This window comes from Ricinus communis, chromosome 8 (assembly GCF_019578655.1).
Source record: "Ricinus communis isolate WT05 ecotype wild-type chromosome 8, ASM1957865v1, whole genome shotgun sequence".
NCBI classification, from domain to species: Eukaryota; Viridiplantae; Streptophyta; class Magnoliopsida; order Malpighiales; family Euphorbiaceae; genus Ricinus; species Ricinus communis.
In genome coordinates this window covers 25,867,157-25,939,245 of record NC_063263.1, presented here as the reverse complement: position 1 = coordinate 25,939,245, position 72,089 = coordinate 25,867,157, and the positions used below count along the sequence as shown (strand labels likewise).

The 72,089-nt window shown below is 34.4% G+C and overlaps 2 protein-coding genes across 3 annotated transcripts; both read right to left on the bottom strand.

Moving 5' to 3' along the window:
• Positions 1-30,657: 30,657 nt before the first annotated feature.
• LOC8281022 lies at positions 30,658-34,568 on the bottom strand. 2 transcript variants are annotated; one of them, XM_015715913.3, is made up of 2 exons: positions 34,419-34,568; positions 30,658-33,223 (listed from the first exon to the last, which is right to left on the bottom strand). In XM_015715913.3, exon 2 carries the CDS (start codon positions 32,884-32,886, stop codon positions 30,946-30,948), a length of 1,941 nt encoding a protein of 646 aa, XP_015571399.1. In that variant the 5' UTR covers positions 32,887-33,223; positions 34,419-34,568; the 3' UTR covers positions 30,658-30,945. The 2 variants fall into 2 exon arrangements, with proteins under 2 accessions (XP_015571399.1, XP_002513710.1); XM_002513664.4 differs by having other exon boundaries at positions 34,356-34,548.
• Positions 34,569-56,778: 22,210 nt separating this feature from the next.
• On the bottom strand, positions 56,779-61,144 carry LOC8281024 (aluminum-activated malate transporter 2). Its single transcript, XM_015715904.2, has 6 exons — positions 60,824-61,144; positions 59,842-59,982; positions 59,317-59,589; positions 58,101-58,213; positions 57,865-58,008; positions 56,779-57,507 (listed from the first exon to the last, which is right to left on the bottom strand). Exons 1-6 carry the CDS (start codon positions 61,119-61,121, stop codon positions 57,124-57,126), a joined length of 1,353 nt encoding a protein of 450 aa, XP_015571390.2. The 5' UTR covers positions 61,122-61,144; the 3' UTR covers positions 56,779-57,123.
• Between the last annotated feature and the right edge of the window lie 10,945 nt (positions 61,145-72,089).

The following is a 72,089-nucleotide window of genomic DNA, read 5'->3' as shown; positions in this document are numbered from 1 at the left end:
TAGATAACTCATCCTAAGTAGTGAATGTATTCGGTGCCATAGAATTCAACCAAGTTTTTTCTCTATCCCTTAGAGAGAATGGAAATAATCTCAATTGAACAGCATTGTCAATGATCCCATTCATCTTGAACGTTGCTAAAAGATCAAGAAAATGACCCACATGAGCACTAGGGTCTTTGGTGAGTAATCCTCCATATTATGACTCTTGAACCATTTGAATAATTCTAGTTTTAATCTCAAAGATATTCTCTTCCACAGTTGGTTTGACAATGCTGGCGTTAGTTCCAGTAAGGCTAGGCATAAAATAATCATAAAGAACTCGATTATTTTGTTCCACAGCTGGAACCACCGCTTAGTTATCTTCAGTCATCCTTGCTTCCTTTTCTCTTTTCGCTTTTTGTTATTTTTGTTAGCTTTGCACATATGTTCAATTTCGGGATCAAATAGTATCACCTCCGAGCTTTTAGTGCATCGCATACACTAGCACTATCTGTGAAAAACATAATAAAAATAATTAAACAAAGCAAAATTAAATATACAAAGAAAGAAAAAATTCTAGATTAATAGTAATATCAATTGTAATTTTTCAGATTTCTAATGCTATGAAACATCCACTTATCCTTGATGACATAGATTTTGGTGATGATAAGATTGAGCATGAAAGTGAGAATATTATTTTAACTATTGTTGCTAAAGATCCTCTTAAGTTGTGAATAGTACAAGAGCAGGAAAAATGTGAGATGGAAGAAGCTTTAGAGCATTTAGCCTATCTTGAGGCAACAAAACCGATGAAAAGAATAGGCATTTGAGTTTATTGAGATACCAAAGGAAGAGAGGATAAAACATCCATTGAGGACCTGCCTACTTTATAGCTTAAACAGCTCCCGGCTCATTTGGAATATGTGTTCTTAATGGAAGGATACAAGCTACCAGTAATAGTTAGTTCTAAATTATTGGAGGAACAAAAAGTTAAGCTATTGGAAGTGTTGAGGAGGCGATAAAGGGCAATAGTATAGAAAAGTATAGATATAAAGGGAATTAGCCCTTCCTTTTGCACACACAAGATCCTTATGTAAGAAGAGTTCAAGACTGTGATACAACCCCAAAGGCGTCAGGATCCCAACATGAAAGAGGTAATAAAGAAGAAAGTGATTAAGCTTCTTAATGTAGGGAGAATTTATCCTATTTCAGGCAATTGTTGGCTTGCTCTCATCTTCATCCTCATGGTAACCTAGCCCATGTCTACTTTTTTTACTTTTGACTCGCAGCTCTCCAATACCCTGCTGATTCTTTCCTAGCCCCATTCTAGGCATGAAATCCATCTTTTTAAACATGCTGGCTATTTTAGGATCCATGTAGTCCTCGTAGAGAACAATGACTTAGAATTGAGTAGGGGCTTCCAGCTCTTGTGCAGCTTCCTAAATTGCTGAGACAACCTTACCACCTTCAGTGTTAACAGTCACTATTTCACCTTCACAAAGGAATTTCACCTTCTAGTGTATAGTGGAAGGCACTCCTCCTAGGGCATGGAACTATGGCCTACTCAATAATAGTGCAAAAGTTACTGGGATGTCCAAGTTGGTGAATTCCATCTAGGATTATATAGGACCCATCTTCACTAGTGCTGAGAATGTTCCTTCCACATCCCTTTTGTCTCGTTATAGCCTCTTATCACCATATATGATGGCTTAAGATCTTTCACAATTATGTCCAGCTTAGGTAGTATACGAGAAGGACACACATTGATGGCTGGCCTATCATCTACCATCACCATGGGGTCCTTTTTCCTTTGACTTCTGCTGCTATATAAAGAACCTTGTTATGGTCTCTCATCTCGAGTGGTAAATCTTCATCTGAGAAAGTGATCATCTTAGCGGTTTTGTCAGTTACCTTTTGATAATTTCCTAAGGGGTAGTTATTATGCTAATGCTTATACTAGACAAGGCTCAGATTAGAGCCGTCTTATGATTTGATGAGTGCATCAACAGCTCCTAGATGTCGGCTATATTCTTTTCTTTCTTTAGCTGCTCTAGTAATCCATTATCCCCTTCGGGAACTTTCTCGACTTGCTTCAGTTCTTGAACCCCTATGTCCTTACCCACTAGCTCGACTTCTTTGTCAGAGTCACTATCTACCTAAATATCCTTTGCCCCCACATCTTTACACTCATTATCGAAACTGTACCAAATATTTATAGCCATGATTGACTTCTTTTCTCCTTCCTTCCAAACCTCTAAAAGATAAGGCTTACAGCTTGCTTCATCCTATATCCTCTAACCACTTGGCACAATAAACTCAATTCAAATGTTAACTGAAGGAGGCTTCGAATAGCAAACCTTGAATTCAAAATTTCCTGAGAGCTGTCCCAATAGGTCTTCACATTCGTATCAAGGAAGTTGGTCAACCTGCCATTCTCCACAATCAATCAAGTCCTAAATCTCATGCTTGAGACGGTTGCAATGGTCTATCACAAGCCTAAAAGCTTAGTGATACTCACAATATTAATCATTGTAAGGCTTAGGACTATTCTTAGGCGATTGGGGCTTAAGCTTTCCGCTCCATTTGACAAAATGCTAGAAATGGTGGTCCTCTAGCTCATGAAGGTTCTTTATGGGTTATCTGTCTTAGTTTCTAGTTTTGGCTCAGGTTGGCTTATGTCTTCGAAAGAGTTCATGACCTCCTCTTTATTGAAGTCAGGGGTGATCATGGATAGTTGGTTTGGTGGTGGTGTGTTGTTGCAGTTTGGCAGAAGGTTTCTTCTAGTACTGGTCTAGTCTGGGTCGATCAATTTTCCAACATCGATAACGTCTTGAATTTCATGTTTCAATCAAATGCAGTTGTCTCTATGGTGGCTAGGTGTTTGGTGGAATTTACAATAGGTGTTGGGTTTATAGCCAAGTGCATTTAGGTTTGGTGGGTTTTTAAGGGTGATTGGTTGGAGCATGCCATTCTACACTAACCTCTCAAAAATCTTTGAGAGAGGTTGTCTAATATTGAAGAACTTCCTTGATTGTTGGACAACATTCATATCTAGAGTTCTACTCCCTCCTAATAGTTCAGCCTTTCGCTGGTTCGCACATTCTTCCTTTTGTCATTTTTTATTTCCTCATCCTGAAGCCCATCATCATTTAGGTCCATGAAAGTCTTCAGGTTCATCATTTGAAGACTTTCAACCTAATCGGGAAGAACATTTTGGACTACATATAGACTTGGTCCTTTGCAAAAGGCTTGTTCTTCATCAAACCGGCCTTATTTCTCCACTTAGTCAAGGAATTGGAGAAGGAGTCATTTAGCTTTTGTTTGGTATACTTAAGATCTCTAATTGAGACTTCTAACTAGGTATTATAGTTATACTGCTTAACATATGAATAACACAAATGACACCATTTAGTTTTGGTAGATTTCTCTAGACCATGATACCAGTTCATAGTAGGTCCTTCGAATCACCAATCCCATTAAACTTGTTCATCTCACGCATCCTGAACTTTACAGGCAGCTTGTCCTCACCAGTCAACACTACCTCCTCGAAATCAAAGGCAGGGTCCGACCCTTTTATTTCTAGCATGTCTTGCATCTTGTTAAGCCTATCACTTTAAGCCACTTATAGCTTCATTAGTGGCAAGAGATGTTTCTCTTTTGGCTTGGTCTAACACATATTCGTCAAAATCCTAAAAATTTCAAGGCACCCTGATATGCATTGTGTTACACATGTTTATATAGCCAATTACTTGTATTTTTATGCATAGTTATGTTGTTTATGCCAGAATCACCTGTGTTTTGGTTCTTTCATGTTTTAGGTGATCATTGATGGACATTATTAGTGTTTGAGGGTGATACTTGTGAATACGGACCGAAATCCAACAAAATTGGACAAAGGCTAGCATTTCAAGGTTGAGCACTGCCTAGACTCTGGCCGTGCTGAACCATTGACCTTTGATCCTTAAATATGGCCTTTTAGCATGGGTTGCAAGGCCACCACCGTCTCCAGCACGCCCTGTGGTGGCTCAGCACCGGCGAGGGCACGATCAAGGAGTAAAGGATTAATTTTGGCACTCGGAGGTTGAGCATGGCTTGGACTCTGCCCATGCTAACCAGCACAGGCTTGACCACGACCGTGCTGAGACATTTATATAAGCTATTTCGATTTCTTTGATGGGGTTCCATTTTTCTGACCTTAGATCTTATATACGCATACGAGCCACCTCTTTCCGGACTTCGACGTTCGACTTTGGGAGACCATTTCACACATTAAAGGACGAATTTCAGTGGTTCAAGCATCACATTTTAGATCAAGAGTGGATTTTGAGGCATTCAAGAGGCAATTCAAGGTTCACTATTCAGATTTGGAGATTTAGTACTATTTATCTTATTTGAAGAAGAAGGCTGTACATGTTTCCAATTTTCTCTTATGCATTTGTTCTTTATTGTATTTTATTCATTAGCATGAGTAGCTAGAGCCATTGAACCCATTGGGGTTCCTTTGTTCGTTGGATTGCACTTTATGTTTATGAGATTTATATTATCAATTCTTGTATTCTTCTTGCTTTCAGTATTAATAAGATATCGCATTATTCATGAGACGTTGTGAATTGTGTTCTTTAGATTGCTTTCTGTAATTGAGAAATTCATTTAGTAATTGGAATTTTGAATAGCAAGAACTGTTAATAATCACTGGTTAATAATCACTTAGAGATAAGGGTAATTAATTAGCAGGATTAAGAATTAACAACTCTTAATAGCAGTGGATTAATCTTAAGGCTAACCTAAAATCAATCATTAGGAAGAGATTCCGTCGTTTATGTTCTTTGGCTTAGGAATTCAGTGTTCTCGAGAGGGAACTCGAATTCAATTTAGAATCCGCTCATGAGTAATCGTAATTGGTAATCAATCTAATTTCTACCTTTCTTAAAATCCAACTAGCTTAGGTCCCCCTCGGGTTTGCTTTCTTTTCTTGATTGTTTCACTAAACCTTTGTAGATTGCTTGGCATTTAGTTAATCATTTAGCTTGCACCTAGTCATAGATTAGTAACCTCTTCACTATTAGTTAAGGTTAGATAACATAAGACGCTAGAGTAGTTCTAGGCTCACCCTTTCCCGAGAATACGACCTTGATACTCGCCATTAGTGCTAGTCTGCATTGATAGGTTCACTGCCTTAGATTGTAGCTGCATAAAAAGGCCATCACACCCCTTTTCTAGTAGGGTCTTCGACATTAGCATTGGTAGCCATAGTAATAATAGCAACGGTCTTAGTTACAATTGTACTAGGGTTAATGGCGGTAGATGGATTAGCTGGTGCAATCGAAGCAGCTGGTGGGGCTTGGTTTGCAACTATCCCAGCTAAAAGCTTTTGGAGTCCCTCCCGAATCACACCTCTTAAATTGTTGATAACGACATTCTTGAGGATCTCAACGTCTTGCTCATTAGCTCTTTCAATGGCCATTTCAAATGTAGCTTCAGTCTTGCTTTTGAGAGCTTGATGTCCTGGCTTTTTAAGGAGCTCTAACACGGTCCGGATTCTAGTTGAGATGTGTATCCTCTCTAGCCTTCCATTATCTTGTCTCCTCCAGCCCAAAGGAGTGTCTATATGGCTAAAAATAAAAGGGTTAGTATGATACGTATAATGCATGAGATGCATGATGCACGTGCTATGCATAAGGACAAAACAAAAGGAGTTAGCATAGACATTAGTATACAAAGCATCCTTCCGACCTTATTTCCCCCGCACATGGTTCATGATGAATCTTTCTCCCCTATGATTTTAGGCCTGGTCTTTCTAACAACAGGGGATGGTAGGCCCGACGTGTATATGCCATAAACTCTCAAAAGCAGATTTAAAATAAATAAGGCAAAGTCTCTCAGTATAAGTATAAAGCCTACATATTTTAAGCTTGGGGCTTGATTCCATATGTCTTTGGGCCAAGGCTTTCCAATACTTGGGCTTAAGTACTTATAAAGAAGAACATCTTAAATAGCAGGCCTCAAGGTTCCTAGGGGAGGTTACTATTGTCATTACCACAAGCTGAGTCTTGGGTAAGGATAAAAGGCTGCCACAAGTAAAAAGTGTCATTCCTTGGCTCGTCCCCACTCAAGGGTCCATGCGATGAAGAAAATTCACTTATTACTTATGAGTGATTGTTAGCCAGTGTCGTAGTTCTAAGATATGAGTGGAACCAAAGAACCACAAATCGACGCCATCGGGGCTATAGGGACCAATGTGCACAATGTATGAAAGTATAGTGATGCAAGAACCACCTGTTAAATAATAGAATTAAAGATAAACATACATTGGAATCAAATTCTATTATCCCTAGTGAAGTCACCACTATAGGGGGCGGTCTCGGGTGCGCACCCAAGTGTCTTTAGCGAATACGGCACTGCAAGGCTTTTCAACCTAATGGAAAACACGCTAACTAGTTACGAAGACTAGCATGGAGATGGGAGTCGCCACCGCGGAGACTTTTACTAATGAGTCACGTTTCTCGATTCTATAAGGAAGCTTACATCACAAATCTAGAGATAGATCTGAAAGCCAACTTTCTTATTTGTTTATCTTTATCTTTAATTTTATTGTTTAATAGGTTATTCCCTATACAACTATATCATAGTGGTAGTAGTAGACAAGTTGAAGACATCATTCAACACCGAGTAGGGGACATACTACTACAAGGTTATGTCCTTTGGATTAAAGAATGCAGGGGCAACTTATCACAGAGCAATCACTACCTTATTTTATGACATGATGCATATGGAGGTGCAAGTATATGTAGATGACATGATGGTAAAGTCTAAAACAAGGGAAGGGCACTTCTAGGCTTTTGAGAAGTTCTTAGTACGAGTGGAAAGGTATAACCTCAGGCTTAATCCGAAGAAGGACGTATTCGAGGTAATGTTAGGATAACTGTTGGGGCATAGTGAGTCAACAGGGAATAGAGATTGATCTACACAAGGTAAAGGCTATTCAAGAGATGCCAGCGCTGAAGATAAAGAACAAAGTCAAAGGATTTCTGGGATGTGTACAGTACATCAGCAGGTTCATTTCCAAGCTCACAATGGTTTATGACCCTATATTCAAACTTTTAAGGAAACACCAATCCGTTATATGGGATGAATATTGTCAGAAAGCCTTTGATAAAATTAAAGAGTATCTAATGAAGCCACTGGTACTAAAGCTGCTGAAGGATGGAAAATTGTTAGTTCTATACTTGGGCCTTGGAAGAGGAAGCCATAGGGACAATGGTGGCACAATGTGGGCTAAATATATGGAGCATGCGGTCTATTATCTCAGTAAGAAGTTGCTGCCTTATGAGTTGAAGTATAACCTTGTGGAAAAGATATGTATAGCCATAATATGGGCTATAAGAAAGTTGAGGCATTACTTGTAATCTTATAGGGTGCAAGCAATTTTAAAAATAGACCCGCTGAAATACTTGTTCGAAACTCCATCTCTTACGGGAAAGCTGACTAGATGGTTAATACTCCGAATAGAGTTTGACATCGAGTACATCACCAAGAAGGTAGTCAGGGGTAGGACTGTAGTGGAAATTTTTAGCTTAGAGCGCGAATGAATAAGATGTCCTTGGGATCTAAAGTTCCCTAATAAGAATCTAAGAGCAGTTAAGATTCAAGAATGGAAGATATACTTCGATGGACCTATAAATGCAAGAGGTGCAGGTTTAGAAGTAGTTCTGATTCCGCTAGAAGAAGAAATGCTACTGAGGGCTAAGATATTGGATTTTAAATCGACTAATAACATGGCGGAGTATGAAGCATGTTTATTTGGATTAGAAGCGGTCATGGTAGTAAGAGTAAGATAGTTTGATGTGAAACCAAGTTTAAAGCTTAAAGAGATCCAAGATCCATTAATAGTACAAGAAGGCCCAATCACAAGGTCCAAATGCAAGAAGCTTCAAGAAGCCATATTGGGTTTAATTAGGGACATTTGGAAAGCCCAAGAATTTCAACCTAATAAGGCATCCATTGAGGCCCAAGGAATAATATTTAACTTGTTTTTGTGTTAATAACAATTAGGGTTACATGTAGCCACCATATACAAGTTAATGGGGTAATTAATACCAAGTAATGGTTACTAATGTGGGTAGTGGTTACTAAGACCATTTAAGAGTAAAAGTAATCCTATGTGTGTGAGTCTATTTTAGTAGTGTGTGCATGGACTTGTACTCTATATAGGTAGTGGTTATTAAGAGCCACCATATACAAGTTAATGGGGTAATTAATACCATGTAATGGCTACTAATGTGGGTAGTGGTTACTAAAGCCATTTAAGAGTAAAAGTAATCCTATGTGTGAGAGTCTATTTTAGTAGTGTGTGCATAGACTTGTACTCTATATAAACAAGTCCTTTTTTCTTTCTTTGGGGGATTGAATTTGATATATGAATTATAACCTTGTTTGAGTTTTATTGTGAGGAATTTTGTCTTTAATTTCTTGCTTGAACTTTGTGACTTATCAAGCTTTATTCTAGCTTGTGGTGTCAAAATCCAAATCTTTATTTTCTTGTTATTTATCAAACTTTCTTGCTTGTGGCATAAGAGGAAATTCAAGGTCTATCTTAGTATCTTTATCCTTGTTGGTAAAAGGGTTAAGCAGCATCCATCTTCTTACTTCAATCTTTAAACAATTCGAATTTGTAGATTAAATTGGTAATTTCTAGTTTTCTTCTAATTCAACTTATCATAGTATTTTTGCTATTGGGGAGTTAATTGATGAAACCTACAGTTCCTATCATAAGTGGTATCAGAGCATTGGCTCAAGACTGAGGTTTGCGTATCCAAAACTATCTTTTAATTCTCAATATCTTGTGTTCATCTTATATTTTGTACCTTTTGCCATCTATTGTTCTTGTTATTATTTTTTTTAATCTTTGTTCTTCTTATCTCAAGATTTTGTTTGCATATATAAAAAAAAAAGAAATTTGTCCATAAAAATAATTGTTATCTTTGATATTCTTGTGTTAGATCTCAAATTACATAAAAAAAGAAAAGAAATTGACTCTTCATATTCCATTGAGATCTATCTTTATAATTATGTCTCTTTGTGTTCTTTGATGATCTATCTTTGTTTTTTCATTTCTATTAGCCTATTTGCTATAAATTGTTCATTTCTTTAAGCCTACCTTATTATTTTCTTGTTAGCCTACCTTTTTTTTATTTATCATTGATTACTACATTCTTGAAATTTTGTTTGATTAAGAAACTTAGTTCATCTAAGAAATCAAAAGGCAAATTTGAGAGGTAAAAGGCAAGAGTGTGACATCCTTAGAAAAAAAAGCCTAAAATTGAGTGTAAACACGAGTGGTATACATCAATTTTGAGTGAAACATGTGAGGGAGTGTTGTGAGATTGTTTCTTTCTATTTTCTTTTGTCAAAATCTTAAGTTTTAAAATCATGTCAAAAGACACAAGTTCTTCTTCTACAAATAATCATGTGATTCAAGCTATACAACAACAATTCGAAAGAATGTTTAATATGATGACGAGAGTCAATGAAAAATTGGAGAGGCATGATGGCATCCTTAACTAATTACAAAGAGAGCCTAGACGAAGGAGACGTCCACCAATTGACCAAGAGGACTATGAAGGAGAGGATGTGTTGGATGATGATCAAGTTACCTTGGTGGGACAATAAATCAATCCTAGGAGACAAGCTAGGAGAGGACATCTAAATGATGATGTTGATCATAACCTTGGAAGCATCAAAATGAAGATTCCTTCATTCCAAGGAAGAAATGATCCAGATGTGTACCTTGAATGGGAGCGGAAAGTGGAACTCATCTTCGAATGTCATAATTATTCAGAGGAGAAAAAGGTAAAACTTGCCACTGTTGAGTTTAGTGATTATGCAATTGTTTGGTGGGATCAATTTTGTAAGGAAAGACGTAGATATGGAGAAAGACCCATGGAGTCTTGGAGGGAAATAAAGCAAATCATGAGAAAGAGGTTTGTTCCAAGCCACTACTATAGAGAGCTTCATCAAAGTTTACAAACTCTAAATCAAGGATCCATGAGTATGGAGGAGTATCACAAAGAAACGGAGAAGACTATGATTAGAGCAAATGTGGTAGAAGATTGTGAAGCTACCATGGCAAGGTTCTTGAGAGGGCTAAACAAAAATATTGATGATGTTGTTGATTTGCAACATTATGTGGAGATTGAAGATATGGTGAATTTGGCCATGAAAATGGAAAGGCAATTGAAAAGAAAGAGGTATGATTCTAAATCAAATATGGGTTCTTCTTCTTCTTGGAAAAATTCTTGGGGCAAAAAGGATGATAAACCTTTTACTAAGTCAAAAGTGGAAGAAACTAAACCTAAAATTGACTTGGGTAATAAGGGAAAGGGTGAGAATCAACCAACCCAAACTAGGAAAATCAAATGTTTTAAGTGTTTGGGTCATGGGCACATTGCTAGGGAATGTCCAAATAAGAAAGCAATGATTCTAAGGGATGGTGATATTGAGTCGGATAGTGAGGGGGATAATGATGATGATATGCCTTCTTTAGAAGATTGTAGTGATGTTGAATGTGCTAAGGGAGATAATCTTGTTGTTCAAAGAATATTGAGTTTGCAAAATAAACATGATGTCCATAGGGAGCAAAGGAAAAATTTGTTTCATACTCATTGTTTGATTTCTAACAAGTTGTGCAACATGATTGTGGATAGTGGAAGTTGTACCAATGTAGCAAGCACTTTGCTAGTAGAGAAATTGAAGTTGCCTACTACCAAGCACCCAAGACCAAACAAGTTGCAATGGCTTAATGAAAGTGGGGTTGTAAAGGTAAATAAGCAAGTTTTAGTTTCTTTTCAAATTGGTAGATATAAGAATGAGGTGTTGTGTGATGTGTTGCCAATGTTGGCCGGACATATGTTGTTGGGGAGACCTTAGCAATATGATAGAAGGGCTAGTCATGATGGATTCAAAAATATGTATACTTTGACTATGTATGGAAAAAGGTTTAACCTTGGACCATTAAATCCAAAATAGATTTTTGAAGACCAAATGCACATCAAGCAACAATATAAAGAAATGGGTTCTTCATTGGGAAATTCTTTGGGAAAGGAAACCTTTGAGAGTAAAGAAAAAGGTGAGATGAATGAACCTAAAAATTCCAATTCTCTTGACCAAAATGGGAAACACATGGTGAGAGAAAACAAGAAAGGTTCAAATGAAAGAAAAATGAGTGTTTATGCAAAAATGAGTGATGTGAAGGAAGCTATGCTTTTGAGGCAACACATGCTTGTACTTATGTACAAGGAGATTTTGCATATTTCTAACGAAATAACCAATTGTTTGCCTAGTGTTGTTGTTGATCTATTACAGGTTTATGAAGATTTATTTCCGGAAGAAATTCCAAATAGATTGCCACCTAAAAGAGGCATTGAGCACCAAATTGATTTCATACCCGGAGCAAGCATTCCAAATAGACCAGCATATAGATGTAATCCAGAGGAGACCAAGGAAATCGAAAAGCAAGTGAGTGAGCTTATGGAGAAGGTTTATGTTCGTGAAAGCATGAGTGCATGTGCCGTACCCGTCTTGTTAGTGCCTAAAAAAGATGGAACTTGGAGGATATGTGTTGATTGTTGTGCCATCAACAAAATCACGGTAAAGTATAGACATCCCATTCCTAGGCTAGATGACATGTTGGATGAATTGCATGGTTCATATTTGTTTTCAAAAATTGATTTGAAATATGGTTATCATCAAATTAGAATAAGAGAAGGTGATGAATGGAAAACAACTTTTAAAACTAAACATGGTTTATATGAGTGGTTAGTAATGCCTTTTGGTTTAACTAATGCACTAAGCACTTTCATGAGATTGATGAATCATGTTTTAAGAGCATTCATAGGCAAATTTGTTGTTGTCTATTTTGATGATATCTTGGTTTATAGCAAAAATTTAGACGAGCATGTACAACATTTGACTTGTGTTTTTTATGTGCTTAGAGAAGAGAAGTTGTATGCTAATCTAAAAAAATATTGTTTCTGCACTAATGAAATTACTTTTCTTGGATATATTGTCAATGACAAAGGCATTCATGTTGATCAAGAAAAGGTGAAAGTAATTAGAGAATGGCCAACACCCACAAGTGTAAGTGATGTAAGAAGCTTTCATGGTTTAGCTAGCTTTTATAGAAGGTTCATTAAGAATTTTTCTACCATAGCTGCACCTTTAACTGAATGCATAAAAAAGAATGTTGGTTTTAAGTGGGGAATTAAACAAGATGAGGCTTTTAACTTGCTAAAAGACAAATTAAGTTCTGCACCCTTGTTATCTTTGCCAAATTTTACTAAACCTTTTGAGATTGAGTGTGATGCAAGTGGCATAGGTATTGGAGGAGTTTTGATGCAAGAAGGCAAGCCCATAGCATTCTTTAGCGAAAAGCTAAATGGAGCAAGTCTAAACTACCCTACATATGACAAGGAGTTCTATGCATTAGTGAGGGTTCTAAAGACATGGCAGCATTACCTTGGCTACAAAGAATTCATAGTTCACACTGACCATGAGTCCTTGAAGTATCTCAAAGGACAAGGAGAGCTCAACAAGAGACATGCAAAATGGGTGAAATTCATTGAATCCTTTCCGTACATCATTAAGTACAAGCAAGGGAAAGAAAATATGGTGGCCGATGCATTGTCAAGAAGGTATGCCTTGATATCTAAACTTGATGCAAAATTATTAGGATTTGAATATATCAAAGATCTTTATTCTAATGATCCTGATTTTGCTAATGTTTATGGGGTATATGAGAAAGGGGGTTTTGATAAGTTCTATAAGTTTGATGGTTTTCTTTTTCGGAAAAACAAATTGTGTGTGCCACAAAGTTCTTTGAGAGAGTTACTTGTGAGAGAGGCACATATTGGAGGTTTAATGGGACATTTTGGGATTAAGAAAACTTTGGATGTGTTGGGTGACCATTTCTTTTGGCCACACATGAAAAGGAATGTTGAGGGAATTTGTGAGAAATGCATTACTTGCAAACAAGCCAAATCCAAAGCAATGCCTCATGGTTTGTATACACCTCTTCCCATACCAAATGAACCTAGGGTAGACATTTCTATGGACTTTGTTTTAGGATTACCTAGGTCCAAGGGAGGGAGAGATTCTACTTTTGTTGTTGTGCACAGATTTAGCAAAATGGCACATTTCATTCCATGTCACAAGGCGGATGATGCAACGCATATTGCCAATCTATTCTTCAAGGAGATTGTAAGGCTACATGGAGTGCCAAGGACCATTGTGAGTGATAGGGATGTCAAATTCCTAAGTCACTTTTGGAAGACTCTTTACGGAAAGATGGGGACAAAGCTTTTGTATTCTATAACTTGTCATCCGTAAATGGATGGACAAATGGAGGTTGTCAATAGGACACTTTCAACACTTTTGAGGGCTGTCATCCAAAGAAACCTGAAGAATTGGGAAGAATGTTTGCCACATGTGGAATTTGCTTACAATAGGAGTGTGCATGGTTCAATAAATTGCTCTCCCTTTGAAGTTGTGTATGGATTCAATCCATTAACTCCATTAGATTTGCTACCATTGCCATTGGACAAAGCTAATTTAGAGGGGAAACAAAAAGCTGAGTTCGTCAAGAATTTGCATGAGAAGGTGAGTGCAAACATTGAGAAGAAGACACTCCAATATGAAAAGCAACATAACAAAAGGAGGAAGCAAGTCATTTTTGAGCCCGGAGATTGGGTGTGGGTGCACTTGAGGAAGGAAAGATTTTCTTACCAAAGGGAATCAAAGCTTATGCCAAGAGGAGATGGTCCTTTTAGAGTGCTTCAACGCATCAACAACAATGCCTACAAGCTAGAACTTCTAAGTGAGTATGGCAATGTTAGTGCTACTTTCAATGTTAGTGACTTGTCTTTGTTCGATGTAGGTGATGAAGATGATGGAGCTGATTTGCGGACAAATCCTTTTGAAGAAAGGGGGAATGATGTGAATCCAAGTTTAAAGCTTAAAGAGATCCAAGATCCATTAATAGTACAAGAAGGCCCAATCACAAGGTCCAAATCCAAGAAGCTTCAAGAAGCCATATTGGGTTTAATTAGGGACATTTGGAAAGCCCAAGAATTTTAACCCAATAAGGCATCTATGGAGGCCCAAGGAATAATATTTAACTTGTTTTTGTGTTAATAACAATTAGGGTTACATGTAGCCACCATATACAAGTTAATGGGGTAATTAATACCAAGTAATGGTTACTAATGTGGGTAGTGGTTACTAAGGCCATTTAAGAGTAAAAGTAATTAATAGTGTGTGAGTCTATTTTAATAGTGTGTGCATGGACTTGTACTCTATATGGGTAGTGGTTATTAAGAGCCACCATATACAAGTTAATGGGGTAATTAATACCAAGTAATGGCTACTAATGTGGGTAATGGTTACTAAGGCCATTTAAGAGTAAAAGTAATCCTATGTGTGAGAGTCTATTTTAGTAGTGTGTGCATGGACTTGTACTCTATATAAACAAGTCCTTTTTTCTTTCTTTGGGGGATTGAATTTGATATATGAATTATAACTTTGTCTTTAATTTCGTACTTGAACTTTGTGACTTATCAAGCTTTATTCTAGCTTGTGGTGTCAAAATCTAAATCTTTATTTCTTGTTATTTATCAAACTTTCTTGTTTGTGGCATAAGAGGAAATTCAAAGTCTATCTTAGTATCTTTATCCTTGTTGGTAAAGGGGTTAAGTAGCATCCATCTTCTTACTTCAATCTTTGAACGATCCGAATTTGTGGATTAAATTGGTAATTTCTAGTTTTCTTCTAATTCAATTTATCATAGTATTTTTGCTATTAGGGAGTTAATTGATGAAACCTACAATTCCTATCACAGTTGATGATCTACAGGGACTTCATGCTAGGGATTCAACAAGCCATTGAAGAATAGGATGTGAAAGAGGAAAGATTGAAACCATATGTCAATTACCTCAGGACTATAGTTTGCAATTTTTCCAAATGTTCATTCATTCATTTGCCACGAGATGAGAATCAGATGGTGGATCCGCTAGCTACCCTATCATCAATGTGAGATAACCCCTCGCAACTTCTAATGAAGCCATTGGTAATCATGATGTCAGGAGGACTTTATCATCAAGGAAACTAGGTCATGCAAGTTTAAATGGGACTAGAGGAGAAGCCATGGTTCTATGACCTAAAGGGGTTTATAGAAGATTGGGTGTATCCCGAGAAAGCAACTGCGAAGGAAAGATACGCACTGCAAATATAGGCTAGAAGTTACCTCAGCCATGAAGGAGTGATATATATAAGAATGGCTTCAGGTGTCCAACTTTGTTTGTTACTAAGGTGAAAGCGCAAGTAGTGATGGAAGAAATGCAAAAGGGTGTATGTGGTCCTCCTATGAGCAGCATAGTGTTGACTAGGAAGATCATGCGTCAGGGCTACTACTGGTTAATAATGGAAAAGGATTGTATAGCTTTGATAAGGAAATTCCGTGAGTGCTAGCTTTATAGTGACCTAAGTCATATACCTATGATTAAGCTGCATAACTTAACATCTCCATGGCCTTTTGCAGCTTGGGGAATTGATAACGTCGAAGAAATAAAAGCTCCTTCAAATGGGCACATATACATAGTAATAGTGATAAATTATTTCTCCAAGTGGGTTGAGGCTGAGTCATTCACTACAGTAGGGGCAAGACAAATGGCCAGGTTTGTAGAAAGGAATCTAATTTGCAGATATGGGGTCTTACATCATGTTGTGACCGATAATGGAGTGCAGTTCATGGGTGAAACGACAGACTTGTTAGAAGAATACAAGATCGAGCATCACATGTCTTCTCCATACAAACCTCAATCAAATGGAGCGGTGGAAGTGGCTCACAATAATTTAAAGAAAATTCTCTAGAAGATAGTACAAAATCACAAGGATTGGTCATTTCTGTTACCCATTGCACTTTAGTTATATTGAACTACTGACCGATTGTTAACTAAGTAGACTTCGTACTCTTTAGTTTATAGGACTGAAGCTGTCTTGCCAATTGAGTTGGAGTTGAAGTTTGAGAGAGTTTTGTTGGAGGCAAAAATACCAGAGCACCAATGGGCTAAACAGAGATACCCACAATTGGCTCTAGTTGATGAAAGAAGAATGAAAGCCCTATATAAAATGCAGTTGCACAAAAATGAATAGCCAGGGCATTCAATACGAAAGTGAAGCCAAGAAAGATCAGAGCCGGAGACTTGGTATTGAAATACAAAAGACCTAATATATTCGACCCAAGAGAGAAGTTCAAGCCTAATTGGGAAAGCCCATACCCAGTGAAGAAAATCATGCCTAAAGGTGCTGCTAAGTTCTCATATATAGAAGGAAACGAGTTCTCTGAGCCAATCAATCTAAATCATCTCAAGAAATACTATATATAAAAAATATATAATAGAAAAAATAGCTTGTTGATTGGAAAACCCAAAAGGGCTGGTTAGGTAAAAATCAGGGTAATGAGAGAAAATAATCAATTAGAAAATCTGAAAAGACAGGCTGGATGACATGAGTTGTATCATGAGAAATTGAAATGTACCCGTTTGGGCCTCCATTAAATGAATAAAATTATTTGCGATTTTTATCAAGCATATATATGTCTGTTTATTACCTTGTGCACTAATTAGAAGAAAAAACTAAGCTAAAGTACTAAGCAAAATAATGAGATCCAACCATCATGGTCCCATAGGGTAGCAATTGATCGAACTTGCATGTGCTTCAGCTCGTATGCGTCAATATTCCTTAGGATAGTAAGTATTTGGAGCTTTTCATGCAACTAAATCTATAAAAAGAAAAGAAAAAAAGAAAGCTAAGTTAAAAACCTGAAACGACGGCTTAGGCAAAAACATATTCTGCTAAGCTGAAAATTCGAAAGGGCGGCTTAGGCAAAAGTTAAGGTGGAAACAATAATGAAGAAAAAGAGATTTGGTTGTATACTTGTAAGAGAATGAGGCTGCCCCCAAACTGTTGATGGGTTTTGTACATGTCCAACCCAATGGTGGCTTCAGCCAGAATGGTGGGTATAGGATTTTCTCCATGCTCCACTTGATCAATGATGCCAACAATCCTAATATGTCACCCTCCTTGAGGTGAAATCATCAGAAATTAAGCATGAAGATAAAAGCCCAGCATCCAAGCAGGTGTTCCTCTTTTTTTCTTCTCACAATAAGAGATTAGAGAGGTAAATGTGATGTGCTCACCAACAAAATAGGAAAGTACTTTAGCCGGGGGCATATGAAATAGCTCCACTAATTTTTTAGGGAAGGGATCATCAAGCTTTAGTAAAGCTATCTGATAAGAGGAATCTTTGGGGCCTCCAAGAATGGCAGAGAACTCTTCAATTATGGGGCACGTCTCTTGCTTATTAAATCTAAAGACATGGTCTCATGGACACTAAAAGTTGACAGCAAAATGAAGAAACCCATAATCAAGCTTGGTGTTTTGCAGAGCTTTAAAAAATGAAAGATGAAATTTTTAAGTTTGATCCTATCATCACCAATAAGGGTTTTGAGAAGGGTTTGCAGGCTTTTGGCACTTTTTTGAGACATGTTTTTGACTTTTGGAAGAGGGAATCGCATATGGGGAAATGTAAAGGGTGCATGTGAATTTATAGGCAAAAAATAAGAGTTAAATTTGGATTCTGCAATCATAGAGTCGAATCGACTGAGCACACAGCCAATCGGCTATGTGCAGAGCAGAATCGACTGAGCACATTGCCGATTGGCTGTGTGACGTGAACATGTACATTTTGGCTTCTTAAGGGCTTTTCCGGCATTTTCCCATTCTTAGTTATGTGTAAATCCAAAATGTGTAATATAGAGAAGGAATTAAGTGCAAAATAAGATTTAAATAAGATTAATATATCTATAAAAATCTAAAGTTTACAAAAGAGTAGAACTACAAACAATGGTAGAAAGAGAAAAGTAGAAGTAGTAACGGAAGAATCAAAAGTTGGGGTTCTCCTAAATCCCCATCCCATTGTCTAAATCAATGTCCATCCCCTAAGTCCGCAAGGTAGATAGCCGAAGCCTTAGAATGTCGATCCTGTGTTGTTGACCGTCAATCTAACACTACCAGTCGTCCATCTACCCTTGCAAACTCTCATGGGATCTCTGATGAGAACCTGAAAAGGGGTTTAGTTAGTACAGTTTGTACATGCATACATGCATACATAAATGCTCCATGGCGAGCCGATGCTCCATCGCATCATAGGGGCTCTAGTATGAGACCATCATATTTGGAGGAAATGTGACGCTCCCTAGAATCACATTAGACGTGGATGTAAGAGGGGCCTCGTAGGTAACACCAGTGAAAGAGCCCGAAATGTGGGAGGGCCTGGAATGTCGGGCAGATGCCCCCTCGGTCGGCTCAAAAGCAGCGGGGGCATGATGGGTGAACTGCAAATAAAATGGTAAGGTAAAGAATGCAGAATATAGAAGATAAAAAATTTGAAGTAGATCAGCAAAGGTACCGAGCCATGATATCATCATCGAACGACATAGTCCCCATTAATTGAGGAATAAAGGAAGTTATGAGTGGCCAACTTTTTCTATGGGTTTTCCACTATTGGTCTAGAGTTTGCTCTTTATACTAGGCTCATTTCGAAATGAGCCATTCGGTCGAGGGCCCTAAAGGATTACGAAATAGCCTTGAGACCATTTGGAGAAGGGGTCGCCACCCAATGAGAATGGGATAGTTTGGGAGTGAGGATGATGGCTTTGTACCCCTCATAGAGAGCATAAGATTCCCCTTCCCTAAAATCAGGGATCCTAGGTTCAAAAAGTTAGATACGAATAAGAGAGGTTTTTTCGAAAGCACCCCTATCCGTCTAGGCGGTGAAACCTAGCCTCCACTATAGAAAAAGAGCCTTTGACGATCCTAGTAAAATTATCTTAGCCCAGGTTTACCCTATATTCATTTTATTCGTCAACCTATTTTATCTTTCATAGCATGTGAGGTGAGCAACCAAGAATCTAGCCTAAGGCGAGGGGGTACTTTGGTACCTCAATTAGTCCTAGATAGGAGGCAATTAGTGCCTTTACTAATCCTAATGGGGAGGCACTTTAGTGCCTTAGGTTTTATTGTGGCATGCAGTGGTGTCCATATTATTTATAATTTTTATAATCCTAATCTAGGTGACAGATTCATTTTAGCTTAGCATTTGAGGTGAAAGCGTGCAAGACATAGGGGCTTACTTTTGTAAGCTTCCAATTTTATCATTTATTTGCATATGAGGTGATCTTAAGCATAAAATTAAATATATAAAGAAAGGGATTAGAGAGATCAGGGCGCTTAGGGAAAATAATTATAAACCACGGCCTTTTAGGGCCTCGAAATAGTTGAATAAGAACTACAAATAATAAATAAATTATGCAATTATAAGATAGAAAAATAACGATACATAAGGCTATAAAGTTTGAACCCGCGCATGCATGGGCTAAACTCGCCCAGGTTCAAGCTTCTAGTAGCCTAAGAGTGCCAAAACGATCGCGTTTTATAATGATGATTTATATCTGAAGGGTCTAGGTTGAACCCATGCGAGTATAGGGTTAAGCCCACGTGTGTTCAATTCACAAAGAGGAGGGAAAATGAGTCTTACACCTCTAAAAGTAAAAATGAAGAGCAAAATTTTAAAAAAAAATTAAAATACACCAATATCAAATATAATTAAATTTGACCCTTAAGTGGTGGATAAGAATGTAAAGCCAAAATGATGTTTTTAAATAAAAAAATGTGTAAAACCTTTAAAAATACTTTCTAGGACCTTTTTGGGAGTGAATAGAGTTGGGTTGATTTTTTGTATATGGAGGAAGAGCAGTGTAGAGATAGAGATTTTTTATATACATAGAGAGAGAGAGCTTTTGGTATGTAGAGTGTGTGTAAAGAGAGGTTAAGGAGAGGTGACGGGATTAGAGAAAGTGTGTGGAGTTTGGATATGTAGAATGTGTGTTAATTGAAGGTGGAGGTGGGTTTATATAGGTTTGGTCTGATCCCGCACGAGCTTAGCCTGACAGTTTTGTGGAAGTGTGGTTTTTTGGATCGTAGGGCTTTAAGGGAGATCCTCGAGGCGGTTTCCATAGGTTTGACACGCGTTATTTATTCAAGAGCATTTCATCAACTAAAATGTCTCATCATCAGGCTTATTAGAATTTTTACATGAGAAATTCGGTGATAATAAACGTGTAGTCCGTCTTTCGAGACGAGATGGTGAGGTCCTCAAACTCGTCATATGCCGCCAAACATGTCACTAGCTCCTCTCTAACGAGATCCGTCATCCAAGACATAAAGAGAGGTGGAGCCAAGGGAACTCGGCGTCTGTTAGGACCTCGCTCCCACTCATAAATCCTCTCGCCTAAATACCATGCTCGATAGGCAGGTCCGGCTAGCAAAATCCTCCTTTGCTCAAGTCAGTAGTAGAAAGCATTAGGGGTCCTAGTGACGATGCTCCCCCAGCTAATCACTCTAAATCTGTAAACTGGAAAGGTAAGTAACCTTATACATAAATCAGAAGTATGACTAATAAATTTTGTTTAGCGTATCCCAAGTCAAGGAATTGATTCACATGCGATGCACGTTGTGGGTGGGGTTTCCGGCATGCACCCAAGTGTCTTTAGCGACTATAGCACTGTAAGACTTTTCGTCCTAATCAGGAACATACTAACTAGTCACTAAGACTAGCGTAGAGATGGGGGTTGCCACTCGGGTAATTCACTGGGACACATATATAGGATTATATGATTAGATTTCTCTTTTCTTTATGATTTTGTAATCAAATTAGTTTGGTAGGATTATATGGTTAATCTGCCATTCTTGTTCACTGTGTTTTCAGATTTTGTTTTTAGGGTTTGTATAACTTTTATTGTTTCTGGCTCAATCTGGTATTATTTGTTATTTTATTTTATTCCTTTCATATTCTAATCGTTTTATTACCTTCTATGCATGTTAAAATCAGCTCTAGGACGAGGATTATGCAGAAAATTACATGAAATCAGCCTAGATACCCCCTAGAGCCAATCGACTATATGTTTATAGCCGATTGACTCTACACTTCTTTGCCTTATTTTTTGGCGTTTCATGAGTAAAGAAAAGCCATAAAACCTAGCTACAGTACACATAATCGATAAAAATACATCAAAACTCATGAAACACCAAAAACATAAGGCAAAGAAGTGCAGAGCCAATCGGCTATAGACATATAGCCGATCAGCTTAACACAGAGCCAATTCACTCTACACAGAGCTGATCGGCTCTAGGGGGTATCTATGCTGATTTCATGCAATTTTTTACGTAATCCTCGTCCTAAAGCTGATTTTAACATGCATAGGAGGTAATAAAATTATTAGAATATGAAAGGAATATAATAAAATAACAAATAATACCAGATTGAGCCAAAAACCCTAAAAGTTATACAAACCCTAAAACCAAAATCTGAAAACACAATGAACAAGAATGGCAGATTAACCATAAAATCCTGACAAACTAATTTGATTACAAAATCTAAAGAAAAGCAAAATTTAATCATATAATCCTATCATGTATTAATCAGATTCAAAATCCTAATGCTGGCATATTATCAGATTCAAAATCCTAATGTTACAAGATTCCAAAAGCGAATGAATTAGTAACATGCAAATTCATATAAAACCCTAATCTAATCACAATAATTACAAAAATAAGACAAAAAAGTAAGCCTAATAATGTTTCTAAGGAAAAACATAAAGGACAAGAAAACTAGTTTAGAATGATGTTGATGATGATTGATACATGTTGGGGAATCCTCAAGTTATCACCGTAGTTGATTATTTTGTGAGTCTCACAAGATGAAGAAGTGGTTGAGTTAAAGTTATCACCCTAGTGGAATAGATAATCTTCAGCTTCTAAAAAAGGAATTGATTAATATCCGTTATTAATTCTTTAAAATTTGAATAAATATCATTAAAACCTATGATTATCATCAAATACTGATGAGCATAGTTTTACACATATTTGCTTGCATATTATTGCATATGTTCTTAGCAATTATTGTGCTTTTATTCCCAGATCACCCGTGTTTTATGTTCTTTTGCATTTCAGGAACCTTTATAGGACCATCATCGGTGTTTAAGCAATTATAGATCAATAGGTGCAGAAACGGACGAGAATTCATCAAAATCGGACAAGAGCCCGTGTTGCACACATTGAGCACGGCCTGAGTCAAGGCCGTGCTGACCATCACGGCCTAGACTCTGGCCGTGACCAACCATCAAAACTTGGTCTTCAAAACAATAGTTTGGACACGGTTTCCGTAGCCACCACGGCCTCCAGCATGGGGAGCAACACGGTCATGGTGAAACCCTAGTTGGTGAGATCCACGGGCCGACGGCATGGACTCATTTGTCTTTGCCAATACGGCCTTGACCACGGCCGTGCTGAGTTAAATGTATAAGAAAAAATGAATTTTTCTGAGAAAAAAGAGAGAGAGGGAAAAAAGAGTGACATTGAGCCCTAGTGGCTGGTTCGGTTTCTGCACAATACTGAGTGCGAGAGAGAGTTGCAGTGAGTAAGAATCCCGGAATCGTAAGATTCCGAGTGCAAAACAGTAGTGGAGCAATTCAAGAGGCGTTTGGGAGATTAATCAAAGTGTAGATCCGGATTTGGAGTCGCTCATCCAATTCGAGAGAAAAGGGTGTACATGTTTTATTTTCATTATTCTTTCATTATAATTGATTTCCTAGATTGTTTTAAACATGAACATGTTTAGCTAAATTGATTAAATCCATTGGGATTTCTTTGCTATGTTGGTTTGATATTATATTGTTGGATTGTTTGAGTTGGTTTTGTATTCTTCTTGTTTTCGGTGTTAATAAGATTATGCATTATTCATGAGACGTTGTGAATTATGATGTTTAGATTGCTTTATGAGATTGAGAAATCCGTTTGGCAATTGGAACTTTGAATAACAAGAACCGGTTAATAATCGCTTAGAGATAAGGATAATTAACTAGCCGGATTAAGAATTAACAAAGCTTAATAGAGGCGGATTAAAGCTTAATGCTAATTTAAGAATCAATCGTTAGGAAGAGATTCCAACTTTAGGTTATTAGGTTTAGGAATTCGGTTATCTCGAGAGAGAAACCGAATTCGTTAAGAATTAAATCCATGGGTAGCATAATTAGACTCACCGATCCTTTATCTTTTGTTTGATTGCCAACTAGTTTAGATTCCCTTTGGGTTTGTCTTCTTGTCTTGATTATTTCACTTATCAATTACTCCTGCATCTCCCTTAGGACTTAGCTTGTAGTTAATAGTTAGTTTAGAATTAATTCCTCATCCATTTTAGGTTAATATAACAAAGAACAAAGGAGTAACTCTGGGCTTTCGCTTTCCCGAGGAATACGACCTTAATACTCGTCATTAGTGCTAGACTGCATCGATAGGTACACTGCCTTAGATTGTAGCTAACACGAGTAGCACCCATCAAGTTTTTTACGCCGTTGCCGGGGAATTATATGAAAACTAGAGTGAAATTTTCTATTTGTTAATTTACCCATTTTTTTTTCTTTCTTATTATTTTATGATTTTTATTTTTATTTGTTTATTTATTTTATTTTATTTGTACATATTTATTTAGCTTAAGTTTATGATTCAGATAGTGAATGATAAGGAGGTTCAATGCTAAACTCAAAATCTTTGTATGACGCATTGGAAAATGAGAATAGGAACCAAGAGAGTGCTAAAAATTGGGATACCTGTGCATCTTTAGAAGCTCGGGTGGAATCGTTTTGCAGGGCTACCGATCAACTCTCTTCTCCTATCCTTTCATCTCAAGTCTTTTGTGAATTTTGTTGTGGTTTACATATGTGTAATGATTGTCCATTGTATAGTGATGTTGCTCATTGTTCTTATAACTGTGAACAGGTGAATTATACGGGAAGTTGGCCAAATGACTCATATGGAAGAACCTACAATCAAGAGTGGAGCACTCATTCACCCTTTGAATGGAGCTTAGATGGCCAAGAACCACTAGGAATTCAGCAACTACATCAGTAAATTTAATGTTGCACCTTCAACTCAAGATGAAGAGTTAGTGTCGGAGGAGGCCGATGATGAGGTTCATAACAAGTCTTGAGGAAAGATTCCAACAAACAGAGAGGATACTTGAAGATCAACAAGCCTCGATTAACAACATAGAGCATCAAGTAGGCTTAATCTTTAAGTTACTAGTGGAAGAGCAATTGAGAACTCCATCAAACGCTGCTGAATCCGAGGAACATTTGAGCGCCATCACTTTGCGTTCAGGTGAGAATTTTTCTGGTTTATCTATTATGTTTGACGATGATGCTTATGTGCGGACGACTCTTTGAACATGGAGATAGAACCGGAAAGGAAGAGGCAAACATGATCCCTCCGAAAGACTATCAACAGGAATGTCACGATTGATGATCTTTGAGTTGCGATTAGAGGAATTGTTGGTAGATTTTCCACAAGTCCCCTCGATGATGGAAGATGAGCACGAGTTGTCCAATGAAGAAGTCTTGGAGGAGCTCGAGTTTCTCCTAGCAAGTGAACCAAGCTAGGGACTGAAGAAAACCATCGACACTCCTGAAGAGATTGCCTAACCATCGATCCTTCCAATTGTTGAAACTCCGACTTTCAAATTGGAAGAGCCCTAGAGCATCATGACTACGTCCAATTATACGAGGAGCGAGTCTTGCCTATCATATTGGCAGCTTGCTTGATAGTCGGGAAGAGGAAATTGACGATTATCCCTCTAAGCGGATATTTGAAGCCATTTGCTTGGAAGAAGGATGGATGGTCGTCGATCACGCCCATTTGCCTTTCACCATGAGTCCGGTAAGAAGACTCATCACATAAAAAGAAGCGCTTTTGGGAGGCACCCCAATTTTTATCTTTAATTTCTAATTTTTTTTTACCTTTTGTTTTGGAAACATTTTATTAGTTTTAGTTTTCATATTTTCAGTTTTGATTTTATTTCTTTATTTTATTATTTTCGGATTCTACCGAGGAGGCCTTTGAATTTCCACAACATCGGCCTCGATGGATGATCAGGTACCCCTAGATCTTTTTATTTTTCCGTATTTATTTACTTTATTTTTCATACATGTCATGCACTTGGATTGTATTGCTTTTGTTCTCTTAGTTGAGCATTCCATGCGGGGTATCAATAACATTTTACACTGAGGATGTGTTCTTTAAGTGTGGGGTGCTTATGGGTAAACCCTAATCTCTTATATGGATTTTTAATTGCTATGGCTAGGTGTTGTGTATTTTTAGGAGATGTTAGGACATTGTGTTTTTATGCACTTGAGTATGCTAATTTTGAGCCGATTGATGACTTGATTTATAGAATTGTAGTTACTTTTCTTTCTTTGTTCATTGTCCTTAGAAAACAATTTATGGTGTTTTACACATCAACCCTACGGGTTAAACCGGTGTTATTTAATTATTTTCGAATTGTCGAATTTTAACTTAGAATGTTGATAATATCATATGCATGTGTTTCTTAAATAATGATTCAATTAATGATATTGCGAACCAAGCGCACCTAATACCACACTGAAAGTGAGATTTTGAGCCGGTTGAGCATTCATTATGCTTATGCTCTTTATATTTCTTGTTTGAGTGTGCATTGTACTTAACTTTGCTTCTAGAACTTGCTTTGTAATGCGTGTTGAAGTTACATGAATATTGTGAATACCATGAGATGATTTGGGCGATTTAGGATTCCCACATTTGACCAAAAGCCTACCACCTTATGTTTCCATTAGTTAGCCAATTTTGAGCCTTAACCTTTTCTTCATAATCTACCTATACACTTCAATTATACCATTCTTTACATTTATCTTTCCTTTACCCTTATGCTCGGAATTTCTTTCCGTGATATGTTCGACTTTATGTGGGATTAAAATGCTAGTTGCTATGTTGGTAAATTCACTAAATCTTTTGATATTTTAAATGCTCCCTTGATCCAATTTGTATTTGTTATTCTTTATGTTTATTCGAGTTGTATGCGGTCGCTAATAAGTCGCTAGTTCATTTCTTTATTCAAAAAAAAAAAAGAGGAAAAAAAAGAATAAGAAGAAGAAGAAAAAAATATAATAAACAAATCTCTTTAATTATTTATCTTTTTATTGGATTTAGAGCATTTGCGAGCGTTATTCTATGAAGTAGGGATTTTAGTGAATGATTCTTTTTGTGATCTTAGGCATTTAATCCTTTGAGCATATAATATTGTTTATCGCATTTGAATTCCGGCATTTTCATACTGTCCAAATCTCTGTACCTTTACCCTAGCCCCATTACAACCTTGGTAAAGACCCTTTGATTTTGGTATTTACTTATTCACAGTAGCGAAGATATGATTTATAAGCAAGCTTATGGTGAGCGGGTCTTGTGCATTTGCTTTGAGGGATTTGTTATTTACCTAATATACACTTTGAGCGACTTGAGTGATCCCTGTGAGGCATTGGTTCATGATGTTGGTGTTGAGTTGTCATTTAAGTTACTCATGCATTAATATTATTTCCATTCTTTGTTAATGATTTGTAATTTGATTTATGATTGAGTATCCTTTGAGATGTGTTGAATACTCTCTGTTGTGGACTAGGGGCATAAACTGAAATGAATTGCTAACTGTAGTTTTATGAGGTGAGTTGTTAATTGCTTGAGGACAAGCAATAGCTTAAGTGTAGGGTAATTTGATGAGCATAGTTTTACACATATTTGCTTGCATATTATTGCGTATGTTCTTAGCAATTATTATGCTTTTATTCCCAGATCACTCGTGTTTTATGTTCTTTTGCATTTCAGGAACATTTATAGGACCATCATCGGTGTTTAAGTAATTATAGATCAATACGTGCGGAAACGGACGAGAATTCATCAAGATCGGACAAGAGCCCGCAATGCATACATTGAGCACGGCCTGGACTCTGGCCGTGCTCAACATTGGCTTTGATTCTTGAAATTTCCACTTTAGGCACGGTTTCCGTAGCCACCACGGTCTTCAGCACGGCACGTCGTAACCAACTCGGGGAGCAACACGGCCGTGGTGAAACCTTACTTGGTGAGATCCACGGTTTGGCCGCGGCTGGACTTGGCCTTGAACACGGCCGTGCTGAGTTAAATATATAAGAAAAATGAATTTTTCTTAGAGAAAAAGAAGAGAAGGGGGAAGAAGTGACATAGAGCCCTGGCGGCTGATTCGGTTTCTGCACAGTATTGAGTGCGAGAGAGAGTTGCGGGGAGTAAGAATCCCAGAATCGCAAGGTTCCGAGTGAAAAACCGTAGTGGAAGCAATTCAAGAAGCAGTTTGGGAGATTAATCAAAGTGTAGATCCAGATTTGGAGCTGTTCATCCAATTCGAGAGAAAAGGGTGTACATGTTTTATTTTCATTATTTCTTCATTGTAATTGATTTCCTAGATTGTTTTAAACATGAACATGTTTAGCTAGACTGATTTAATCCATTGGGATTTCTTTACTATGTTGGCTTGATATTATATTGTTGGATTGTTTGAGTTGGTTTTGTATTCTTCTTGTTTTCAGTATTAATAAGATTATGCATTATTCATGAGACGTTGTGAATTGTGATGTTTAGATTGCTTTATGAGATTGAGAAATCCGTTTGGCAATTGGAATTTTGAATAACAAGAACTAGTTAATAATCGCTTAGAGATAAGGATAATTAACTAGCCGGATTAAGAATTAACAAAGCTTAATAGAGGCGGATTAAAGCTTAATGCTAATTTAAGAATCAATCGTTAGGAAGAGATTCCAACTTTAGGTTATTAGGTTTAGGAATTCGGTTATCTCGAGAGAGAAACCGAATTCGGTTAAGAATTCGTCCACGAGTAGCATAATTAGACTCACCGATCCTTTATCTTTTATTCGGTTGCCAACTAGTTTAGATTCCCTTTGGATTTGTCTTCTTGTCTTGATTATTTCATTTATCAATTACTCCTGCATCTCCCTCAGAACTTAGCTTGTAGTTAATAGTTAGTTTAGAAATTATTATCATCCATTTTAGGTTAATATAACAAAGAACAAAGAAGTAACTCTGGGCTTTCGCTTTCCCGAGGAATACGACCTTGATACTCGCCATTAGTGCTAGACTGCATCGATAGGTACACTGCCTTAGATTGTAGCTATCATGATTAGCAGCCATCACACACCCCATAAGTCATTATCCTGCTTACTCTAGACAGTTTTCCTATCTTTTTTTACTTTTCCTTATCTTTTTATTTTCTAAGGTCTCCCTAGCAATTTTTTAAATTTTGGAGAATCTATCCTTTCTTTTCCAGTATTCTCCCAATGATGCTTTTTTAGAACTACTTGAATGTTATAAGTGTAAGCCTTTAGATCAGTTTCTTTCAAGTACCAATGATCCACATACTGCTCAGGTTGCTCCTCTTTAACATATATTGCACAAACTGCATGTTGACATGGGATCCCAGATAGATCCCACTCTCTACAGGTGTAGGTCATTTTCATAAGATCAACTATATGCTTATTGTCCTTGTCTGTCAAATAGGTGATCTCATAAGCTGTGTCACTATTGAACTCCATAATACCCATGGACACCCCTTCTTACATACTGCTCTAAGTCTTGTTGCCTTATTTTTCAAATAGTGTACATACAATCCTTAATTCACTATATACAGCATCCCTCACTCAGCAATATTCTTAAAAGTCATGCCTAAGCAAAATACTGGCACCTTTGAAGAAGTTTCAAAACTAACCTTAGGCTTATTCCTCCCTATTGCATCCTCACCTTCCTCATCATACTTCTCATTTACATAACTTCCAATGTTATAACTAGTATAGTACACACTCTTCTTACCATCACTTTCCTTTAAATGAAATTGTATCTCCTCACTATCATCTACTACTTCCTCTTCTATATCACTTATAATATCAACATGCACTCTTTCCCTTTCATTATCTTGTTTTTCATTATCTTTTCTTAGTTTACTCTTATACCAAGACTCTCTAACCTTCTGCCTACCAGCATGTAACTCCTCGTTCTCATCATCAGTTAAGCCATCTACATTAACACGTATATCTTCGGATGTTTGATGTCTCACAAACCTTGGTAAATCCTTATCTTCCTCATTAAACCCTTCTACTAATACTTCAATATATGAACCTCCTTCTGACCCTCCCTCTGCACCTTCATCTATAATGTCTTTTATTGTTTCCTTTGAACCAGATGTGTTAGTTGTATGCCCTTTGTTTTGAACAACAGCAACAAAAGGTTGAGCATGGTCTCTTGTCTCACCAATCTTTTAAGAGGCATTTATATTTTGCTTAATAAAAAGCTCTAATTTCTGACCATTCTTTAAATTTTTGCATACTTCTAGTAAACTCCTATCACCATTAACTATAATGAAGTTCCCAACTTTTTTTTTCTTTCTATAATAAAGACTAGAAATCATATTGTATTCCACTTCTTTCCCATATAACATTACATTAGGGTAAGATCGTAGGTCAAAATCTAGACCATATTGCACTACCTCACTCATACCTCCTACATATTTTATCCCTTTATCCCTACTAATATACCCCCTATATTTAATCGCCAAATCCACAGTAATATCAGCTATCACCTAGCAGGACTATAAAACATGCAGAAAAATCAACATCACTCTCAACATTTTATTCATTTATGTAGCTACAAAAAAAATATGAATGCATGCACTGAGGTAGCACAAAACCATAAAGATAATATTCTTTGTATTAAAATAGTAATAGCACAACAATGTATACAAAATCAAGGACCACTCATGCAAAAAAAAATAATAAAGCAAAGAAATGGGTACAAAAAACATCTACAAATATAATAAACACAAAAACCACAGAAACAACCACAGCGAAAACAAAGCAAGTACAATTGCATTTTTCTGATAATAATTTAGAAAAAAAAAACACTTACCCCACACCTTTGTTGTTGTTGCCACCTCTTTGAACAAATTCTGATAAAAGAACTTCGCGACAAAGCTTCTAACGATTTAGGAAATAGCGACTGTAAATAAGTTGCACTTTAACTTTTGATAATTCCAGAAGTCAATATTTTAGAGATTTAAAATTAGAAAATAGAAATTTATTTAATATATAAGAAATTAGGGATTTGACTTTTGTTTTTGAAAATTAGAGATTCATTTTTCACCGAGGGCTAAAGACAACAAGTCCAAATAATCGATTTTAACCTCAGACATTTCTATATTTTACAACTTCAATATATTGTCCAAACTTGACGACATAGCAACATTCTAGTTCTACTGTATAGTTTATGCATAGATAGTCTCATTAAATCATACAAAATTTATACATAAAATAATCTTATTAAATAGTGACTTCAAGCCACGCTCTTAACGTCAGTAACGGGGAATAAAGATTTTACAATAATAAAAATAAAAAATTTTAATAAAACCGAATAAAAAAGCAAATACTAAAGCCAAAAAAAATAAAAATACAAAAGCAAAATAATGCGTTTTTCCTTAATAATTTCCCATTTACAATTAAATAAAAGATGAACTAATTTTTTCCAAAATGCATTTGCCGGTAAAGGAAGCCTAAATGCTTGGTTGATAATTGGGACGATTATGTTCCTATTAAAGCCCATAAAATATTTTGAAAAAATAAAAGGGGAATTACACTAACATTCAAATTCAAATTTGCCAAGTACAGCCATATTTACCAGCTTTTGACACGTTCCAAGAATGATCTCAAGAACTTTAAACAGCCAAAAGATGAAAAGGAAGCGGGAAAAAAAAAAATCAGGTCCCAGGACAATGATTATAGTACAACAATCCCTATCAATCAACACAGACTATACAGGAGCTATTTAAACAGATTACAATCTATGCACAATTTGATCATCGAATAGTCTCGTACTTCTTAACAGAAGCCACCACCTTCAAATTCCATCTATTGCATTTTTCAGATTCCCACCAAACAATGACATCAGGCCACCTCCATGCACCCTTCCCTCAGGAGCCATGTAATCAAAGCTTGTTACCCTACTAGTGCTGCCAGCGCCAGCACTATACTCATTTCTACCTTCCTCTTGCTTCTCAGCATTCAAGAAACTTGAATAAGATGATGATGACTTCATGGATGGAGGAACCAATACCTGTGCTGGTATGAGATGCTGTCTTTTGGTTGGCTTTCCCAAAGAGTCGGTGCAGTCCGAGACAGCACTAATTCCAGATGAGGAATAATTATTGTCGATGCTGCTTCCTGCATTTGATGCGGCAGATACAAGTCCTTGGAAGAGTCCTGGACCGATTAAACTGCCCTTGTTTGATCCCTGCTCTAGGACCATGCTGCTGTGTGCAGCACATAGACCACTCCTACCCCTAGCAAATTTCTCGCATTTGCCCTCTCCCCATGTGCATCTCTTACCTCCACCATGGGCCTTGCAGAAATCTGTGCTACCTTGAGCACTCTTCCCACAATTTTCAAATTTGCACCTTTTACCTCCACCATGCTTAACACAACAGTCAGTACGGCCCCGTGCACTCTTAGTGCAACCTGGCACAACACACCTCTTTCCACCACCATGCGCTACACAAAAGTTAGTGCCTCCATGAACACTTTTAGGACAAATTCCACCACCATCATAAAGGCACCGCTTTCCCCCACCATGTCCCTTGCACAATGGTGTGCTTCCTTCTGCTCCTTTGGTGCATCCTGCAAATATGCAACGCTTTCCACCACCATGGGCCTTGCAATGCATGGTACTCCCCTGAGCACCTTTTGTACATCCTTCATATTGGCAACGTCGTCCACCCCCATGAGAAATGCACAAGCCCGCTTGCCCTTCTGCACTACGACTGCAGCCATCAACCTTACACCTCTTTCCCCCGCCATGCTTAATGCAAAGCCCCGATTTGCCTCGCGCCGCCTTGGTGCACCCTCCTCCAAACCCACATCTCCTGCCACCACCATGGGCTATGCAAAAATCTGTTTTCCCCTCTGCACTTTTAGTGCAACCCAAATGCTGACACCTCCTTCCCCCACCATGGGCCTTACAATATGCAGTTCGGCTCTCTGCCCCCTTATTACAACCAGGTTTCTGGCATCTTTGTCCACCCCCATGCCCAATACAGAGCCCCAATGCCCCCCGTGCTCCTTTTGAACAACCAAAGAACTTGCACTTCTTTGGATTGCTGATTTTGCGATCTACAGATGTGGCTGTAGTTGCCTGCTCAGAAATAGTGCCCATCGAGATATCTGTGCTAGCAGATGTTCCATGAATCAGCTGATGAGACTGAGATTTGGCTGCTCCAAACTGGAGAAATTCTTCTCCCTCCAATGAAACTTTTGCACCATCCATTCTTGGAGCCAAAAGGAGCGATGGCATGTAGCCACCTGATTTCTTTGCTGAAGTGGAGCCCTCATCAACAACAGGAATCAAGAATCTATCTTCATGACCAGAAAATTGGTTCAGAATAGGTGTGCTAATATCAGTCTCCAAAAAAGAACATTCAAGCTCACTTAAAGCTTCCTTGGTCCCTCCAGAAAGGCCAAGTTGTAGAATTGAATCACCATCAGATGATAAGCCCCGATGCAGTACAGCAGCTGCAGTCGATCCTTTGGTCTTGTTAAACCTCATGCTGTAATAATCATCACAATATGCAGTTGGTGTTGGACCTAATCCAAGCACCAATTTACAGCCATCATCAGGACCATTCGTAAAATCAACCTTAAGATTACTTTGAGTACACTCAAATCCATTCATATTAGTTCCTCCATAACTGAGGCAGTTCAAGCGTAAGGTCGTGTCACCAAAGTTGTCACTTTTTGGAAGTTCACTCTTATGAAGAAACTGCTTACACTTATCATTCAAATCCATTCTTACGAAGCTATGAACTAAACTAAGGAACAGGAGGCCCAACTAAGAAAATAATATTTTAACACATGCTAGAGGTACATATAATTATCAACACAGAATGTAAATTCCAATTAAGCTAACTCCACCACTGACAAATCCTGATGTGTCTGATCTGTCCATCTTAGTAAAACTTCAGCACCAATGGCACAGAACTTAAAAACTGAATGCACTTAGGTCCTAGAAATATCTGATTACATTTCTAGGATAGAACCCATTTATCAGAACAGAAAAAATTGAGATGCATAGTTCTTGGGAGCGTCTTATGCCCCTTCCTTCAAAATTCTTAAGCTTCATTCACCTGGCAAAAATTTATTGCATTAAAACTTTTAATAACCATTTAACAAGACAGTGGAAGACAGATATTTTGCTCAAAGATTCAAACAAAAAGCAGATAAGATTTCAGGTATGTTGGGAGTTGACATATTCATAGTAATACCAAAGTAGAAGCAGAATACTATCTCTTCGGTGCGATGAATCAAAGTAGAAAAGAGAATATGGGTCATATTTAGCACAGTAATAGAAATGCATTTCGCAAGCTCACAATCATCATATCACCACAAATAATGTCCAAGCACGCATAAAAATGGCACAGGCCTATTAAAAAGACAGCAAAGACTTGAATTAAACCTTGTAAAAATTTAGTTATGACCCACTGAAAACTAAGTTATAGGTTTTATCCTACTAAATTTTAACGTCTATAAAAGTTAATATTATTTTTCGTGATTTATAGGACCAATTTCAACTCTTTCAAAAGGAACAATGAAAGTTATTTTTTACTTGTTTTCTTAAAAGAGTGAAGAGTGAAGAGCAAAGATACGTTACTAATCCAAGCAAAAAGAATTCCAAATAACATATGATTTGTTGATTAGCTATATTTTTTAAATTTAACCATAACCAACCCAAACCTTTTAGCTTGATTAGATTACAAAGCAAAACCAACCCAAGGAATGTTAAAGATCATGATTATGACGCTTGAATTGGACTGAATCAGTTGCACTTGGTTGGTTTGATTAATCTTTTGCATCTCTACATCACAAATTAAAGTAACAACCCTAGAGTAATGAAATTAACAGTTCAAAAGCATGTGTTAGCATTCAATATGTGTTTCTAATTGACCAGAAAAGCAATAAAGTAAAGAGCAGATGAAGTAAACTAATCACTTATAGAACACTAAGTAAGAAAAGAGATCATATCACTAATTTTCAAACCATAAGCCTAATTGCATGTTAGTAGAATAGATCTGAAATAGAAAATCAAGTATTACTGCAAAATTTCACAATAAAGTTAAACCCAAAACAGAATTACAAGTAGCCAATAAGAATCAATAATCAAAATATAAAAACCCCAACCTAAATCGAAAAGAAAATATGAACGTGAAATAAATAGAGAAGCAAGGGAAAGAAGAAAGAAAAAGAAACAAGTATAATTACATGATGGGGAGTAATCAGGAAGGAAGGAGAAGAGAAGAGAAGGAAGTAGCAAGACAGATGTACCGCTTTGATAAAAACTAGAAAAAATTTGGAGAAAGCGAGTGGATCTGAGAAGTGGCTGTTGACATCGTTCAATTTGAGAAGAGAACAAATTGGTAATAATGGAACACAAATAGAATACCTAAATTCTAATACAACTGGTGGAGACAACATTAACAGATATTTATCAAGTATACAGTAGGTAATATTTACCGCAGCCTCTGCTCAAAAAATTCAAAGAAAAAAAAACCACATTTTTCCCCCTTGTTTTGAACGGTTTTCTCTTTTTTTTTTTTTTTTTTTGTCAATTAGTTCTGGTGCTTGCACAGATAAATATTAAATTTACTTATAAATATAAATTTACTAAAAATCAAATAGTAATTTTAGTTATTAAAAATTAATAAATAATTTTTAATTAGATAACGAACTTTAAATTTAAAAATAATATATTTGATTTATATAACGTAATTAGTATAGTAATTAGTAATTAATTAATTATGTAGCATTATCTTATATGATATATTATAAATCTTTATAATTAATATTCTTATAATTAATATATTTAGTGGGTTAAAAAGTTGTTAAATATTAAATGTATTAATGTATTAATGTATTAAGTTATAAAAGATTAAAAGAAAAGAATAGGGTTAATGTGTTGAAAATAAATTACATATACACGCTTAAATTTAATAATTTATTACATAAAATAAAAAATTTATTATAAATATACAAGTTAAATATTTATTTTTAATTCAAACTTGTAATTGGCTTGAAAAGATCATGTTTAAATTAATTTTATAATAATTTTTATAATTTATTCAAAAATATAATTTTTATTTCAATAGTATATATAAAAAGATTTTTTTTTTATATTTGATAACTTCTAGACACTCGATTTTATTCGATTTTATTACTAATTATTTCTAATTGAAAGAAAGAAATCTTTCAAAATATTCGGAAAAGTCAGCCGATCAGGTATCTTTATTCAATGGGAATAAAAAATTAAAGATATTTTTTTATTATAAAAAATTGAGCCTTAATCCCGGAGAGAATTCTCTCTTTTGTATTTCGGATATTAAGACAATAGACATCAAATACCATCTTTTATTGAGATCTCTTTAGAAAATTACTTTATATTTAAATATATTTTTATATTTTTATATATTAAATAATAATTATAAGATTCACTTTTAAATTAATATTGTATTTGAAATAATTTATAATAAGAAAATATTCATAGAGTTAGCATATATTAGATGTTAAAAGAATAAAATATCAAATGAAGTTAGTTTTATAAAATATATTGACTAATATAGAATTTTTTAGAAATTTTACCTTATTAGAACTTTAGTATAATTATATTAAATTTAATAAATTTATGAATTAAAATTACAAAACGAATTTTCATATTTAACAAGTAGATAGATTTTGAACTTAAAATAAATACATAATATTATTTATTTCAATCATATGCAATATAAAAAATTAATATAAAAACAATTAGCATTTATTTTTTTCTAAATATTATTTATAATAATTAATAATTACAAAAACTTATATAATTTATTAAATAATAAAATTATCAATCATCCAATGAAGAATAAAATTAGTAGACAAAATTTGTTAATTACTAAAATGTTTAATTTATTAAATATTACATATACCACGGTCAATTGTATTTAATGTCTCATTTGATGAAATTAAGTCATTATCTTATATAAGGTGTACCCTTTATGGAAAATTTCCAATTACCCTCCTTGACCATCCAATAGTTTTTCTATTTTTGGTTAATCAATAATGCTCTATATGGAGCGAAAACTATTTGGCAAAATCTATTCTTTTCTTAATTTAGAATTTATGAAAATAGAGGAATAGTGCAAGAAAAAATGTTATTAGATATTTTGACCGTCACTACCACCAGAAATCTATGCCTACTATATAGATTATTTATTTATAATATGCTGGAGTGAAAGAAAAAGAAAAACAGTGAAAAAATAACTTTTAATTCCTAATTTTTATTTTTGGCATTTTAGTTTCTCTTTTCTATTAGTTAATATAATATGAATTTCTCTAAAATATAAATCTGATTTTAAAAAAAATTATTGATTTATACTTTTATATAAATAAAAAAATTATAATGGATAGCTTATATGTTCATCAATTTTCGAGTTTGAATTATTAAATAATATATTATGTGAATCCATCTCAATCTAATTAAACTTTAAAATCTAAAGTTGTTCTAAGCCTCCTATTGTTATTATCTATTTCATTAGGATTCATTTAGGTTGGTTACTCATAAAAATTAAATCCAAGACCTTATTTGTTTCTGTTATCTGATATTAACATAAATTTATTTTGTTAATTTAAATTAAAATAAAGCATGTACACTAAGTCCACTCATGGCAATAACTTAAAATAATGAGAATTATTAAAAACATTTTAATCCACCAACCAAACCAATAATTGAAATTTTAATTTCCATATTTAAGAATTTAAATAAGCAAGAAAACTATTGTCAATGTCAACATGAGCTCATTGATGTGGACATTGCATACTTTTTGTTGAAAGGGACACAGGGAGGATTAAATGTCAAAAATACCCAACGAGCTGCGTGGGTTATTTGGACAGATATGTAAATTTAGATTGTTGTCTTTATAGGGATTGTCTCCTCGGAGAAACTAGTGGCCGAGGTGTAGTTGTCGTGGAGTGACAATATCATAATAGTCTTTTTCTTTAATAAATGTATTAATTGTCCTAGTTTCTAAAATTTAAAATCTAATTTGTATAAAAAATTTAATTGACACTAAATCAACACGTATTATTAATAAATTCAATAAACAATTATAACTAACAATATGGTATATAAATTAAAAGAATGTTACTAATTTCTCAATTGACATATAAATTTTATTTTTATATAAGCTAATATTAAATACATAACTAATATAGTGAATTTAATTATTTAATTAAAAATGATTATTAATTAATAATATCCAATGCTATACTAATTTCAAAATTGCACTAATTATTTAATTAAAAAATAGTATATAATAATTAATTAATATTAAAATAATAGTTTACATAAACATAAAGCAATATCATATCTATCTATTAATATTTCAAAAAATATTTATATCCAAAGTTTATTTTATATATATATAACAGTTATATAAACTAAAATATCTCAACAGTAATATTTTATATAGAAATAACCTCTATATAGTAATAACATCTACATAGTGATAAAAAATTCTGATTTCAATTTGGGCCAGTTATAAATAAAATTACATTCCTTATTAGAATAAGTTATAAATTTTTTAGGTTTTATTTCTAAAAATATTTTTTTTATATAGTAATATTTGTATATGATGTTTTTCCTTATGAACCAAGACGAGGGATTGAATTAGTAAATTGAAGGAAGGAAGTGAAACAAAAATTGTAGTAATAATGGGAAGAATGAACAAAAACAATTATAGTGGTTCAAGTATTAACCAACCCTACATCCACTCCCTAATCTCCAATTTCAAATTATTATAATGGAGTTTTCACAAGCTCACTCCCAACTTAGTGTTTAAGGCTCGCGCCAAATTTTACAATTTGTATTTTATGGCTCACACACAACCCTCACAAGAGTTTTACCTAAACTAACTCTAAAATTCAGTACCAAATGTTTAGACTAACACTCAAACCTCACTATAGCATTTAAGCTTTTACAACAATCAAATATTGTTAGGATTGATTGTAATAAGAAAGAAAAGTTTATGCACAATAGTTTAACCTTTTAAACGTTGTTGATCAATCATTAAAGGCTATTTGATGTGGTTTTTATACCTACCAACCTCGAGGAGCCGTTGCTCATTCTTCACCAAAACTTCACCAAACTTTTGTTTTAGGTTAATGCATTAAATGCATTGTCAGAGTGCAAATTTCAGTCGCGCTTCTTGTATCACGGTCGCGAATCTTAAAAAGCCTCCAACAATTATCTAACGTGGTATTAAGACATTTGTTGCTTTGAATGTAACCTTTGGTGGTTTGTAACAGTTACACATTTCATGAATTTCGAGTCACGCCTTCCATGTGTGTGGTCGCTATTTTAAGCCTTAGAAACCCTTTTGTCTCTGCTTCAGAAGCCTCCATTTTCATGGTCACACCTGTCGGATGCAGCTGCGATTTTCATAATTAAGTCTTCAAATCCTTCTATCCATAAACTTGTGACTTTTGCGGTCGCGCCTTGAAGAGTGCGATCGCAATTTTCAAGTAGACTTAGATTTTTTTTCTTTGATCAATACTACAAAATAACACTTGAAATATCATTAGATTAAGACTCAATTTGAGTGTCAAGATCAAAATTATAAACTTTAGCCTTATGATAAAACATCTAGGCTAACAATCTCTCCCTTTTTGATTTTAATAAATAAATTGAGTTATAGAATAAAAATATAAAGTGAGTATTACTTAGACTTAAGTTATTATTTAGAGATTATATATGTACTCCCCCAAGTTCTTGCTCCCTCTTAGTCTTTGCATATTTGATTTTCTTTAACTCATTTTTCATTACAATAATCTTTTCCCCTTTCTCGTCTTACTCATAGTCTGTCCCCCTTTATCAATATCAAAGGAGCAAAAGAGACAATAATAGAGAAAGAATATAAACATGAGAATAAAAAGAGAGAAAGAACAATAATTTCATTAATAGGTATAAGATTACAAGCACACAAAGGAAGGGCTAAGACAAGTAAGCAACAAAAAATAATTTTAAAAACAAGAGGAAAAACATGAGATGCAAATAAATGGGATGAATGAATGAAAGAAGGAAAAAAAGGCTCTAAATATCTTGATGGCCACTAGAGTTCTCTTCATTCTCATGTTTATCTTCATTACTCTCATCATCGGACAACCTCCAAGAATCCAAATGACAAAGAGGAGTACCATAATGTTTATGGATTTCAATGAGATCCTCATAAACATGCTTGAAAAGCCTATATAACTTTTTAATTCTTTTAGCTTGCTTAGTCATGAAAATCATTATTTTGTCCCTCAAAGTGATCCTTCCTTGTGGAACACCTGTCTCTTACTCCACCCTCTCTTCCTAACTGGGAGTCTCCTTAACCACTTCCTCTTCTTCCTCTTCTTCAATATTCAACCTTGCCCTCTGTTATCACTTAACTTTTGCTCATTCGTTACATAAGCTCAATGATAGGACCAGGATAAGTCTGGTGGAGTGACCCTTGAGGTAGGAAGGAAAAGGCTCTAAAAGAAACCAAAGATCGCCTAGAAGCTCTAGAATGGATTAATGAAACCTTAAAACTAAAAATGGAAACTTTGTCAACCTTGAAATAGAACCTTAAAACCTCAAAAACCCTAACTAAGACCTTAAAACCTGCAAACCCTAACCGAGACCTTAAAACCCAGGAAGCCCTAACAGAGGCCTTAAAACCCCTAAAAGCATTAGAAAAGCCACCTTACACCATGTGAGCTAAGGCCTAAACCATGTATGCTAAGCCCACATGTGCTAAGCCTTGAGCTAAGCCCACCTGTGCTAAGCCTTGAGCTATGCCAACGTGTGTTAAGCTAAGCTCATATGAAGTAAGGCTAAACCCATGTGGGCTAAGACTCTAAAAGGCAATCTTCATAGAAATTTGGAACCAAGGAGGCATATTCTCTTATAAAGACGCGTGCCACCATCTCCCTCACTCCTCAAAATGCAAAATTAAATCATTAACTCTTAAATGACATTAACTAATCAAAGCTAGACAAGAAACCTTCCGAAACCTTAATATCTTCATATATAATCATCTTTTTCTTATTCTAAAAACTCAAGCCATAAACATTAATTTTGATATACACTCTGAAACCTTAAATAAAAGAGGTTCTAGAATTTGTTTCCTCTCCTCCAAAGCATCTAAGGCTTATACCCTCATCTTTTTCATACACCCACATACCTAAACACCATCCTTAATCATACCCATTACCTAAAACCCATATTTTTACCATTTAATATCCCAAGAACCATTTCGAATCACCCATTTCAAGTTGATCCAGTAACTAGAAACCTAAAAAAACACCAATAAACCCTCCCATTTAGCTTCCAAATACTTACACTTTACTCCCCTTATTTTCCTTCAACCAAAGTCAAAACACCTCAACCTTCCTCACTCATGGTTTTTTTCTTGCAAGGCTATTTTTTCTTCATTTCAAGGGCTATTAGGAGTGCACTTGGTGTCCAAAGAGCTTAAAAGACCCTTTTACCATAAAAAATTAATTTTTTCCTTAATTCACCAAAAGGTATCACCCTGAGGGCTAAAACTGTTAGATGTATATCCTAAAAGCCAATTGGACTTTTCAATTTTTAGTTCATACATTGTGATATTATTATGTGATGAATATATTTTTATTTAATGGCAATTGTCTATCATTCATTTTTATAGTAATATAATTATTGAATGAGTCCAATAATATTTATTAAAGACTCCATTCTCATTAGTTGAGAATATAAGCGACTGATGATCTTTAGAATAAATATTATAAAATAGTTCTTGGTTGTAGGATTAAATATTGGACATCTTCAATTCGGAAGACCAACATAATGTGCTTAACCCAATGATTACTATGAGATACTAATATATATATAGGATGGTGAATCTCATACCATTTAGTATGAGTTACTAAGTTAATCATTATGGGTCACTTGTGAGACGAGTGGACTGAACATGACTTGAATAAATAATAAATCACATGGATGATTTACTTAAATCACTGATTCATTATTAAGTTATGATGGTGTAACTAATCCTCAGACCTGAGGTGACAGAGTTATCTCATGAATATGTAATTGGAATTTACTTATACTTTAGGTATCTGTTCATACCTAGAATGGGTACTTGCAGATAGTAGCTCCAATTGCACATGTATAGAGGCAGGTGTTCATCAACAAGGAATCCATTGCCTTAAGTAAATAAGGAGAATATTCTATGTGATTCGATAACATCTTGACTAATCCTTACTCGAGGTAATTATGATTAATGGAAGAGGGATTTTCACATTAATTATATTTAGTCGAGATGTATCATGGATTTTATCATAGAATCAAGTTAGTGGATTTGACTATTCCATGACTTCCACAAAAGTAGTTCATTAGGTGAAAAGTTAGAAATCAAAAGCATAATATGTAATTGGGCTAGACTAGATGGGTTATATGTACATAACTAACTAATAAATTAGACTAAGAACTCCAATATGGGCTGGGCTTGAATAAAATAGGCTAGACCTAGGTGAATTATGTGTGTTATTTGGTATGCCTGTGTATGAACTGCTTGTGTTTATAGGGAATAATTTATTAAATAATAAAATTAAAGACTAATATACACAGAAGTTGGCTTTCGGATCCATCTCTAGATTTTATGGCATAAGCTTCCTTATGGAATTTGAGAAATGCCACTCATTAGTAAAAGTGTCATGGTGATTACCCGTGTAGCGACTCTTATCTCCGCGCTAGTCTCAATAACTAGTTAGCATGTTCCCAATTAGGTTGAAAAGGCTTACAGTGTCGTAGTCGCTAAAGACACTTGGGTGCGTGCTCAAAACCACTACCCATAGGGACCCTTTATCCTTACTCAAGATTCAGCTCACGGTAATAACAGTAGCAATCTCCCTTAAGAACCCATTATGCTTGCTATTTGAGATGTTTTTCCTTATAAGTATTTAAGGCCACATATTAGAAAGTCTTGGTCCAAGAACATATGGAATTAGGCCTTAGACTAAAAATATATAGGCTTTATACTTATACTGAATAACATCACTTTGTTTATTTTAATATACTTTCAAAGCTTATGGCGTGTACGTCGAGCCTACTATCCCTAGTTGATAATAAGCCCAAACCAAAAATCCTGGGGAAAAGAGACTCACCTCGAACTGTATGTGGAGGTAATAAGGTTGGAAGGATGGTTGTGATATACTTTGTATATTCTTTGACTTTAGTGTGTTTTCTAACTTTACTATTGTACATTACACGCGAATCATGCATACCATGCATATCATGCATCACACTAACCCCTTGTTTTAAAACCATATAGATTCATCACCTTTGGTTTAGAAGAGATAAGAAGTGGCAAGTTGGGATGGATATTAAGAGGACCCATTTCACTATCAATTAAGAGAAGAGCCTAAGAAGTAGCCTTCAGAAGTTGAAACAAAGATAGCCCACGAGCAAGACATTGATGCTATCAAGACTGCAATCATGATTGACCTAAGGATTATGATATGAGAGGAACTTAAAAAAAATCTTTGATTGAGATTTTTGAGAAATAGACTATCCAAAAAACTACTACTGCTCTTGCAATTGCTACTTCTGCTACTCTTAATATGGAAACACATGGTGAGCACCTTTGGAATTTAGATAATTACATGCTAGAAGAAAGTAAGAGAGAGTCTGCTTTTGCTACAAAAGCTGTTATTGAATTGGAGATTGTGCATAGTCTAACTAAAAGGCTCGGTAAGATGCAAGATATGCTAAAAGATCAAGGTGTAGATTTAACCTTCGATTTTGATAAACTGATGCTGATTGGAGAAGACAAATTGCCTCCTAAATTTCACATGCCTAAAATGTAGAACTTCAATGGAGCTGGAGATTTAAAGGTGCACTTGAAGCAATATGCTACTATCATGAGTACTACTCATTTGGCTAAGACACAAATTATCAAGTTGTTTGTACATTAATTAGAAGGGCTAGCTGTGAACTGGTACTATAGGTTTGAAATGCCCATCAAGTTTGATAGGAAAAAGCTTTGTGATGCTTTTATACAGCAATATGACTAGATGGAGAAATAAAGCAGTTTTAATGAAGAATAAGTCTTCTGAAAAAGATCAAGTTCGAATGCTAATTCAAAATGTTCTCCAATTTTGAGTGGAAAAGCTGCAAATGATGAATCCCAAGACCTTTGCAGGCTTGTATGATGATGGCTTACAAGTACAGGAAAAAAACGCTAAAGCTAAAGGGTACATGGGAAACTATCAAGCTAGAAAAATTGAAAACCAACCATTTGAAGATGATGAAGCATCACAAGATTCAACTATTGATTTATTTTAAAACAATATGATTTTGCTTTTAGGATCAATGATATAACTTTGATTTTTGCTTGTTTTATAATGTTTATCTTAATGGAATTATGCATTATGATGATTACTACATGAGTATGTTTAACACTAATTCTATTTGAATTTATTTATTTAATTTAGGCATAAATGATAATCTTACGTACATTTCTACTATACATAATATAACTCTTGAAGAGAGAAAAAGATGAGAGAATAGAAAAAGAAAAAAAAAAGAAAAAGAAAAAGGAGATAGTATTTAACATGCAAGATTGAATTCAAGGTAGCAGAATTATTCACCAGACTGGGGGCAAGGCGAGAAGGCTGAATTCATCCATCATCATGTTATAACCTTGAGAATAACAAGGACCTCAGAAGATAAAAGTGATTAAAAATCGATGCTTTAAACCTAAAATATGCAAAACCAATTACATCTAACTCCAAAAGAAATTTAGATCAAGCTAGAAAACTTCCATATCAAAGAAATAAAAGATTAAGCTTGAAGATGTTGAAAGAAGTTCAAATCTCGGGGGGGGGGGGGGGGGGGGGGTGTAATAAGTTCACAAGTCAATATGGACCATATCTGATACTATCTTTGAAAAAAAAGAAAAAAAATAGAAAGATGAATCTTCCTGACTAGAGGACTTGTATAGGCTAGCTAGGTAAAATTTAAGGAAATAAAAGGTGAGAGAAAATATTCGACTAGAAAATCTGAATGGACGAGTTGATAACAAGAGTAGTATTATATGAAATAGAAAATGTACCAGTTTATGCCCTTACTAAATAAAAAAAAATTAAAATTTTTGTCAAACTTGCACATTAATTTTCATTACTTATGCGTTACTAGAAAGAAAAATAAAATAAGAAGCAGAATCTATAAGATCTAAATAGAATTAAAATCATTATTTCTTCGACTTTTATCCTTTTGTTTCTCACAAGAAAACCTAAGAAGTTGTAACACTCAAGTCTCCATCAATCTTGACATCATGCACAACGAATTTGCAGAACCATAGTCTTTCAACTTTCATTCGAAAAATCTTATCTCAGGGAAAGTCCTAAAAAATAATAGAATCATCTGCAAGCTTAACAAAAGAGCCTACAAGTACTCGAGTAACCAAATTTCCAAAAAGAGAAAATAAGAAAAATAGAAAAGAAAGAAAAGAAAAAAGAAAATACAATGCTAAGTTAAAAACCCGAAATGGCGATTTATATAAAAATAGAGTTTTCTAAGTTAACAACCCGAAAGGTAGTTTAGGCTAAAGTTAAGACATCAGCTTGCTAAGTTGAAAACCTGAAAAGGCGACTTAGGTAAAAGTTAAGGTGTAAAAGTAAGAAAAGAAAAGAGATTTGGTTGCTATCAGTATAACCACCAAGCAAAATAATCCAGTCCTTACATGCTTGAGTTATCTCTAGATCTGCATTTTCTGTCATCACTTTGACCTTAAGATCTTTGATATGAATCAACTACAACATCAACCATTACAGTCCATGCTATGTGCCCGAAGAGCAAGCGATTGGACTCTCAAAGTGTTGATGTTGATAAGCACTAGAATGTCTTTGTCCAAACTAAAGGATGATTTTTAAAAATGCATTATATTTCATACATAACATACATATCATGCACCTTCACTAATTTTGCTCAATGTGATTTATATATACTTGTATATATGCCATTAACTGGTAACAAGAAAGTAAAGAAAAGAAAATGCTTGATCTACACTTAAGTTTACTTCCTAAAGCGTAGTTATCAAATTTACTTTTCGAAGTACAAGATCATCAATTTACATCCTGAAGCAGAAGTTATTCAAGAGAGTAAAGCGCATGCCAAATATAACCTAAAGGGAAAATTACAATATAATTGCATCCCGAAGCATAAATTCATCAAGAAGCGAGGGAGAAGTCTTTATAAGTATATATCATCAGATGTGGTTCCCAAATCAGATGGGCGTGGTTCATAAATCAATGGGTGTGGTTCCCAAATCAATGGGTGTGATTACCAAATCATCGGGCACTATTCCTAAATTATTGGGCGTGGTTCCCAAATTAAGCAGGCAAAGTCCTTAACTCAAGTAGGTGAAATCCTCAACTCAAGTAGGCGAAGCCCTCAAAATTAAAGCATGTAAAGTTCTACAATTGAATCAGGTGTAGTCCTTAACTCAAGCAGGTGAAGTACTCAAAATTAAAGTAGGCATAGTTCTTAAAGTTAAAGCAGGCAGAAAGTCCTCAAAATTAAACAGGTGTGGCCCCTAAATCAAAGCCAGATAGAAAATCTGCACTAACATAAGCCTACGAAACATGGCTTCTAAATATCACACAACTACAATCATCTTGAGGGGAGGTCTTCAAGATATAATGGGCATGGTCCCTAAATCAAAGCTAGATAGAAATTTTGCACCAGCTCGAGCCTACGAGGTATGGCTTCTACAGCTCACACAACTATAATTATCTTAAGGGGAGGTCTTCAAGATTCAATAGGCATGACCCCTAAATCAAAGTCAAAAATTCTACACTAGCTCGGGCTTACAAAGCATAGCTTTTATAGCTCATATTCATATCCTTTTGCCATATCTTTGATATTTATATTGAATTTATTTAAAGTTTATTTGCATAAATCTCAGCAAACCGGGGGCACCGTTAGCACCCATTTTTTGGATCCAAATATCGAAGGAGTTATAGAAAACCAGATTATGAAAGTTATTGCCTTTCTCGGGAGGTTGAGGACGGGTAAATCTCAATTAGGGTTAAGAATAATTGAACTAAAATTGCATTTTAGAATCAATTTGGACCCAATTGGCAGAAAATAAGTCTGAAGGGTGAAATGCCAATTTCTAAAAGTTAGGGACTAAAATGTAAACTTTTCTAAAAAAATTTGCTCCCTAAGCCAATCGGCTCTTCATACAGCCGAATTGGCTATGTACAGAGCCGATTACTTAGCACAGAGCTAATCAGCTATACACAGTGCTGATTGGCTTATTTCCCAATCTCAATGCCGTTTTACGTATATTTTGACTTAAAAATCTCAAAATTAATAAAAGAAGGTTCTAGAAATAATATTTAGTGATAACTATTGAATTTTTATTGATAATCATTTAAATTTAATTGAATTTTAAATGGATATTCCACTATAAAAAATCTATGGTTTAGTGATGGGCAAAATTTATCATTAGGGGGGTGAAACCGTTGCTAACTACAATTAGCGACGGATCTGCGACATAACTATTTCATTGGTATACAGAACCCTGCTAACAATTTAGCAACAGATATTTTTGTGTTTATTGCTAAACTAATGACATTTTTAGCAATGAGGAGTTTTCACTAAACCGTAGGGAGGATTTGAACTAGTAGCGACGACCCTAATTATATTAGCAATAGATTGGCGAGCAACGGTGCCGACGTTAATATTAACTGCATAGCGACAAACACATATACTTCGCTAAAGAGCAAGGGACAACCCCTCGCTATGTTACTTTCGATTAGCCAGGGATACTAATCCTTCGCTATCTGCTAGGATAATAGCGACAGACAAGCTAAAGGCAAGTACACAGCGACGAACTGACTTCCATCGCTAATCAATAATGGATTAGCATGAGATTGTTTGTTGGTTTGCGTTAAAGTTAGCAATAATTTGGATGTCCATCGGTAACTTTTGTTAATAAAATTAAAATAAATTTTTAACATATGTCGCTATTTTGTTGGTAAAACACTGGTTTTACTTTTCCTAATTTATATATTTATTATTAATAGACATGTTATAGAGAAAAAAAATGAAGAATGTGAGAAAAAATTTATATATTAATAGATAAAAGAGATTCGAATATAAAAAATAACATCGTAATGTATTTTAATTGTATAAAATCGTCAAAATTATAAAAACATAGAAAAAAATCATTTATTAGGTCGATGATCAAGACCAAAAGTAGATGGAGGATGGTATAGAGGTGCAAGCTGGCCGATACGTGCCATATCTATAATGAGGCAATGCATGTCCTCCATTTCCTTCTGTATTTGCCGCTCCATCACGACCCTCTATTCCTCCACAGCTGCGTGCTGCTCCTCCACTACTGATGTGCACTACTCCTCCATCTGTTGTTACAACTCCTAATGCAACTCCTACCGCATAGTGTCTTGCATACGCTGCATATCTAAATCCGAAGATGCAGCAATGATGGTGGAGGAAATGTTGTAAAAGTCTAGAGCTCTATCATCCATGCTATACACTTGGCGCTTCTTCTCTTTCCTAGACGCCTCTAAGAATAACTGCTTTAGGTCCGGCTCCTGTGTCTCCGTCGAACTGTCTTGTGGCTAACTAGCTTTATCCTTCAGAGCCTAATAGCGATCCCCTATAAAACGGGTCCATGTCCTGTTAAAAAAATTTAATGAACAATTGTAAAACAATTACATATATACAACCCCCAAATCATTTTATTTTTAAAGCATTAACAAAATATTATAATAACACAATTATTAGTTAAAGAATTTTATACTTGAAACTTCTGCCAATAATAATACTCCTTGGTAACCTGGGGCATTATCTTCAATGAATGGCCATTAGGATCCAATTTTACAGAAAAATCTTTAATATCGTGGATGAACAAGCATTTGACTGCATGAAACTATATGTTTAAAAATGAACAAATAATAAAGATAAAACATAAGCTATATAAATGTATCTCCTAGAATGGAGCTTGAGTAACTGCCTAATAGCACTTGAGTCTAACACCGAGCCCGAGGATGGTCACTAAAATGACGCATGATGAGCTATGGGAGATGGTGTAGGTGTCTGCAATGGCGAGGGTGCTATAGGTATTGATGGTGTAGGAGATAAGAGGGGTCGCGTAATAAATAATAACAGAGCTGGCGGAGGAGGTAGTGATAATGCCATGGCACCTATAACCCTCGCCCACTTGGCACTCAACCATCTATTCCTTGTTGAGATCGCCCTTGCCCGTCTGTCCCTCGGCTTGAGGATGTACACCCATCTCATCCTCTCATACTAACTACTCACTAAGAAATAAGAAGCAAATATATATACAGTACATATAAAAAGAAAATCATATTACAACAAAATATATGTTAATGATTAAAAGTCAAAACAATAAATTAATACAAATTAGTACAAATGTATATTGAAAGATTGTCTAAAACACTATCTCTAACAATATCATCATAGAAACCGTCCCCCTCTTCAATTTCTTTATCGTCATCATCTGATTCCAAGTCTTCCACTTCCTTAACATTGTCATGATCTTCAATTTCTAGGTTTTGACCTTTTGGATAATTTAAAGCGACTAATTCTATAATTTCTTTAATTGCAATAGAATGAGTCTCAATATCATCTTCTTGGAAGGCCGGTATGACTCGAGAAAATTGTGTTGTTTTAGATGATTTTAGAGTTTTAACTATAGCCCTTAGTTTAATTTTGCAAACAGCCTACCGGTCGCTTTTATCACGCCTTAGGCTAGGGTAAGGACAAAAATACACTTGACAAGCTTGAGCAGCCAAAATAATCGGCTCATACTTATTAAATCTACCCTTATGGTTTACCTCGACAATCTTATATTGAGGATGAACTTTAGCCTCTAGGTTCAACATCGGATCAAACCATTCACACTCAAATAGTACAGTCCTCTTAATTGGTAATGCAGGATACTCCAACTGTATAACTTCAATCAATCGCCTATAGTAGTCACTCTCACCGCTATTATAATTGGATCCATTTATGAACACACTGTTGTTCATAGTAGCTTTGCTAAAACCATATCGTTCAATATGAAATTTGTACCCATTCACATAATATACAGGGTATGACATGACAGTTCGCAAAGGACCTTTAGCTAGATCCCTTATAAGTTGTTTTGAAATATTGTTTGATGGATTGTGTGCCTAAAGAAATAAATATCGAATGAATAAAAGATGCTAATTGAAATGAAAATTCAAATTAACAATTTAGCATCAACCTTGTGTCTTTTAATATTTGGTTGTCATTGCTTAAACTAATTAACAAAAATTCTACAAGGTAAGAAAAAGAAATTACTCAATTTGCTTCATGAAAATTAAATATGAAATATAAATACTTACTTAATAAACGGTTCAACTTTGAGTAATTGAGTGAAATATAGGATTAAGCAGCATTATATTCTTCTACTGTCATAAATATTGATTTCCTCTTTCTAACAGCTCAACCAAAACATTTAAATATTGAAAGATTACCTACATGCTCTTCTCCCACTACTGAACAACTCTCATCATTATGTGGCACTTTCTGATGCCTCGTAGTTACATGATTCTTATAGTAGTGCAAACAAAACAATGATGCTTCTTCGACCAAATATGCATTACATATTGATCCTTCCACCTTCTCTTTATTTCTTACATTGTTTTTCAATCTCCGAATGTACCTACAACATCTTAACATAATAATTACATAATGCATATTAGAAATGATACAATTCTTTAGCCAATATAACTTCAATTTTTTACCTCTCAAATGGATACATCCACTAGTATTGCACATGACTGGCTATTCTTGCTTCATAAGCCAAGTGGATCAGAAGATGTTCCACAGAGTCAAAGAAGTTTGGAGAAAATATACGCTCCAACTTATAAAGAATAGTAAGAATCTTTGCTTCAAGTCGTATCATGTCCCCATTAGTTTATTATTGTAACTGTTAGATCCTTAAAGAAGAGGCTTAATTCTATTAGTGTCTTCCACGCATTAACAAGAAGTAGTTCACAGAATGCAATAGGAGTTAATCATTGCATGAGAACATGACAAATGTGGCTTTTCATCTAGAAGAGCTTAAGTTTCTTTTTGTCCATGCATCTAGCCATATTTGACACATATCCATTGTAAAATTTGAGACTTTTTATCCATTCACATAATACTTCTTTCGCATGCTTCTTTAGTGTATAACAAGCTTTAGGTACTTCCCATTGCAGAACTATGTTCCAACTCAGGGCGGCGATAATATTGATGCAACTCCTTTTTAGATTTGATTATCTTTCGTTTTACCATCCATATTCATGACAATGTTAAACACATTATTAAATACACCTTTTTTCAATATGCATCATATCTAAGTTGTGTCGAATTAGGTTAGTACTTCAATAAGGTAAATCCTAGATGATGCTTTTTTTCCTCCTATCGCAGCTCTTATAGATCAGTCGATTAATAACATCAGCATCCATTTTTGTAAAACTTCTTAAGCCCCAACTGCTTAATAATATGCAATATCTTAACTCTAGTCCTAGCTAGTGGTGGAACTGTCGTTACTATCTCATTCTTAATAAATGATGTTTTTTTCCTTCAAAATGGATGATCTGGTGGTAAGAACTTATAATTGTTATCAAACCACAACTACTTTTTATTCTCAGTAAGTGCAAAAGCATCTAGTTGCTCCATGCAATAGGGGCAAGCTAACCTTCCAGTAGTACTCCAACCAGACAACATCGAATATGCAGGAAAATCACTAATCGTCCATATAATCGCAACTCGCATTTGAAAATTTTATTTCCTCGAAATATCATATGTTTGCATACCTTCATACCACGATTGTTTAAGTACTGCAATTAGAGGCTGCAAGTAAACATCAAGTTTATCCTTGGGGTTTCTTGGCCCAAGTACTAAAACTTTAAAAACATGTAGTATCCTTCATAAGGTGGTAAATTGTACGCCATCACAATAACGAGCCATGAAGAATATTATTTGCCTGATTGCCCAAATGGTTGAAACCCATCAATGCACAGTCCTAGCCTAACATTTTGACTTTCAGCATCAAAATTTGGATGTGTCTGATTGAAATGCATCAAAGTAGGAGAAGCTGAGCAATGACGCATAACACCATCTTCAACCTCATGCTCAACGTGTCGTCGCATTTCCTCAACTGTTGCTGTAATGCCCACCTAACGCATTTGCATTTATTTTTATAACATGCATATCATATAGATATGAGAAATGCATGAGATATATGTATAGTATTAGTGCTAATGACAAATAGAAGAATATTATAAATATTACAATTAAGTCCATAATAAGAATTAGAAAGTTAAGGGATTGAGTTGATTAATGGTAAAAAAATTAAGGGGTTAATTGAACCTAAAAAAAATATAATTAATATGATAGAAAAGGGGAAGAATAAAGAAAAGGTGGTAGTTCTTCTTTCTTCTTCTTCTTCTTCAAAAAAAAAGAGAAAACTGAATTTTCAAGTGGAATTTGAAGGTTTAGAATCCATTTTTTTATCTTAATCTTCATCTACAAAGGCTTTAGAGGTTTATTTGGTAAGTAATTTTAATATTTTGTTGAATTGAGTTAGGGTTTAGAAGACATAGAATTCGAGTTCTAAAGACCTAGTTTTTCAGTCTTATTGTTTTGATCATATCTTGAGCTAGGAAGCATTAAATTGAGTGTTCTTTAATGATATAGAAACTTTAAAGAGTCATCTAAAATTTTTATTTGTTTAGCTCGATCTGAATCAGGCTCTATGTTAGTATAATAAGAGAATACATTTTATTATTCAGTTTCCATCTTTGGTCTGAGTAAGGTGGATTGTTTTGTACGGATATTTCTCTATACACCTCCAATTGAAACAAAATCAGTTTTAAATTATATTAGACACATAAGGTCAGTGATCTGGAAAGTTTCATTATGAAATTTGTTGTATAGAACTTTTGGTGGATTTTTAAATTCACCCTATTAATTTTGTCATAGTTGGCAGCCACACATATGTAGAGAGTTTAATGATGTTATCATGCTATATGAAATTCTATTAACTTTGGGTGTTTAAAAATAAGTAAATTATGATCTATTTCAGCTAAACCAATTTAGAATGAGGGTGACACCCAAGTAAGCTCAAGCAAAGGGAAGGGAGCAACAAAGGTAAGTGAATAACTTAATGTTCTATATGAATGTTGAATGGTGAATTCGAGTGTCCTGTTATAATATGAATAGTATATTTGATTTAGCCATATCTAGAGTTTTATAACTCCAAATGGAGTGCTACTTATTGCTATAGAAAATTTGAAATGTAATCTACAAATGTTATAGAAATAGAGATTTTGCTGTTTTGATGGCCAATCTGGATCATACTTTCTGTTGCTTAATTTTATTGATAGCTTGACCATGGTAGAATGTTTTTGATGTTTCTCTTTCTATACACATCCATTTGATGTAAAATCAGTTTCAAATTAATCTAGACTTATAATATTACTAATATGGAGAATATGGTTTTGGAATTCCTAATGTGGAATTTTTGGTGTATTTGTGAATGCACACTATTAAATCTGCCATGTTGGAATATGGTATGTTTTTGGTATATCATAGGTATTATTATGGTTTCTTATATATTATGGAGATGTTAGTTATTTAAATGGTGTATATATATATATATATATATGAATTATGGTTGGATGATTGTAAGGACACAATACTACTTGTGAATGAGGCAAGGCTGTGTGCGATATGGAATTCCCCATAAGATTATGGTTGGCTGTGTGTGTATGGGGATCCATGAAAATAAAAATATATATATATATTATTATGGAATTAAATGTAATTCATAAGTTCATTGTTTTCCTAAAGAAAATACTATGACAAGGTTTATGTAAACACTATAAAGTCACAATTAAATATCGAATGGTTTGATGTTTGATAATACTACACGTTTGATTGTGTTATTTTTCATAGGAAATTATGTTATTCTTTTGCCGAGTTGCAGGCTCACTCCTCTGCATTATTTCTTTTTCAGGATTAGAAGAATTATAATTGGTTTTGACGAAACATTTACATCTGTTGCACTAGCATTGTGTCAGGTAGGTCAGCAGGAGGTCGCCCTCAGTCTTTCTTTATTGGACGTGACATGTCAAGTGGATCTCATTATCATGTATAAATTTGGAGCATTTTATGTGTATATAAAAAAAGTGTACTATTTGATATTGTGAGCTTTTTGGTGTGTGATATGTATGACTCATATAAATAGTTTTTGTTATACATATTAATTTGTGAGTTAAAAGTTAGTAGTTAAGAAATATGTTATGTATCAGTCTTTGCATACAATGTATGTCTGACATCCTTTACAGGTGTCACAGTTGCATCTGATGTATACAATCATTGTAGTGGATGGGTTTAGGAAAAAGTAGTATATCTTTAGTTGTGTCCAAATAAGAGGTGATGTGGTAGTTTATGAGAGAATATAGCTGCCACATCATTATATAATGACTAAAAAGTGTATTCTGATTCATTATTGGTTAGTTGGGATACTATTTCTTGTAATTATTGAGTTGAGGTACCAAAAATGAATACAATAGCCATAGTTATAGTATCATTTATATGTTTTATCCTCACATTGCCTATTCCTTATCTTTTGATCTTAATAAAAAAATTGATGCTTGAACTAATGTTTCCTTGAGTTTTAATGATGTAGCATAAGTTAAGTAAAAGTACTTCAAAATCTCGACCGTACTAAGAGGGTGCAACTGTAGAAATCAATAATTTGATGGCAGTAACTTCAAGTCTACAATTGCTCAAATTGCAACTGCACCATGTAGGGCATGACTGCAAAAATTGAAAGTTTTAAGGCAGAAGTTTTTGTCTTGGAAAAGCTTGAAATCGCGACAGCACCTTAGGAGGGCGTGACCATAAAAATTGAAAACTAAAGTAATTGTTAGAAACCGCCAACGGTCACATCAGAAAGCCGCCAATGCCATGCCGCCATGTCAGATAGTCGTTTGAGGCATTTCAAGAATCGTGACCAGGATTTGCATCTTGATAGGTGCATTTAATACGTTGTCTTAAAGCTAGATTGTGTGAACTTTTGGGAATTTACTCATAATGGCTCTTTCAGGTTTTTAGGTTATAAAACCCATATCAAAAGATCATTTAAGATTGATCAACAGCCTCCATAAGTCCACATTATTGTGCATTCAATTCTTTCCTTCTTGCAATTAATATTTCTCATTTTTGGTTATTGTAAGAGCTTAAATGCTCTTGTAAGGTTTAAGTGTTAGCCAAAACACTTGGGTTAAGATTTAAGGGTTAGCCTAGGAAAACTCTTGTAAGGGTTGTGTGTGAGCCTAAGAAATATAAGTTGTAAGGTTTAGTGTGAAACCTAAAACACTAAGTTGTGAGTAAGCTTGAAAACTCCAAGTGTAAAGATACAAGTATAGTGAATGCCCCAATTTTGAATTTGAGAGTGGAGGTAGGGTTTGTTAACACCCAAACTACTATAATTTCTTTTATGATGTTCTTTTTACTCTTTATTCATTCTCCCTTAACCAAAATTTTTAATCTACCACCCTTTCTCTATTCACCAATTCAATCCCCTTCTCAGTTTATAAGGGCAAGCAACTCTCACAGAGCCAAGGAGATGTTTATGGCCAAAACAAATATAATAATAAGAACTGAAGTGTGTTAGGAAAGACTCCTATGTGAAATGTATCATCTTTACATAAATGGCAGAATAGTTTAAGGAGACCATGTCTACTATTTAGCTAGTAAAGTAAATAAAATTTTACAAGGGAAGGTTCAAAGGCTAACTTTACATATCTTATGTAGATTTTAACTATTAAGCACTACCAAGTCTTTAAAAAAATTGTTTGTTTCTTTTATCAATTTTCACTCATCTAGAGGATTGTTGGAAAATTGACAATATTTTTGAGACTATGATGACTCATTTTGAGGAGGACCCGTTCAAAATAAATTAGGGATAAATAATAAATTGATACCCATTGAATGTTGACATAGAAAACTCATATGAAATACCAAATGTCATATGATATATCAAAGGTCATGGATTAATGATGAATTAATCATGATATGCCAAAAGTCATAGGTTAATGATAAATTAATCATGGTATGCTAAATGTCATGGATTAAACATAATTAATCATGATAAATCAGAGGTCTTAAGATATGTCAAAGATCATTTTTCCTACATTACTCATTACCTATATATATCATCCATATATCTTTCATTCGTGGTGTGAATAATAGATCCTCCTATATTATTTTCTTTACTTTCAAGTGTGATAAAGCTCAAATTTACTTCAAGTTCGATAGTACAGTTGTTGTGGTGTTCATCAACTGTGTTGATCCGTTGTATATTACGAAACAGATGTCATATCATCCTCAAACACCAATGGTAAGGGGCAAATATATTTTAAGGAGATTGTGTGATACACAAGCCTCAAATTTCTGAAGTCCTAATTTCTCTTCACTGGCGTTTTGATCTCATTATGCCAATGTGCCAAAATTTATACTTTGGTGTCTCTCTTTGAATTTAAAAATTCTTAGACTATCGGCGTTCTATTTTTCTTACATTTGTGTCCGATTTTATTACTTTATTATCTATATATTTGTATATTACTGTTCTTATAATTTTGGTAATTGTTATTTATTTTTGAGTTTTCATTCTAGCATCTATTTATATTATATATATTATTACTAACAGCATTAACACTAAGAAAGAAGTTATTTTTATTGTTTAAAAAATAAGTAATGAAATGTAAAATTATGATAGTAATTGGTAATTACCTTTGAACCTTCTAAAAATCTTTCCTTATACATTTGTTTCTGTTAATATTCATAGAAATGTAGACCTGTAATAATAATATTATTTTCAGTACAACTCTTATCTGAAAGGTTGACGCCAAATAATTACTTAGTACAAGAGGTATACATGGCATTTTTCTTCATTCTTTATGCGAGAACCAATGTATAAATGAGAATACCAAGCCGATCTTTTTCTGGTGTCAAAGCAAATGGGCCTATCTTGAAAATGTTGCTATCAAAATTTATTAGAAGGACAATATCCCCCTCTAAACGGCATCATTTTGCTGCAATTCATGTGTTTTGGAATGTGTAGCCAAATAAGTAGTTTTCCGTTGATGCTTTTATTTGGTTGTATTCAGCAGCAAGAAAAAGACTTTAAAACATGTAAAGGGCCTCATTTTCCTTCACTATGGACGTAGCCAGACAGGGGCACGAAGGTAATTAAATTTGGTGAAATCAATTGCAAAAATTACTGTTCATTCGCATAAGCCTTTATTTTATTGTACAATTGATATAGATTTTACAAATGAATATCACTTAATTATCATATTCATCAAGTGAACTTTATTCTTTCTCTCTTTTTCTCTATTTTCTTCTCTCAAGGAGTATCAAGGTTAAGATCAAAGTTACAAACAATTATTAAGTTCAATATCAAAAACTTCACCTTTCTTTCCTAACAAAATATATTATCAAATCTAAACTTTTCAGTTATTTTTATTTTTATTTTTGTTAAAGATTTAATAAAAATACAAACACTCGATAAAAAATAAAAATCTCATAAAATATGTGTAAAAAAGTTGGAATCCAATAAAAAATATAAACAGAAGGACTTAATAGAATAAAATATAAATTCAGGGATCAATAAAATAAAAATAAAAATTCCAAGAGCTTAATAACGAATTTTTGCCTTCTTTAAATAAAAAATATTAGAGGATATTATTGTAAATAGGAAGGTAAATTAGAATAGGGACATAAATAGTATAGTCATAACCATATTAGGAAAAAGATTATAACTGTTGTTCTGAAGGTTATATATATACACATACGAAGGTAAACACCTTATACTATTTATTAGTTTGATATTACATAAATTTTCTACATTGGTTGAACAGTTCCCCGATGGAGCAGGTGTGGTTGCTCTGGCGAGACATTAGGGTCTATAGTCTTGAAATGAGCCATTGATGCCAATTCATCAATAGCCTCAACAAGTTTTTCGATGCTTTCCAGGACTTCCAATAGAAGCAAAGCAACTGCACCCACTGATACTACATCTATCAGATGTGCTACTTCCCATGAGTTATTTCTAAGAAGTAACTTAACAGTTTCGGCTGCTGCTTTTGAATTTGATAGATGGTGCGCAACTGAGTTTGATCTTTTCATTTTCTTTGTTGCTGATGATAATTCCTTCAATGCTTTTCCACTTTCCACGCTAAGTTTTATACATGACTCCGCAAATTTCTTTTGGATTCCTGTAGATGTCTACAAAAGTATCAGAAAATAAGTAATTTTAGGCATAGTTACTTAGAATTTGGCATGCAGGGGGTCATGGTACAAACACTGGTACTTGGTATTATATTATTTATATATACTGTATTACTAAAGGATACACTTCTAGTGGGACAACAAAATAAGTAGTCAATGAACTTTGCACTTAGTTTCGTTTTAGTTATAAAATATTAATTTATTTTGTTTCAATCATTTAACTTTAATTCTATTTTAATTTAATCACTTTATAAATGAAACACTAATACATAGTAAAAATAGTGAATGAGAAAGACTAATTGAAAAACCCATTTTAATTGGATAGAATATGTCATATGAGAGTTGTAGTTATACTTGAATTTTAGAGTGAAGGCTATTGTTAAGAGCTTCAATTTTGTAGGCGCATTCTCGAGTTAGACTTCCAATTTTCAGATATTGCTTCCAAGGATGACAGAATCTGAACCCACCATGGCTAGGTTCCCATTTCGCTAAATTAATCTGCAAAGCACTATTGTTTATATACCACATAAAATTTCCCCGATTACGGATTAAAAAAAAATAAAAAGAAGGAACAAAGTCATTTTACTTACCATAGTTTCTTCTTTGCTCTTTGAAGTGAGAACACTTTTATAGTTTTGGAGGAATGACTTATCATTATTAGATGGTTCATCTTCAGATACTTCGAAGTACTCACTTCCAAATCCTGTAAAAAATAATTTGTAATTTTTTGAAATGATTCTTACAATTTCAACCTTCTAGTACTCATTTTGTCTAATACATAATTAATTCTATTTATCCTATTTTAATAGTTTCTTTTTCATATTTTTCTGTTCTAAAACATAAATTCATTTTTAAATTATTAATTTAATAGCTATTTGTCAAAAGTCTCGCCCATTATTCGATATAATTACTATTACCTACCATGAAACTTTCACTTTGTTTTGTTATTGCAACTTTTATTAAAAAGTATAACAAAAGTATGTTAAAAAGAAAATGAAAAAAAAAAATACTAACGCCATCAACTAAAATAATTAAAATTTTTATCATGTAAGTCAAAATTGGCTTATTCAAAATGGTAATTATAAGATAAAATCTATTTAATGGGTACAAAGGATAATAATATGGATCATTGCTTTTCTAGGACTTTGATGCCAATAAAATTTTTATAATAGTCTATTGAGTTTTGGGATTTTTAAGTTTTAAGATTTTATTTCTTAGGATTTTAAATTTTATTATTCTCATTTCTGAAGAATTTAATTACTTATTTCTTAAGTTTCAAATTTTATAATTTATATTAGAGTTTTATCTTTTAAATTTTTAAATAAGATATATGTTTAAATAGGATAAGTCATGTGTTGAATGATATTAACCATTTAAGTAGAAAGCAATGGTCTAGATTGATTTAAAAATTATTTATTCATTTATTAAATAAGAAATTTCAATTGTTCATTTTAAATTAAATGCCTCATATATTTCAATTTTTATAAAATATAAAGGATTGAAATTTTTATTTATAAGATATTTGAAAAAAACTAAAATGTATTTTTCTCATTTAATATTTTCAGAATTTTTAATTTTTATGTTACACTGCCTAAAGAATAATGAACTTCTACTAAATCCTCACAACTTATGATTCCATCTTTACTTTCCTATAAAAAGAAGCGACCTTTAAAGAATAACTATTTGACAAAAATCATGCTACATGTGTGATAATTAGGTACACATTTTCTTAAGTTTCAAGTAGGAATATTATAATAAATTTGTCTAAAAAATCAACATATATATAATGGCATAATGGAGGTCTACCTTCTAGAAAATCTCCAAGCTTTTCAATGTTTCCAAGAACAAGCTTGTGAAGATCCTCTCCAATCCAAACAGGGCAAATAAGAATGGATACAATAATAGAAGTACAGCTACCAATGATGATTGTTGTTACTCTCATGTGAGCCATCTTTAGTACTTGAGAGTCTCGATAACCCGAAACCGACACCAAACTAAATGTCAATATGAATATTGTTAGGCCATAATCATACCTTGCCTTCAGTGCTGGAAAAAACCTTGTGAAAGTCACTGTGGCAGCTGCATGTCCAACAACAACATCTAATCATTATATTATTCATATTTATTTGGTTACAGGATATCAGAAATTATCATTACTTTTACAAATTGAAATAGATGGCTTGGTACTTTTATTTCTTCTTTATTTTCTTTGAATTACAAATAAAAAGAAAAACCCAAATTTGAGACTTTATCCAAATTAAAAAAGGCATCTATTGTTAGATTAAATATGTGGGCACCTTTTTTTTTTAAAAAAAAAAATTTTGAACGTACCTACTATAAAAACAAATATAGCAACTAAAATTGGTTCCCCTGTATGACCAGAATGGGTTGCTATGCGATGAGTTCCAATGGCAAGAGTACCAGCTACTAATGTTGCTACCATCCTGTTTAGACCTTTACCAAGTGTTGCACCTGCAATTTATTTTTTGAATTAAAAAAATATAAAAACAATAGTATACCACTTAAAATTTTAATCCCATTGAACTCTAGTAAGTTACAAAAATATTTATTTTCTTTTTCCTATTATAAAGTCACTTTGAATTAGTTTTAAAGATCTTCTTTAATTGTTCTACTTGATTTTGAAATCATTTGAAAACTTATTGTTCTTTTTCTTTTTTCTTTTTTTTTTGCCTTCTCTATTGCGCAAATGGTGAAGTAGCAATATTAAAAATTTTGTATGTCATTTGATACTACCTCTTTAGTAAATAAAAAATGAATTGACACTAAGATTCCACCTGTCATAAAAAAATAAAAAAAAAATACTTTTTATATATACACTATGATAAATAGTTGAGTGATAATATTATAAGTATTTCCAAAATATGATATATAACATTGAATAAGTAACAATCACTCTCTAAGTATTTTATATTTGAGATTGATAGAATAACACGTATTTAAATTTTATAATTACAATATCCTTATCATTCATTAAACCATAGAATGCAAGATACCGAAGGCAATTAAGAAAAATTTAATTAATATTTTATAACTGGATATTAAATTATTGTATATATATTAATACCTATTATATATCTATTTCATTTAGCTCTAATTACTCTTGCTTTTGTCTAATTTTCTACAAAAATTAAAGATGAAAAATGCAAGTAGAACCTATCAAAAAATACGACAAGGATGTCTTTGAAAAGATACTTGCCATCATCAATACCAATTGCGTCAAGTAAGAGCAAATTAATGACTCAGAATAATAATAGAAAGAAATTAAAGCTGAAAGATAAATTTGTAAGCTTACCAACAGAAAATTCAAAGACAACAACAACCGTTAGTACAGCCCATATTGCATTGACCTCAAAACCTTCATATAGTGGATTGAAGTAGTAGAATACAGAAACCAATGTCAGAGCTAACCCTAATTTTACAGAATGGATAATCCTTCTTGGATCTTCCTTCCCAATTTTTTTAGCTTCCTTTGCAACATCTATAGCCTTATCCCATGCCTTATAAGGTAAACTCATAACCCACCTGCAAGTCATAATCAGCAAAGTTCCTCCATTACTAGTCTCTCGAGTATTTGAAGAATCCATTTCCATTTTTGTTTATTCTCAAAGGCAATGGAAAATGAATTTTTAAGTGAAAGAAAAACAGTACAAGTCTCTCTATTTTAAATGAAAACTGTTTGCTGCAAATCTTTACAAGTGTCATTCTCTTTTCAGAATGAGCTGACAAGAAGGTCAACTAGACTTGCTTCCTAACACCTTTCTTCAATACTTGTTATATGTTTGGATTTGAGAATCTGGAGTTTAGACAATTGGATTTGGCAGATATAATTTCATATCTCTAGCATTTAATGTTATCATTATCATCTTCTTTTTGTTTAAGGAAATATGAACTTAATAGATAAATAATATAAAAATAATTATTAATAGATTATTTTAAATTTTACTTTATAAGCTATTATGTTGCAGTTCTCATCATTAATTTCCTTTCTATCTTTGATATAACATTGTTTTCATTTTGAGAACTTATATTCTATAGAGTTATTATACTAAATATTGACATTATGTTTGAGTTTTCTTCTATACCATCATTATTATTATATTTATACACTATAATAAGAAAATCGATCTATAATTCTGTAACTTGAAAAAAAATATAAGAGATATAACTATAAATTACACATATTCAAATAAAGCAAGAAAATCATGAACTTTTGCGACTCCCAATAGAAAAAGAGAAATCGTTCATATATATCTAAAGCAATTTGAAGAAAGAAACTGGAAAAGATCAAACCTCACATGAATTAATGAAAAATGGAACTCATTGTGCTAAAGAGCACTAGAAAAATGATGAACGAATCGAAAAAAGGAAACTATTAAAATATAAAAGAAATATGAATTTTATTAGATTGCTATAAACTCTAATTAATAATAATTAGAGAAGCGACTGAAGAACAAATGGCATAATCGATGCTGCCACGATTTCAACAGTTGACAAGTGATAGAGAACTGAACCAAAAACCTTAAAGGACGAGCGTAATGACTCCAATTAATCAAATCTAAGAATTATATATAAGGTTGGTTTTAAATTATACGTAAAACTTACTAATATGTCTAAGGTTGGGTCCAAACCTTATGTAAAATTGAGAATGACTCGAACAATTATATTCCCCTATATAATGGAGGAGCTAATTTTCCAAAACGTTTAAGTTATTCTAGAAAACTTTTAACCTCATTCTTTTTCTTCTTCTGCTTCTTACATTCTCCCATTTTCATACTGGCTTAATCATTTAAGTGTTGGACACGTAGTTCAATGCCTCTCTAACTTAATCATTTAAGTGTTAGACAAATAGTTCAATGCCTCTCTAACCTTTCAATTCCTTTTTAACCTTTCACTTGAGTTCTGAAGCTAGATTTGGTTTAACCAACATTAATCCTCTTCCTGTGACTAGATCCATCAATTACTGCTATTTGTGAGAAGATTTTGTCTTTCCTATATTTATCTATTTTCAGTTAGTGCATGTTACAAGGGCCAAATCGAATGACACCACCCACAACTCAATCCTATTAAAACTACCACACATCTTATGGGTCAGTTCTGGATAGACAAGGCTACCCTATCACCACAATACCACAATATACATACCTACACAACCTATACCCATGTAATGCCTCATGATCTTCTCATCAATATTATCACATCAGCTTATATCTCCTATTCAATTCTCTAACCTAATAAAAACCACAACCACAACCATGCCATCACCCTTCCTGCTCAAAGCCCTACTACCCACCTACCTATTATCAAGTGCTCATAAAGACAATGAGCGCTACTATGACCTAATTCCAAATAGAGTTGAAGTAGATGGTCCAAATAGTTTGAAGCAAATTAAGAACATTTAGCCAATAAGGTTAACAAACCTAATTCTGGATTGAAGCCAAAACCCAGTATACGGCCACCACATAGTTGTAGCGCTATAGTTTAGGTATGACACTTTAAGCTACGCTGGTTTCTTTGTTCAGTCTCTGGTAACATTGCACTATCAATTAGTCTTCTAGTGTGTTTCTTGTTTTGAGGGTTGTGAAAAATAGGTGTCCACGGATGCCTTTCATCAAAGTGGCTTATACGAAGCTACTTTAATTTTTATGAAACATTGTTATAGCACCTGATGTGCATAGTTTTACATATATTTGCTTGCATATTATTGCGCATGTTCTTAGCAATTATTATACTTTTATTCCCAGTGTTTTGTCTTCTTTTGCATTTTAGGAGCATTTATAGGACCGTCATCGGTGTTTAAGCAATTATAGATCAATACATGTGGAAATGGACGAGAATTCATCAAGATCGGACAAGAAATCGCGTTGCACACATTGAGCACGGCTTGAGTCAAGGCCATGCTGACCATCACGGCCTGGACTCTGGCCGTGACCAACCATCGAAACTTGGTCTTTAAAGCAATGGTTTGGGCACGATTTTCGAGGCCACCACCACGAGCCGTGGTGGCCAGCACCGGCGGGGGCACGAACATTGAAAAAACCTACTTGGTGAGATCCACAGTTTCAACACGGCCTAGACTCCGGCCGTGCTGACCAGCTCGGCCTTGACCGCGGTCATGCTGAAATAAAATATATAAGGAAAATAAATTTTTTAGGGTTAGAAAAAAGAGGGGGAAGGAGTGACATAGAGCCCTGGCGGCTGGTTCGGTTTCTGCACAGTATTGAGTGCGAGAGAGAGAGTTGCAGGGAGAAAGAATCCCGGAATCACAAGGTTCCGAGTGCAAAACAGTAGTGGAGCAATTCAAGAGACAATTTAGGAAATTAATCAAAGTGTAGATCCAGATTTGGAGCTGTTCATCCAATTCGAGAGAAAAGGGTGTACATGTTTTATTTTTATTATTCTTTCATTGTAATTGATTTCCTAGATTGTTTTAAACATGAACATGTTTAGCTAGACTGATTAAATCCATTGGAATTTCTTTACTATGTTGGCTTAATATTATATTGTTGGATTGTTTGAATTAGTTTTGTATTCTTCTTGCTTTCAGTATTAATAAGTTAGCATTATTCATGAGACGTTGTGAATTGTGGTGTTTAGATTGCTTTGTGTGATTGAGAAGTCCATTTGGCAATTGGAATTTTGAATAGCAAGAACTGGTTAATAATCACTTAGAGATAAGGATAATTAACTAGCCGGATTAAGAATTAACAAAGCTTAATAGAGGCGGATTAAAGCTTAATGCTAATTTAAGAATCAATCGTTAGGAAGAGATTCCAACTTTAAGTTATTAGGTTTAGGAGTTCGGTTATCTCGAGAGAGAAATCGAATTCAGTTAAGAATTCGTCCACGAGTAGCATAATTGGATTCATCAATCCTTTATCTTTTGTTTGATCACCAACTAGTTTAGGTTCCCTTTGGGTTTGCTTTCTTGTCTTGGTTATTTCATTTATCCATTCATTCCTGCATCTCCCTTAGAACTTAGCTTGTAGCTATTAGTTAGTTTAGAATTATTCATCATTCATCATTCATCTTAGGTTAATATAACAAAGAACAAAGAAGTAACTCTAGGCTTTCACTTTCCCGAGGAATACGACCTTGATACTCGCCATTAGTGCTAGACTGCATCGATAGGTACACTGCCTTAGATTGTAGCTAACACAAGTAGCACACATCAAGTTCTTGGCGCCGTTGCCGGGGAATGTTTGAAAACTAGAGTGAAATTTGCTATTTGTTAATTTAGCCATTTTTTTATATTTATTTATATTTATTTCTGTTTTGTTTGTACATATTTATTTAGTTAAGTTTATGATTCAAATAGTGGATGATAAGGAGGTTCAATGCTAAACTCTTTGTATGATACATTGGAAAATGGGATTAGGAACCAAGAGAGTGCTAAAAATTGGGATACCCGTGCATCTTTAGAAGCTCGAGTGGAATCATTTTGCAGGGCTACCGATCAACTCTCCACTCCTATCCTTTCATCTCAAGTTTTTTGTGAATTTTGTTGTGGTTTACATTTGAGTAATGATTGTCCATTGTATAGTGATGTTGCTCATTGTTCTTATAACTATGAACAGGTAAATTATACGGGAAGTTGGCCAAATGACTCTTATGGAAGCACCTACAATCAAGAATGGAACACTCATTCATCCTTTGGATGAAGCTTAGATGGCCAAGAACCACCAGAATTTCAGCAGCCTAATCTTGCACCATCAACTCAAGGTGAAGAGTTAATGTCAGAGGAGCTGATGATGAGGTTTATTGCAAGTCTTGAGGATAGATTCCAACAAACAGAGAGGGTACTTGAAGGTCAACAAGCCTCGATTGAGAACATAGAGCATCAAGTAGGCTTGATCTTCAAGTTACTAGCTGAAGAGCAATTGGAAACTCCATCAAACGCTACTGAATTCGAGGAACACTTGAGCGCCCTCACTTTGTGTTCAGGTGAGAATTTTTCTGGTTTATCTACTATGTTTGGCGATGATGCTTCTGTGTAGGACAATTTTTCGAACATGGAGATGGAACTAGAAAAGGAAGAAGCGAACATGATTCCTTTGAAAGACTATCAATAAGAACGTACAGTTGATGATGCTGAGTTGCAGTTAGAGGAATTTTTGGTGGAATTTCCACAAGTCCCTTCGATGATGGAAGATGAGCACGAGTTATCCAATAAAGAAGTCTTGGAGGAGCTCGAGTTTCTTCTAGCAAGTGAACCAAGCCAAGGACTAGAGAAAACCATCGACGTTCCTGAAGAAATTGCCCAATCGTCGATCCTTCCAATTAGTGAAACTTCTGCTTTCAAATTGGAAGAGCCCCTAGAGCATCATGACTACGTGCAATTATACGAGGAGCGAGTTTTGCCCATCATACTGGCAGCTTGCTTAATAGTTGAAGTGTGCTACTTGTGTTAGCTACAATCTAAGGCAGTGTACCTATCGATGCAGTCTAGCACTAATGGCGAGTATCAAGGTCGTATTCCTCGGGAAAGTGAAAGCTCAGAGTTACTCCTTTGTTCTTTGTTATATTAACCTAAAATGAGTGATGAATAATTTCTAAACTAACTAATAGCTACAAGCTAAATTCTAAGGGAGATGCAGGAGTAATTGATAACTAAAATAACCAAGACAAGAAAGCAAACCCAAAGGGAACCTAAACTAGTTGGCAATCAAACAAAAGATAAAGGATTGGTGAGTCTAATTATGCTACCCGTGGATGAATTCTTAACTGAATTCGGTTTCTCTTTCGAGATAACCGAATTCCTAAATCTAATAACCTAAAGTTGGAATCTCTTCCTAACGATTGATTCTTAAATTAGCATTAAGCTTTAATCTGCCTCTGTTAAGCTTTATTAATTCTTAATCCGGCTAGTTAATTATCCTTATTTCTAAGCAATTATTAACCAGTTCTTGCTATTCAAAATTCCAATTGCCAAATGGACTTCTCAATCACACAAAGCAATCTAAACACACAATTCACAACGTCTCATGAACAATGCATTATCTTATTAATACTGAAGGCAAGAAGAATACAAAACTAACCCAAACAATTCAACAAAATAATACTAAGCCAACATACTAAGGAAATCCCAATGGATTTAATCAATCTAGCTAATCATGTTCATTATCAAAATACACAAGCATTCAATTACAACAATGAGTAAAGGTAGAGAAAACCCGATTACACCCTTGGATGAGAGTTAACAGCCCCAAATCCTTTTGCTCCAATTGAATCGATTCTTGTTCCTTTTGCTCGATTGAAAACCAATCAACGAACCTCGCCCAATCTTCAATCTTTGAAGGGAATCCGATTGAAACCTTGATACAAGTCTCCTTTTCCCTTGGTTTCAACTCAAAAAATCCTTAGGGAGATAAAAGTTAGGGTTTGGGACGTTCTCCTCCGCTCTCTTTTCTTTCTTTTAATTAATTCCCCCTGTCGCCGCCAATACGACCGTGTTGGTGGCCGTGTTCCCAACACGGTGTGGTGTTCCTGGCCGTGTTACTTTCTGTGGCCATGCTCCCTAAGAACTTATTTTTCTTTTATGTTTGATAACACCCAACACGGCCATGTTGGTGCCCGTGTTGGGAACACGGCCAGTGTTGAAACCAACACGGCCATGTTTAGCTTCCTCATGCTCGTACTTAGCTTGTTTCGGCAGTTTCGGCGTCCAATTATGCTCAAATTCTTCCCTTTATCATCCTTTGACTTCTTTTAGACCTAATGCACACAAACAGACGCATAGGGTGAGTGTTGGGATCAATTCACATCCAAATGTCCATAAAATCAATCTTAAAAACTCCATTTAGATGTGTGTATTTTACGCATATCAATAGTCGAGAAGAGGAAATGGACGATTATCCCTCTAAGCGGATACTTGAAGCCATTTGTTTAGAAGAAGGATGGATGGTCGTCGATCACGCCCATTTGCCTTTCACCATGAGTCCAGCTAAGAAGACTCATCACATAAAAAAGAAGCGCTTTTGGGAGGCACCCCAATTTTTATCTTTAATTTCTAATATTTTAACATTTTATTAGTTTAGTTTTCATATTTTATTTAATTTTCGTTTCAGTTTCTATTTTATTTCTTTATTTTATTATTTTCAAATTCTACCAAGGAGGCACTGAATTTCCACAACATCAGCCTCGATGGATGATCAGGGCAATCCCCTAGATCTTTTTATTTTTCTGTATTTATTTACTTTATTTTTCATACATGTCATGCACTTGGATTGTATTGCCTTTGTTCTCTTAGTTGAGCATCCCATGCGGGGTATCCACAACATTTTACACTGAGGACAATGTGTTTTTCAAGTGTGAGGTGGTTGTGGGTAAACCTTATAATCCTACTCTCTCATATGATTCTTAGATATATCTGAAATTGCTATCACTAGGTGTTGTGTATTGTTAGGATGTTAGAACACTGTGTTTTTATGCACTTGAGTATGCTATTTTTGAGCTGATTGATGACTTGATTTATAGAATTGTAGTTACTTTTCTTTGTTGTTCATTGTCCTTGGAAAATAATTGATGGTGTTTTACACATCAACCTTGCCGGGTTAAACTGGTGTTATTTAATTGTTTTTCAAATTGTCGAATTTTAACTTAGAACGTTGATAATGTCATATGCATGTGTTTCTTAAGTAATGATTCAATTAATAATGTTGTGAACCAATTGCACCTAATACCACACCTCAAAGTGAGATTTTGAGCCTGTTGAGCATTCATTATATTTATGCTCTTTATATTTGTTGTTTGAGTGTGCATTGTACTTGACTTTGCTTCTAGAACTTGCTTTGTAATGCGTGTTGAAGTTACATGAATATTGTGAATACCATGAGATGATTTGGGCGATTTAGGATTCACCACATTTGACCAAAAGCCTATCACCTTATGTTTCCATTAGTTAGCCAGTTTTGAGCCTTAACCTTTTCTTCATAATCTATACCTATACACTTCAATTATACCATTCTTTATATTTATCTTTCCTTTACCCTTATGCTGGAATTTCTTTCTATGATTTGCTCAACTTTATAGGGATTAAAATGCCAGTTGCTATGTTGGTAAATTCACTAAATCTTTTTGATATTTTAAATGCTCCCTTTGATCCAATTTGTATTTGTTATTCTTTATGTTTATTCGAGTTATATGCAGCGGTCGCTAATAAGCTGCTAGTTCATTATTAAAAAAACAAAAAAAAAAAGAGAAAAAGAGAAAAGAAAAAAAGAAGAAGAAGAAAAAAATATAATAAACAAAATTCTTTAATTATTTATCTCTTTATTGGATTTAGAGCATTTGCGAGCGTTATTCTATGAAGTAGGGATTTTAGTGAATGATTCTTTTTATGATCTTAGGCATTTAATCCTTTGAGTATATACTATAGTTTATTGCACGAATTCTAACATTTTCACACTTCTGTCCAAATCTCCGTACATTTACCTTAGCCCCATTATAACCTTGGTAAAGACCCTTTGATTTTGGTATTTACTTGTTCACAGTAGCGAAGATATGATTTATGAGCAAGCTTATGGTGAGCAGGTCTTGTGCATTTGTTTTAAGGGATTTGTTATTCACCTAATATACACTTTGAGCGACTTGAGTGATCCCAGTGAGGCACTAGTTCGTGATGTTTGTATTGAGTTGTCATTTAAGTTATTCATGCATTAATATTATTTCCATTCTCTGTTAAGGATTTGCAATGTGATTTATGATTGAGAATCCTTTGAGATGTGTCGGATACTATCTGTTATGGACTAGGGGCATAAACTATAAGGAATTGCTAACTGCAATTATATGAGGTGAGTTATTAATTGGTTGAGGACAAGCAATAGCTTAAGTGTGGGGTAATTTGATGTGCATAGTTTTACACATATTTGCTTGCATATTATTGCGTATGTTCTTAGCAATTATTGTGCTTTTATTCCCAGATCACCCGTGTTTTGTCTTCTTTTGTATTTCAGGAGCATTTATAGGACCGTCATCGGTGTTTAAGCGATTATAGATCAATACGTGTGGAAATGGATGAGAATTCTTCAAGATCGGACAAGAGCTCGCGTTGCACACATTGAGCACGGCCTGAGTCAAGGCCGTGCTGACCATCACGGCCTGGAATCTGACCGTGACCAGCCATCGAAACTTGGTCTTCAAAATAATGGTTTGGGCATGGTTTTCGAGGCCACCACGGCCTCCACCACGGGCCGTGGTGGCCAGCATCGGCGGGGGCACGGCCATAGCGAAAACCTACTTGGTGAGATCCACAGTTTCAGCACGGCATGGCCTTGACCACGGTCGTGCTGAAAGAAAATATATAAGGAAAATGAATTTTTTAGGGTTATAAAAAAGAGGGGGAAGGAGTGACATAGAGCCCTGGTGGCTGGTTCAGTTTTTGCACAGTATTGAGTCCGAAAGAGAGTTGCAGGGAAGAAGAATTTCGGAATCGCAAGGTTCCGAGTGCAAAATAGTAGTGCAGCAATTCAAGAGGCAATTTGGGAGATTAATCAAAGTATACATCCAGATTTGGAGCTGTTCATCCAATTCGAGAGAAAAGGGTGTACATGTTTTATTTCCATTATTCTTTCATTGTAATTGATTTCCTAGATTGTTTTAAACATGGACATGTTTAGCTAGACTGATTAAATCCATTGGGATTTCTTTACTATGTTGGCTTAATATTATATTGTTGGATTGTTTGAGTTGGTTTTGTATTCTTCTTGCTTTCAGTATTAATAAGATAGCATTATTCATGAGACGTTGTGAATTGTGGTGTTTAGATTGCTTTGTATGATTGAGAAGTCCATTTGGCAATTGGAATTTTGAATAGCAAGAACTGGTTAATAATCACTTAGAGATAAGGATAATTAACTAGCCGGATTAATAATTAACAAAGCTTAATAGAGGCGGATTAAAGCTTAATGCTAATTTAAGAATCAATCGTTAGGAAGAGATTCCAACTTTAGGTTATTAGGTTTAGGAATTTAGTTATCTCGAGAGAGAAATCGAATTCAGTTAAGAATTCGTCCACGGGTAGCATAATTGGATTCATCAAATCGTTTATCTTTTGTTTGATCACCAACTAGTTTAGGTTCCCTTTGGGTTTGCTTTCTTGTCTTGGTTATTTCATTTATCCATTCATTCCTGCATCTCCCTTAGAACTTAGCTTGTAGTTATTAGTTAGTTTAGAAATTATTCATCATTCATCTTAAGTTAATATAACAAAGAACAAAGAAATAACTCTGGGCTTTCACTTTCCCGAGGAATACGACCTTGATACTCTCCATTAGTGCTAGACTGCATCGATAGGTACACTGCCTTAGATTATAACTAAGAGTCCATTTTTATAATTTAAAATCATTTTAGTTCTTGTTGGAATTCAATGGTTTTATGGGAATCTAGATCTTCTAAATTAGTTTAATTACTTAGTTTAACGATTCAAATTAAAGTATTTAGTCATTGTTGTTTAAATTTTTCGATTAATTTTTTATAAATATATTCATGGTGACTTATCAATTTAATTAATTTGAGAATAATGTTATTTTGATATTCAAATATAATGATTTTAATATTATAACTACAAATAGGTTGTGACGATTTAATATATTTATATGATGCATATAAAAACATGAAATGGATATGGTTGAACTGACTAAAATACCATTAGAATTAATCAGTAATTAATCTAATTCTAGTTTAGTTCTATTGTAATTCTATATGTAATAATTTAATTTAATATGATGTCTATCAGTATGTACTCGCAAATGTATGAACCGTTCCTATAGTAAGGGTAAGATCACTACGAGGCCAATCTCATAAGACTAACTATCACATAAAAATACTGAAAAATAAATCTAAACACTCTAAATCAATATTTTGGAGAGGTGAAATATAAAAAAAATATAATAAACTACAAAATAAGTATGTAATGATTATGATGTACGAAAACTATATGATAAAACTAGTATCTAGCCTAGCCATTTATTTAGTAATCCTCTTGTTTTACTTTAAGCTTAGATCTAATGAATGAGATAATGATGCGTCTTTTCCTTTAATTGTTCAAACTAATGATACAACTAAAGTCTCTTATATCAACATAGATTCAAGTAAAGATGACGTTTCTAATCCATTCAACCTAAAGATTTCATAACAAGTATTATTATTAAATTGATATGATGGTCAACCAACAATAATAAATGAAACTAATAGAGATATGAAGGTAAAGAAATCATTCATGAAATAAATAAATAACAAGATTCATACATAGTAAAAAGGCTAAACTAAATACTTATGAAACTAGCCTGACATAATTAATCCAATGGTCATTATAATTAAATAGAAAGACTTAAAAATAAAATAAAAAGTAAAAGCTCCATTGAAATCAAGAATCCTTCAAGTAGAAAGATGATTGGTCCTTACTCTCAACTTCTTGAAAAGCTCCTTAGATCTTAAAGGGATAATGAAAAACTAAACTAAAATATTTATAGAAGATGAACTGTAGAGAATTGCAAAGAGAGAATAATGGAAAGATGCAAAACTGAAAATCTTCTTCATTGTGTAACTGATCTCCACTACTT

Excerpts from the sequence above, each read along its gene's own strand:
- LOC8281022 (XM_015715913.3), bottom strand. The coding sequence starts at position 32,886 with ATGGATTTGAATGATAAGTGTAAGCAGTTTCTTCATAAGAGTGAACTT.
- LOC8281024 (XM_015715904.2), bottom strand. The coding sequence starts at position 61,121 with ATGGAAATGGATTCTTCAAATACTCGAGAGACTAGTAATGGAGGAACT. Across the intron at positions 59,590-59,841 it reads TATATTTGTTTTTATAGTAG|CTGCCACAGTGACTTTCACA; the intron begins GTACGTTCAAAA and ends TTGGACATGCAG. Across the intron at positions 58,214-59,316 it reads GCTTGGAGATTTTCTAGAAG|GATTTGGAAGTGAGTACTTC; the intron begins GTAGACCTCCAT and ends TATTTTTTACAG.